The following is a 59,345-nucleotide window of genomic DNA, read 5'->3' on the forward strand; positions in this document are numbered from 1 at the left end:
GTCTCCCCCACTCTTTAGTTTTCCTTGCAGCGATCAATATTTTGCTACAAAACCTATTTTAATATATTGTGAGTCTTTCTCTTTTCCACTGAGGGGGAAACAGAAATCCAGTTGTTTTCCAGGGCCGGCTCTACCATTAGACAATATGAAGGGATTGCCTCAGGCGGAGCATCAGCAATAACATCCTGGCTGTTGCTTCTGAACCCCTGAACCTGTCCCCCCTACAATCTAGCCTGCTGCCTTTGGTGTGGCAATGAACTCTCTCCCACCACTAATGTCAAATTAAGTTTCAGCTGCCAGTGTACCTGGTTTCTCTAATTGGAATGGCGAGGAGCCGCCATCTTGTCAAATAAACCCCATAGCAAAACGCTAAGAGAAATGTTATTATTTGCTTATATCCCACCTTTTTCCTCCAAGGAACTCCAAGGTGGTATATGTGGTTCTCCCTCTCCTCATTTAATCCCCACAACGACCCTGTAAGGTAGCTTAGGCTGAGGGGCTGTGGCCGGCTAACACAGCGGTTTCACTTCACCCTCAGAGGCGTACTCCATTGCCTCTCGAGACAGATGGATCATAGAATCCTAGGATGCCAGCAAAATGGTTGTTTCTTCCAGACCCTCCAAATGTCCCTATTCTCCAGGGATGTCCCTGATTTAGAGAAGCCATCCTGGTTTCTGATTTGATCCCAGAATGTCCCACTTTTCCTTAGGATGTCCCTATTTTCATTGGAGAAATGTTGGAGGGTATGGCGTTATCTGACCCCTGAGCCGCCTGAAGGCAAACCTGTTTGGGAAGGTTTTTTTAAACCTTTAATGTTTTATTATGTTTTTTATATATGTTGGAAGCTGCCCAGAGTGGCTGGGGCAACCCAGTAAGATGTGTGGGGTATAGAGAGTAAAATTATCCTTATGGAATGGGACATCCCTATTTTCGTCAGAAAATGTTGGGAGAGTTTGTCCTTCTAAATCTGAGAGCAGGAAGAGGGACCATGGCAGAGGGGCTTTTTGACCCCTTCTCAGAACCCACTAGTCCCAATCCCTTTTCCCCGCCACAGCCAAAGTCTCTCGCTTTGACATGCCTTTATGCACAAGCGCATTTAATGTGCAAAACCGGCTGTGGCTTGGACAATTTAAGGTGCTGTTTCAGTGAAACACTGCTGCCCTCTGTTGATGGAAAATATAATTTTATATTTTCAAAGGATTTTGCACCCACTCAATTCACTTTTTGGTTTTAACTACGATCTACCTTTGGATAGCTCTGGGATTCAACTCTGAGAAAGAAATTGTTCTCTCTCACCACCCATTGTCAATATTTCTTTTCTTTTAATTACCCTTGAAGTTGTTTTAAGAAGGAAATGGGGGTGGGAAGGGAAGCCTGCAAACATTTTTGCTGCTGGATCATACCACAGCAGGCATAGGCAAACTCAGCCTGCCAGATGTTTTGGGACTACAACTCCCATCATGCCTAGCTAACAGGACCAGTGGTCAGGGATGATGGGAATTGTAGTCTCAAAAAAGTATCTGGCGGGCCGAGTTTGCCTATGCCTGTACCACAGCTTCCATAGAATCAGTGTTGAAGGGGACTCCAAGAGCCATCTAGTCTGACCCGCTGCAATGCAGGAATTTCAAAACATGGTTCCCCATCCAATTTGAAACCACACGGGACCCTGCTTAGCTTTGTAAACGTGGTAGCATTTTTATTGCTGCATCACTAGGACGCTCAATTAAATAAAAGATGCCTCCAGGCCTTCCTCATTCCACAGAACCGGCACCAACTTTCTGCCGTCATTGTGCCAATTCTCTTGAGGTCACACCCACAGAATACATTTTAAAGCACTCTTATGCCTCTTAAGCATCTGTGGCTTTGTTGGAAATTAAAATAGATTGAAGGAAGAAAACCAGTCATGACTTCTCCCAGAGAATCCTGGGAACTAAGTGAGGATTATCTTGACTTGATGGCCTCTGACAGGTTTGCATTAAATTTAGCACGGTTGCCACATGGGCCCAGCCCTGCGCCGACCAATTTTAGCTGCCTTAATAAGTATTAGGCGTCTGGCATCTCAAGCAGGGTTTAATTTTGACAGGTGGGTGGGCACATCCAAGGACAGGTTGGCTTTCCACTCCGAAAATACAGCCTCGAATCTTCATTGGAGCTGGAACAAAAGCAGTGTTCACTAATGGTTAAAGCTGGGTTTGTTTTTTTAAGTTTTTTTATTCAAAATTAAAAAAAACATATTATCCAAAAAACAAAAAAAAGCTGGGTTAATTGGAAGAGAAACTGCAGGGAAAACCTCAGAGTCCAAGGCTGAGATCCTAGCCTCACTTACCTTGGAGCAAGCCCCAGGAAATTCAGTAGGACTTGCTTCTCGGTAGACATGTTTAGGATTTTGCTGTTAAGGAGAGTCTGGCTAGATTGCTTGTTGGGTAGGCAGAAACAGGGTCATAAGGGGGAAAACATAGGGAGAGAAGGCTTGAAGAACAAAGATCTCTGGCTTACTGCATTACAAGGCCTAGGGCAAGGAGGGATCACCTTTGGCAAAGGGCCGCATTCGCTCAGGGGTAATCTGTTGAGGGCCACATGCCAGGTGGAGGACTGAGCAAGCGGAGGTAGTCAGAGACAAATTAGCTCATTTGGAATAAAGACTGCTCTGCTGCAAGCCTTGCCCTGGCGGCAACCTAAAATTAGAATTCCCAAACCTCTTCCGGAGTACTGGGAAATAAACCCTTCTGAGTTTTACAGGGTTACTCTCAAGTAAGATGATTTTGTGTGTCTGTGTGCAGCAGACCCGATAACAGCTGCTGGAAAGCGAGTGAAAGCAATTCCTTTCTTTAGTGTGCTCTACAGAAGCAGATGCGGGTAGTGCAGTGGGTTAAACCACTGAGCCTAGGACTTGCCAATCAGAAGGTCGGTGGTTCAAATCCCCGCGACGGGGTGAGCTCCCGTTGCTCGGTCCCTGCTCCTGCCAACCTAGCAGTTCGAAAGCACCTCAAAGTGCAAGTAGATAAATAGGTACCACTCCGGCGGGAAGGTAAATGACGTTTCTGTGCGCTGCTCTGATTTCGCCAGAAGCGGCTCATTCATGCTGGCCACATGAGCCGGAAGCTGTACAACAGCTCCCTCGGCCGATAAAGCGAGATGAGCACCGCAACCCCAAAGTCGGCCACGGCTGGACCTAATGGTCAGGGGTCCCTTTACCTTTACCTTACAGAAGCCTACCGATTTGTTCACAGATAGCCGACAGGGAAGACTTTGGTCTCCAAACTGTACAACCAGGAAGAACTAGGATACTGCTCTGAAACTGCATGGGCTGATGACAGCGGGCACATATTTTAAAGCCAAGAAAAACAAAGAGGAAATTAGCAGGAGAGAGGGAACTCTGATGAAGTGGGGGCTGCTTGAGGTGTCAGGGGCCACATAAAGTGAGGCTGGGGGCCAGCAGCTGCTCACCCACCTGTAGCAAATGGAGTGGAGGAACTGCACATTAATAGCACCCAGACAAAGGACAATTAGAAGCTTGTGGATATAGGGTGACTCGTTTAAAAAATGCCAAGCAGGGAGAATTTCTCAGGAATTTAGTGGAAAGCTCACCAGTTTCTCAGGGTGATCCCTGGGTTCTTCTCAGCCCTGGATGTTGTTGGACTACAACTCCCATCATTCCTAGCCAGCAGGGCTGATGGGAGTTGTAGTCCCAACACCATAGAGCGACCTAAGCTTGAGGAAGGCTGCACTAGAATGTATATTACTTTCCAGGCACAATTCAACGTACTGGTTTGAAGATAAAAATCTAGGATGGTTTGGGCTGTGTGTACGGTACTTTCCAGACAACTTCTTTCCCCCCATCCACACCTGCCTCTTGAACTCACAGCAATCTGCCACAAGCAGAGAGAACAGCCACAGGATGGCACCCTCCAGCCACCAAATCTAGGCAGGAGATCATCAAGCATGAGTGTTGAAAGTGAGGGTCTTTCCTTTGTAGAGTAAAAAGGTAAAGGGACCCCTGACCATTAGGTCCAGTTGTGGCCAACTCTGGGGTTGCAGCGCTCATCTTGCTTTATTGGCTGAGGGAGCCAGCGTACAGCTTCCGGGTCATGTGGCAGCACGACTAAGCCGCTTCTGGCGAACCAGAGCAGCGCACAGAAATGCCGTTTACCTTCCCACTGGAGCGGTACCTATTTATCTACTTGCACTTTGACATGGTTTTGAACTGCTAGGCTGGCAGGAGCAGGGACCAAACAGGAGCTCACCCCGTCACGGGGATTCAAACCACTGACCTGCTGATCGGCAAGCCCTAGGCTCTGTGGTTTAACCCACAGGGCCACCCGCGTCCCTTTAAGGCCACCTTTAAACCCCACGCTTAAGTGAAAGGTATGTGGACACACACCTCTCTCCTTGAAAGCAGGCAAGAGGTGTTAACACAGTTGAAGGACACAATCCATCCAGCCATAAACACTCAAGTGGGTGGAGAAAGCTCAGTGCAACATTGACAGAAGTCTGAAAGGCTGTATTTGGCTTCTGGACCCAAGGCTCTCCAACCCATCTTGCAGCTCGTTTTTGCGAAGGAAGGCATTTTCCCTTATATTTATTTATTCACTTTAAAGGTAAAGGTACCCCTGACCGTTAGGTCCAGTCGCGGACGACACTGGGGTTGCACGCTCATCTCGCTCTATAGGCCGAGGAAGCCGATGTTTGTCCGCAGACAGCTTCCAGGTCATGTGCCCAGCATGACGAAGTCATTTCTGGTGAACCAGAGCAGCACGGGAAACGGCGTTTACCTTCCCGCCAGAGCGGTACCTATTTATCTACTTGCACTTTGACATGCTTTCGAACTGCTAGGTTGGCAGGAGCTGGGACTGAACAACGGGAGCTCACCCCATCGCGGGGATTCGTACCGCCGACCTTCTGATTGGCAAGCCCTAGGCTCTGTGGTTTAGACCACAGCGCCCCCCGCTTTCCCTTATTCGCTTTACACGTTGTCTTATTGCCAAGGCACCCAAGGTGGTTTACAGCTTTGCCATTCTCCCACCCATGCACCGGCAGAGGGCAACACCAACACATGCAGAAATAAATGCCTGCCGTCCTTCTTGCCCAGCAGAATGGTGTCCTCAGGCCCTGGTTTTGGGGACGTTCCGACCAAAGCAAGTCCTGGCGGTGTCTTTGCCTCCCTCCCTCCCAGGAAGGAAGAGACCTGCTTGTTCTTTAAGATTGCTGGAAGGTCTCCTAATGGTGGTGCCATTAGCCGAGTCAGGATACATGGGGTAGTGTCTCTGCCCTTCAGAAATAAGGCAGGTGCAAACTGTGATACATCTTAGTCACCTGCTTAAGGCCTGTGTCCATATACTTTATTAGCAAGCTTGGAATATACACTTCTTCTCATGGGCAGGATTTTATCTGCCTGCGTTTTGTGACCTGCTCCAGTGTCATTCAGATGGAGAGTGGCATATAATTATTTTAAAATGAATACTTCAACTAAACGAATGGACGGTTTCTACAAAAACCTGCTGCTCGATTAACCAGGGACACTCACCTTGTTAAAAGCATCTTCCAGCATGCAGGTGAAACCACCCAGGTTCGCTTTTCATTGCAGAGTTTATACTGAATTAGACATACTACATAGTTCTTCAAATACATTGTCAACTTCACAGTCGTAAACAATGTCCCAGAATTTCTGCCACTATTTACACCAGAGCTTTTATTTGTTAAAAAAGCACCCGAGACAAAAAATATTCCAAAAAAACCTATTCATCTTTGCCATTAGGGAGTTCTTTTTAATCACACCCAATGGAGGGGGGGGGGGGGAAAGTCTCATTCAATTTTTTCAAACAAACCTTCCTTGGAGGATTTTAAGCAAAGGTTGGATGGCCATCCGTCATGGATGATTTAGCTGAGTTTCCTGCCTCACAGGGGGTTGGACTAGATGACCACGGGGGTCCCTTCCTGCTCTACAATTCTATGATTCTATAGATCAAGGGAAGCAGTTTAAAATGCCCCTCTCTTCCGATTCAACACACACAGCTTGGTTTAGGCCATCCTTCTACCCTGAGATACACAGGTGTATCAGGGTAGCAAAGTGCCCCCCCCCCAAATCCTGTGCCAATTGATTAGTTTCTGTTAAGTAAGGTTAACTCAATCAAAAGGATTTTAATGAATTGACTTTAGACTGCAATTTAACCCCAAACACGAGGGAGGTTTGTATTCAAGATAGCGTTATCAACTTTTTCTAATGGCATTAGAACTGGGCCTATAACAGCAGCTGAACAGATTTTCTTTTCCTTCCTAACCATGATCTTCGTGCCAGGAAAAGGTTCGCTTCCTAAATTACTCTTTTTGATAGGTGTCAAGGGTTCCCAAACTTCCACGTGCCAAGTTAATTCAACGCTGTTATCTCCAAACATCCAGCTGTATAAAACAAGATGTCACATTTGCAGAGAACACTAGAGTAAGGGACTGAGGCTGCAATCCTAACCCCGTTTGCCTGGGAGTAAGCTTTACAGCAGGCAGTAGGACTTGCTTCTCACTAGGCATGGTTAGGATGGTGCTGTAAGCTATGAGCCAAGCGTTCATGGTTCAAATGTCACCACTGCTACGAATGCACTGGATAGACTTAGGCAAGTCACTCTTCCCTTAGCTGCAGACCTGCAATACGAGTACAGTGGTACCTCGGTTTACGAACTTAATTCGTTCCGGAAGTCCGTTCTTAAACCAAAACTGTTCTTAAACTGAGGCGCGCTTTCCCTAACGAGGCCTCCTGCCGCTGGCACCCTTCCACCTTTCAGCTACCGTTCTTAGACCGAGGTAAAGTTCGCTAACCGGAACACTACTTCTGGTTTTGCGGCGTTCGTAAACTGAATAGTTCGTAAACAGGCCTGTTCTTAAACCGACGTACCACTGTATACGGTAAAGGTAAAGGGACCCCTGACCATTAGGTCCAGTCGTGGCCGACTCTGGGGTTGTGGCGCTCATCTCGCTTTATTGGCCGAGGGAGCCGGCATACGGCCAATAAAGCAAGATGAGGCGCACGGAAACACCGTTTACCTTCCCGCCAGAGCGGACCTATTGATCTACTTGCACTTTGACGTGCTTTCAAACTGCTAGGTTTGCAGGAGCAGGGACCAAGTGACGGGAGCTCACCCCGTTGCGGGATTCCAGTGTGGTGTAGTGGTTAAGAGCGGTGGACTCGTAATCTTGTGAACCGGGTTCGCGTCTCCGCTCCTCCACATGCAGCTGCTGGGTGACCTTGGGCTAGTCACACTTCTTTGAAGTCTCTCAGCCCCACTCACCTCACAGAGTGTTTGTTGTGGGGGAGGAAGGGAAAGGAGAATGTTAGGTGCTTTGAGATTCCTTCGGGTAGTGATAAAGCGGGATATCAAATCCAAACTCTTCTTCTTCAAGCTCTTCTTCTGATCGGCAAGTCCTAGGCTCTGTGGTTTAACCCACAGTGCCACCCGCGTCCCTTACCTGTATACGGTAATAATGACTTATCCTACAAAGAGATTACCAAGACAAGGTACGCGAAGTGCTCTGTACACTCAAAGAGGTGCTGTATGAATATTACTGGCAACCCATACTTTTTGGCTTTTTAAAATTTTCAACAGCACTGCAAACCACAGGGTGGTCTCAATTTGTGTGAAAGTAGCATCTGGCAAGGCCTTCCACAAACCACCATTAAGCAAAAATTAAGGAAGCAAATATGTTGTCATTCAACATTTATTATTTTTTCTTTACTGCCTCAAGATGAGTAGTCCCTATTGGTACAAAGGTCAGAGTCACAGACACAAGACACATGGAAAATAAGGGGGTTGGGATTTAGAAAGCACTCCTTGCCTAGACAAAAATAAAAAAGACTAACCAAAGAAAAAGAGTGTAGTGTTCTTTGCAGATATTTTACAGACCAAAGACCAAAAGCTCTTTATCATTGAAATGCCTATTATCTACTTAAAGTTGTGTGTACAAAACCAGGTATTTCAAAAGTGTCCCCTGTTGGGTTTTTATTACTTTTTTGCAATTCTGAAAAAAAATACAAAAAAACAACATCCAGAAGTCTTACAGGTTTCAAAGGATTTTTTTTTTTTTGCTTGTACATGATGAATAGGAATCAAGTCTCCCGATCTTGGAGAGGTACTACAATAGATTATCTAACATTTTCTCACATGTCCTAGCCACTACAAACAGGAGTAGGAAGGGGGGGAAAATAAAACCTGGAGTGTATTCTAAGTACACTGCACAAGCAGGGGTGGGGCTGCCTGGGGAGGGGCATAAATGTTAGAAGGGGGAGGGGAGGAGAACTTAAGCCCTTTCGCCACGGATGCGGCGAGCCAGCTGTATGTCTTTTGGCATGATGGTGACCCGCTTGGCATGGATGGCACACAGGTTGGTGTCCTCAAACAGACCCACAAGATACGCCTCGCTGGCTTCCTATTGAGACAAGGAAATTCAAGTAAAAATAATGGAACTGCTTTGTAGGGGAGCAGTTTTGAAATGCTCAAGCGTGGAAGGGGGCGGATACAAAACACAAGCAGCAAGGTTTTGCAACAGATCATCTGTGTGTTGACATACTCATGGATTTCAAAATGCTAGCTCTTCATCTTGCACGCAACAGAAGGCCGATCACATACATTACCTGCCTGCTGAAGGGATACGCGCAATTTAATTCCCTTGGAATTTTTGGAATCCTGGAGAAGGGAGCATCGCCAGATGGAGCAGGAGAGAAATATCGACAACATCTTATTCACACCCCAAGCTCCCAGGAGGAGAAGATACTCCCACACTCTTATCTCAGTTTCATCTTTGACAGCGACACTTACCTTCTTTTTAAAGAAGTGGAAGGACCTCGCTTGCTATGGCAGCAGCTGTTCCTCCCTTACTTTCCAGCACAGATGGTCGCTGCCAGAACAAGCATGACCTCCAAAGGAGGAGGAGGAGGTGGAAGACTGGAAGGGAGGGTGTCACAGCTCCTCATTTCTCTTCTCCAAGCCTGCCTCAGCCCATCTAATAGTTTCAACAGTGGCAGGGAAGCTGTGGCTCCCCAGATGTTGCTGAACTACAACTCCCATCATCCTTGGCCACGTTGGCTGCAACTGATGGGAGCTGGGCACCCAAGAGCATCTTAATCAGCACAGGTTCCCCATCCCCTCTTTATCAACTGAGCTGCAATAAAGGCAGAAAGCACCTCTCCAAACTCCAGCACAGCAGAAAGCAGCTGGGGTCTAGGATCTAGGAGTCTAGGATCTAGGAGTCTTGGTTGACCACAAACTTGACATGAGCCAACAGTGTGACGCGGCAGCTAAAAAAGCCAATGCAATTCTGGGCTGCATCAATAGGAGTATAGCATCTAGATCAAGGGAAGTAATAGTGCCACTGTATTCTGCTCTGGTCAGACCTCACCTGGAGTACTGTGTCCAGTTCTGGGCACCACAGTTCAAGAAGGACACTGACAAACTGGAACGTGTCCAGAGGAGGGCAACCAAAATGGTCAAAGGCCTGGAAACGATGCCTTATGAGGAACGGCTAAGGGAGCTGGGCATGTTTAGCCTGGAGAAGAGGAGGTTAAGGGGTGATATGATAGCCATGTTCAAATATATAAAAGGATGTCACATAGAGGAGGGAGAAAGGTTGTTTTCTGCTGCTCCAGAGAAGCGGACACGGAGCAATGGATCCAAACTACAAGAAAGAAGATTCCACCTAAACATTAGGAAGAACTTCCTGACAGTAAGAGCTGTTTGACAGTGGAATTTGCTGCCAAGGAGTGTGGTGGAGTCTCCTTCTTTGGAGGTCTTTAAGCAGAGGCTTGACAACCATATGTCAGGAGTGCTCTGATGGTGTTTCCTGCTTGGTAGGGGGTTGGACTCGATGGCCCTTGTGGTCTCTTCCAACTCTATGATTCTATGATTCTAACACATCCCCCACAACGACTCTGCTCAGGCACAAGTCTCCAGCTCACATCTAGCATGTCCAACGGATGCCAGATGCAGCTTATGAATTTAGAAGGTGACAACGGCAGAAGTGTCAGAGGGAGAGTTTCTAGAAATATCAAGCAGCTCAAGAGAACAGTCTGAGGGCACGTGACACAGCCTGTGCTGCAAAAAGCAAGCAGGGTTTCTTTTTGGCCTTTAAACTCCCACAAAGGAGCAGCTCTCTGGAACCAGGCATAGTCTTCAGGACGAAGAAGGGAGAGGCAACAAGGAGATGAGGCACAAACCTGCAGAGCTCCGATGGCAGCACTCTGGAACCGCAGGTCTGTCTTGAAGTCCTGAGCGATTTCACGAACCAGACGCTGGAATGGCAACTTGCGGATCAGCAATTCTGTGGATTTCTGGTACCGCCGGATCTCTCGCAGTGCCACAGTGCCAGGCCTGGGAGAAATTGCAGTCATACCTCATGTTACGTTTGCTTCATGCTACGTTTTTTCAGATTGCGTCCCGCGGCAACCCGTAAGTACCGGAAAGGGTTACTTCCGGGTTTCGTTGCTCGCGCAGACGCGCAAAATGACATCCCGCGCATGCACAGAAGCGGTGAATTGCAACCTGTGTGTGTGCAAACGGGCCGCTGCAGGTTGCATTCTTTTCATGTTGCGAACGGGCCTCCGGAACAGATCCTGTTCGCAACCAGAGGCACCACTGTATAGGGAAATAGTAATCATCTCCCTCCAACCTTGCTGACACAGCTAGAAGTCATGAGGATGGAGGGAAACAGGGTAGAGAAACTGAACAGCAACCCCTCCTTCCCAAATCCCCAGCCCCATGACAACTTCGGAGAGCACTTTTACTTGATGCTAGGGGCTGACCAGATTGTAGGCTTGAGAGCAGTTGTCTGGCTTCTCTGTGCTCCCCACCCCACCCTGTACTGGCCAAAAAACTGAGCTGCTATCGAGTGCCTGTTCCAAATACCTGTAACGGTGAGGTTTCTTCACTCCACCAGTGGACGGTGCACTTTTCCGGGCGGCTTTGGTGGCCAGCTGCTTTCGAGGAGCTTTCCCACCAGTGGATTTACGGGCAGTCTGCTTAGTACGGGCCATCCTGGGTGGTCCTTAAGCTGCAAGAAACCTGCTAAGGGAATGGAGTACAGATGAGTTTATGGGGAAACAGGGACACTTTTGATAGCTCTGCGTCCAATTTGCACTGTAAGGTACTACACACTAGCAACTCTGGGGCCTTGGGCTCAGTTTACAAACCCCATTTCATGGTAAAAACATCTATGAACAGAATATATTTATAAAAAAAGGGAGGAAAACCTCTAGATTTTCATTGAACATTCCCCAAAACCAGAAATCACAACCCTGTCAATAACAGAAGCTAGGTTTTGGAAGGAACCTAATGGGTTATCCATAGCAGCACCCCAGAACAACCACCTGCTGTATATATGACTCCTCCATTTTGTCCAAAAGCCTGATGCATCGTCTTCATGCATAGCTTCTTTAAGCAATTCAGTTGCCTTATTCAGCTGTCTGAACCAATTCACTTTGGCTATCTAGCCGGCACAGCAGACAGCATCAAGAGAACTGCTGAAGCTTTAGCAGATGTACACGTGACATGCCGAGCCCCACTTTCTCTGGAAACTTATTTCAACACCTGATAAAGTCCTAAATTTAAAATATTTGCATGATGCATTACCTATATCTACTTTTTTGTCATTTCATCTGAGGCACATCTGCATTTAACAGTTGAAAGAGCAGGAGCCTTAAAGTTCACTTGCATAGAAAGTGCGGGACAAATATAAAGTTTTACACTAGCAGTAAAGTAGTTCTTGCTAGCTACACTGACATCACAGCAGGAAGTGCACTACTCCTGTTTACTTGTATCTGCACCTACAGAGATTAATTACTTCAGTCAGGGAAAGAAAAAGCCCTTCCGGGAGCGCAAGTTTTTTTTATTCTGATCAGAAATCACTTACATCAGCAGTCTATGGCATTATACACGGGGACATGCAAAAAGAGGGTCTAATAAAAGAACGTATCTCATTCGTGTGTCTCAGCTCCACAATATATTCCCTCCGTTTCACCCTTTGTCATACACGCTGCTCCACAGACCTTTCCCTCTGCTCCTCCCCCTTTAAAAAATCAAGCAGGCATCAGCTAACATAAGACTGCAATCCTATACTTGGAAGTAAGTTTCATGGAACTCAATCTTACTTCTGAAAATGCACAGATAGGCTTACACGGTAAAAACCAGAAGGCCCAAGAAACGCATGTGCCATATTTTAATACAGAGAATTACTTTATTTTTTTTTTTTTTTTATAATATATTTATTAAAGTTTTCAAATAAAGCATATATTAGATAAGCACTTATCATTGTCCATTTAACATCTCTCAGTTGTTACATGGGACTCCCCCACACCTCCCGTATACACTTACATCATTATTAAATTAATTTCAAACAAATTATCATTTAACTCATCTTAATTAATAATCTTAATTTGGTTTGACATATAATTCAGCCTTAAATCTAATTTAATGGTAGACAATTGTCTGCACTGGCATCCAATTCAGCACTCAGCCAAATTACAATATTTTTGTAAATAAATCTTAAATTTCCTCCAGTCTTCTTCCATCCTTTCTTCTCCCTGGTCTCGAATTCTGCCGGTCATCTCGGCTAATTGCATATAGTCCATCAGTTGCATCTGCCATTCTTCCACAGTGGGTAGCTCCTGAGTTTTCCAATTCTTGGCAATTAATATTCTTGCTGCTGTTGTTGCGTACAAAAAGAATGTTCTGTCCTCTTTTAACACACTCTGGCCGACAATACCCAGGAGAAAGGCCTCTGATTTCTTAGTAAAGGTGTATTTAAACACCTTTTTTAATTCATTATATATCTTCTCCCAAAAGGCCTTCACTCTAGGGCAGGTCCACCAGAGGTGAAAAAATGTTCCTTCATTTTCCTTACATTTCCAACATTTGCTATCGGACGAATGGTATATTTTAGCCAGTTTAACAGGGGTCATGTACCATCTATACATCATTTTCATCACATTTTCCTTCAACGCATTACATGCAGTGAAGTTCAGCCCAGAGGTCCACAACCTTTCCCAATCTTCAAACATAATATTATACCCAATATCCTGCGCCCATTTTATCATTGTTGATTTTACCATTTCGTCATGTGTGTTCCATTTCAGCAGCAAGTTATACATTCTTGAAAGTACCTTAGTCTTAGGTTCTAACAGTTCAGTTTCTAACTTTGACTTTTCCACTTGGAATCCTAGCTTTTTGTCATTTTTAAACACTTCTTTAATCTGAGCATAGTGTAACCAGTCTCGCACTTTGTCTCTCATCTTTTCTAAACTCTGCAATTTCCAGTTGTCACCATCCTTTTCTATTATCTCCCAATATTTTGGCCAGTTGGCCTCCATATTGGCTCTTTTCCGAGCCTTAGCCTCCAGGGGTGACAGCCACCTCGGAGTTTTATTCTCCAGTAAGTCTTTATATTTTGTCCAGACATTAAAAACTGATTTTCTGACAATATGGTTCTTGAAGGCCTTATTTATCTTAGCTTTATCATACCATAAATATGCATGCCATCCAAACGCATTATTAAAACCTTCCAAATCCAAGACATCCGTATCTTCAAGAAGTAACCAATCTTTTAACCAGCAGAAAGCTGCAGCTTCATAATACAACTTTAAATCTGGCAGGGCAAAGCCCCCTCTTTCTTTCGCATCTGTTAATATTTTAAATTTGATTCTGGGCTTTTTGCCCTGCCAGACAAATTTAGAAATATCTTTCTGCCACTTCCGGAAGCACTCTGTCTTGTCTACAATCTGCAGTGTCTGAAACAAAAATAACATTTTTGGCAATACATTCATCTTGATGGCAGCTATTCGGCCTAACAAAGAAAGTTTTAGTCTTGACCAACTATCCAAGTCTCTCTTAATCTCTGACCAACATTTTTCATAATTATCTTTAAATAAACTCAGATTTTTTGCTGTTATGTTTACCCCTAGGTATTTAACTTTTTTAACCACATTTAGTTCTGTCTCTTTCTGAAGCTGTTCCAACTCAATATCTGTCATGTTTTTCCCCAAAACTTTAGTTTTTTGCTTATTTAACTTAAATCCTGCCACTCGACCAAAGTTTTGAATCAATTGTAGTACTCTTTTCAAACTAGACTCCGGCTCCTGTAATGTCAGAACTAGGTCATCTGCAAAAGCTTTAAGTTTATATTGTTTCGCTCCGACCTGAATCCCTTCCACCAACCGGTCCCCCCTAATCATATTCAGGAGCACTTCCAGAACCGAAATAAACAGTAATGGGGAAATCGGGCAGCCTTGTCGTGTACCTTTTTCAATTTTAAACTCTTCTGTAACCACATTGTTAACTATCAGTTTAGCCTTTTGTTCTGAATATATTGCCTCAATCCCGTTCTCAAACCCCCGTCCCACTCCCATTTCTTTTAAATTCCCCTTCATAAATTTCCAAGAAATGTTGTCAAAGGCTTTCTCCGCGTCTATAAAAATTAAAACTGCTTTAGTGTTTATGTTTGTTTGTAAAAGTTCCAATATGTCTATGATGTTCCTTGTGTTAGTAAACATATGTCTGCCCGGGAGAAAGCCTGCCTGGTCTTTATGGATTATCTCACTTAAAACTTTCTTAAATCTTCGTGCCAAAACATCTGCAAATATTTTGTAATCCACATTTAAAAGGGAGATGGGACGGTAATTCTTAAGTTGTGTCTTTTCAGTTTCTGACTTTGGAATCAATGTGATAAATGCTTCTTTCCACGATTCAGGCGCCTTCTTCCCCTCCATTATTTCATTACTGACCTCCAACAAAGGTTGTATCAAATAATCCTTCAATGTCTTATAGTAGTTAGAGGTCAGTCCATCTGGCCCTGGTGATTTGCCCTGTTTCAGACTCAGGATGGCCTGTTCAATCTCTTGTCGTGTTATTTTGCCATTTAAAATTGTTCTATTTTCTTCTGACAGCTTTGCTAATCCATTTCTCTCCAAAAATTGTGTAATCTCTATTTCATCTTGTGGCCCTTGAGTATATAACTTTTTAAAATACCTCTGGAAGCACTTTCTAATCTCTCCCGGGTTCTGAATGTTCCTTCCTTCAACCTCTAAGTTTGTTACTGTATTTAATCTTTGTCTCCTTTTCAACTGCCAAGCTAGCAGTTTCCCACATTTATTTGCCGATTCAAAAGTTTTTTGTTTCATTGTTTTAATCTTCCATTCTATTTCCTGATTTATCAGCTTGGAATATTGCGCCTGATAAAGTTTGATTTCTCTCAGAATCGGTTGGGACTTCGGGTTAGATCTTAACTTCTTCTCCAACTCTTTGATACTTTCCAGAATTTTATCTTTCTTTTCATTTTGCAGTCTTTTCTTTAAGGAATTCTGTTGAATCAAGAACCCTCTCATCACAGCTTTACTTGCATCCCAGATAGTTCTTTTTTCCACCGTAGTGTTCAAATTAATCTCAAAATAGTCCTTTAAGGTTTTTTGGGCCTTCTTTACAATTCTTTGATCTCTAAACAGGCCATCATTCATCTTCCATCTAAAGGAGCCGATTGGGATCAATGTCATATCCATTCTCAAGGCGTTATGGTCGGAGCATGTTTTGGGGCAGATTTCCACCTTCCTCACCTTAGGTGCCAGACTTCTAGTTATCCATATTTGGTCGATTCGTGTCCAAGTCAGTTGAGCTTCAGAAAAGAATGTTCCTTCTCTTCCCAGGGGGTTTCTAACTCTCCAGATGTCAACCCAGTCCATATTGTCAGTCATTTCAAAAAAGGTCTTAGGTAGTCTTCCCTCTTTAGTAATGTTCTGGTTCTGTGACTTATCCATATTTGTTGATACGACCCCGTTCATGTCCCCCATCATGATGACGTTGTTGTAATCCAGATAATCCAGCATGATCTCGTGCAACTTCTTATAAAAATCCGATTTTCCTTCATTTGGAGCATAAATTCCTAATATCAAAATTTTTTCTCCTTGATACTGTACTTCTATTGCGAGGATTCTTCCACTTTCATCTTTAAAGAGAAATTTTGGTGAAAGGCTCTCTTTTGCATAGATCACTACACCTCTCTTTTTAACTGTATCCGATGATATAAATTCTTGACCAAGCCTTTTATTTATTAACACCTTTCTATGGAGCCTAATCACATGTGTTTCTTGTAAGCATATAATGTCCAATTGTTCCTTTTTTAAAATATGAAAAATTTTAGACCTTTTTTCGGGACTGTTACAGCCATTTATGTTCCAACTCAAAAGCTGCAGAGACATCCTGGATAGGTCTGGTTATTCTTTCTGGGGTGGTACCTTGTTCTCCGGTCCTTGAGGATCCGAGGGGGCGGGCTCCCCTGGAAGTTCTGGCGCTGGCAATCCAAGTCCTTTGTGGAGGTCTTCTCCGTGTGCTCCCAAAAACTTGTCTCTATCTTCCACTGTTTTGATTTTGATCTTTCTCCCTCTGTAGGTAAAGGATAATCCTTGTGGAAACTCCCACCTGAAGATAATTGCGTTGCTTCTCAACAGTCTTGCCAATTCCGTGTAGTTAGATCTAAGGTCGAGCAACTGCTTAGGAATGTCCTTGTAGATTTCAATTCTCTTGCCCAAAATGTCTAGTGACTTTTCGTAGTGCAGGCCCAAAATCTTGTCCCTTTCCTCCTTTGATCTCAGTGTTATCAAACAATCTCTGGGCTTCTCTGTCCTTCTGACTCTGCCAAGCCTGAAAGCAGATACAATTTTAAAGTCTTTTTCCTCTAACTTCCAAAACTTGGCAAATTCCTTAGTTAGAAATTCAATAAAATTATCTTCTTCCACCTCTGGTATTGACCGTATCCTCAAGTTGGTCTCCCTGTTTCGCAGTTCTGTCATCAAAAAGTAAATCTGATGTTCTCCAACTTGTTTGCTGAGTGGTCTTACTTCTTTCTCAAGTTCTTCCAATCTTTGACTAGTATCTTCAGCCAGTTTACGATTTTCACCTACAGCCTCCTTTAATTCTCCAATAGACTGGGCATTCTGTGCAACTTGTCCAGTCAGCTTATTCAAGCTTTCTGTGTTCTGTTCAATTTTAGCTGTATGCAAATCAGCCTTCTTGTCCAGAGCCTCCAGTTTCTCCAAAATTTTCTCCAAGACAGAGCTACTTGTCCCTGAAGCCATATCTCCCAGGTGCAGCTCCTCTGTCTCACCCTCCCCTGCCTGTATTAGGGAGGCCGCCTCTATGTCTGGAGGCAAAGTGGAAGGCAAGGCCGGCACAGAAGATCTACGCTGTGAGGCTGCAGATAAAGTTAGAGTTGTTTGTTTAGTCCTTCCTCTTCTCCTTGCGCCACTCATTCCAAAGTTATCTGTAATCCAAGGTCAATCCAAGTTGTTCCCATGAGAAAGCAGAGTCCCAGATGCAATAGTCAAACAGAAGCCGGGAAAGGGAAAGTAAAACAAAGTCACTACTGTAAGTCCAAAATCCTCTAGAGGGAGCTTAATACGTCTTCAGGGAAAAGATCAAATCCAAGTTAAACTTATAAATTTAAATCCATGTCTATCGCCTCCACAATGTATTATTTTTAGCAGAGTAAAACTTAAAGCAAAACAGTGTTTCTTACAGTGCCTTGACTGCAACAGTTTCAAAGTATCCAGTTCCAACTCAGAATGTTTCAAAACCTGAATTCAATGTATCCAAAGTTGCAAACTGGTGCTCATCCAGGCAGCTCCAGCACCAGAGATTCTTATTTATTTTATAATCCACTGGTGCCACAGAAGAAGGATATCAGTGCACCCCGAATATGACCAGCAAAAGTCAATAGCTCAAAGTCTTTCACTCAGAAAACTGCTTTAACAGGGTGCCAGCATTTAGTTAACGCATAACTTTTTGTCTCCACTCCTCCTGCTCTTTGCTTAAAGTTCAGTATAGCGGGAGATGGGCTTCCTGCTTATCCTCACTCCGTTTTCAGCCAGATTTCAACTTTTTAAAAAAGTTTTAAAAGTTTCATAAAGTTCTCAAAAAGTTTCAGAAAGTTGACAAAAGTTTCAGAAAGTTTTCAATGTCCAAATTTACTCACGGGTTGTAGTTTCCAAAGTTCAGAAAAGTTGCAGGAAGAAAGGACAGCGCTGACCGGCAACAGCAATGCGGCTTCACTTCGCTGTTTGCGCAACGACCCACAGCGCCGCTACCCCCTCCGCGATCCGGAGCCCCTTACGGGGTCCCTTCAACGTTTTGGGGGCTGCTTCTGGCGCCCGCCGGGTCCCGAGACCACAGGCTTCTGCCACCTGTGGTTTTCCTGAGTGGGTCTCCGCTTCGCCGTAGCGGACGACCCGTTTACAGCGGAGCTCCCTTCTCCTTACTCGGAGAAGGCAGCCATTACCGGTCGCGCCGCCTCCGGAAGTCCCAATACAGAGAATTACTTTAATACAGAGCATTAATTTCCAGAGGTCTGTTGCAGCAAAACAATAATCTTGTGGCACCCTAAAGGCTTATGGTTGCAGCCATTGCTAGTCATACTCAAGAGTAGACTCAATGAAATTAATGGATATGACTAACACGGGTTTATTATTAATTAGGTACCTTATTTATGTGATTGCAAGCTGTTTCAAATTGTTTTTAATATTGTGTTTTAATTGGTGTAACCTGCCCTAGTACCTGAGAGTGAAGGGCGGGTAATAAACTATAATAATAATAATAATAATAATGAACAACATAAAAACCTTAACAACAACCAATGTTACAATATAATTTTTATACTTCTACATTCTCTGGGGTGAAAAAATCTGCTATCAAAATGCACAAGCAAATTTATAGTTTTTAAATTTCTAAAATACCTGAGGGGAGGAGAACCTAGCCAATCCAACCGTTTCGCCTTCAAGTGTGTGTGTGTGTGTGTGTGTGTGTGTGTGAGAGAGAGAGAGAGAGAGAGAGAGGGACCAGTATTGTGTGAACAGCAGTGAGAGAGCACCACACCTGGCTCACAGTGAAGATAGCCTGCACCTGGCTCAAAGTGGAATTCATCAAGGCTTGCTTCTAATTAAACTTGCTCAGGATTGCACTATATCCGCACCACCACCACCCCCCAGAAAAAAACCCCTTCCATTACAACTTTCAAACGGCTTTAAAATCCTAGACACATAATGTGTCTAGAGACCGAGCCTTATGAGGAATCCTGGAAAAGAGGAGACTGAGAAGAGATTCTGTAAGCCATCTTCAAATATATTAAGGGCTGCCACATGGAAGAGGAAGCAAGCTTGCTATCTCCTGCTCTGGATGGCAGGACGCCAACCAATGGCTTCAAGTTAAATAAGAAAGGAGATTTCAGCTAAACATCAGGAAGAACTTTCTGATAATAAGAGCAGATCGACGGTGGAACAGTCACCCCCTGGCCTGGATGAGGTTGGTGGGGCAGTTCCCCATTCGCTCTAAATGGACAAAGTCTCCACAGCTGATTCTGTAAAACCTAACTTTAGAAAAACCAGAGTTAGCAGCAAGGTCTAAGAAAAGGAACCGCCTGTCATCATTAGGTGGTCCTGGCAAACAGAAGAGGCAGTTGCCATGGTAACCACAGCCCCCCCCACATCCCGTACTGGGGGGTGGGGAGCACGTGCAGTAACAACATTAGGAAAGCGGGGGGAGGGTTGTTTGTTCACGGGGAGGGGCTGCGGTGACCTCTGGGAACAGGAAGCATTGGGGCGACTACATGGCCAGGACACCTGGGGAACACCTATGAGCCGCACCGCAAATGGACTACACGCCCCAGGAGCCTTTGCGGAGACCGCTTCCTCCTATTGGCTGCCCGGAGTCAGGTGGCACAAAAGCACTCCCCCCCCCCAACACCCGCAGGCCGCAGAAGCCTTTCTTCCCGACTGGCCAGCGCGCGGCCGGCCAATTGGTTTGTAACCCGGGAGAGCAAAAGGGGGAGGGGGAGGGCGCAGAACCTCCGAAAAAAATGTTCCTCGGCGATTGACATCGGCTGCCGACCAATCCCATCCCAAGCTCCCTCAGGGGTTTCGGGCCTATCAGCGAAGCGGCCGTCACCCTCGCTCTTTCAGCCAATAGGCGGCAAGATGCAGACGGAAGGCGGGACTTGGCGTCTAAGCGTTGGCGTGTGGGGGGGGGGGGAGAGAAATGAAGGAGCGAAGGCATCGCCTCAGACGACCTCGGTTTCCAGCTGCCCCCCTTTACTTCCCTCCCCTCACCCAACAGGACAAGAGCGCGCGGGGAGCGGGGTTCGGCCGGCGGCCCTTCGCGGCCTTTTCGTTACCTGAGCTGTTACGCCTCGCGCTTCAGCGGCCGTTGGTGCCGTTTGGTCGTCCCGCGGCGGCGCTCGCGCTGCTCTCCGCTCCCTTCCCGCTTTTCCCGCCAGCCCCAACAGAAAATGGCGGGTTCCAGGGCCAGGCTATTTAACCATCATGCAACGGGGCTGGAGCGGGGTGGGGGAGGGGGAGGGAACGGCTGGAAGAAGCGGCGGGTCGGCTGAGGTGAACGAGGCTCCTCGGGAGCCATCTTGCGCGCCTTGCCGACGCCTCAGCGAGGCCCTCTCCGCCTCTGCTCCCGCAGGGAGAGCCCCAGAAAGAGAAAGCCATGAAACGCCAGGGTTTCATTTCACATCTCACATATGGCAACGGTTGCCCTCTCCACAAATATCTAGCCGTCGTTTGAAAGAAGCTGCTCTGGTGCAGACTATAGACACTATAAATTGTGCCAAAAGCAATGTGTTTTAATGGAGCAGCGCCCAGCCAAGCCATGCTCCATTCTTACAGGAGAATGGTCGGTTTACATGCGAGTCGAACTGAGTTTCTCTCGCGTGTGGTTCTGAAATAATCGCCTCAACGCGTTTTGTAACAAAAAATCAGCACACCTGTAATAATATCAGGAATGCGAACTTCAGTTGCGCAGAATTGGGCCTACGTGAATCACGTCAACAGCAACTTAAAATATTTTTTGTTGCAGCATGGGTAAGTGATCACTCTTTGTTCGCAGTCATCGCCGTGATCTCAAATCATAATTTGATTTCCATAGGATCCTCACCACAGATTCCATGGAATCCTAAATGGATTCTGTGCCATGTGGAAAGAGACACTAAAATTGTACACTAGTGAACTTGCCATATGTAATTGGACATGTTCCCTCAGAAACAAACTTGGTGCTTTTAGGTCAATTCAAATCTTTTGTTGCTTTCCATTCTAGTCTTTGTTAACTACTGGATTTGCTTTTAGGTGAACATGGATAAAAATAGGCAGGGTGGCTGCAATTCTAAGAGCGTATACTAGGGAGTAAGTCCCATCGGGACTTAGACCTGCTTAAAAACACATAGGACTGAATTACATAGCAAACACTTATTTATGGGTTGGCAGGCAACTATAAAAAGAAGAAATTCCTACAGAAATAAGAGGCTCTTAATTAACAGAAAATGCAGCTTGATTCTTTACATTAAATACACACACACCATTGAAAAAAACCCAAAAAACTATGGGACTGCTTGACAGCAGTTTCCCTAACAGCAGAGGGGGAAGAGCGGTGGGTCTTAGGCACTTTTGGTCTCGACTTCGTTTATTGCGGGGGGAAATTCACATTTTTTATTAAACCTGTATTCTTCCCTTCCTCCCAAAGAAGCCCAGGACATTAACATCCACAGAGAGGTCCATGCAGTTGAAGTGGCTCAGGAATTCATAGCTTCTGTGACAACCATGGGGCTGTCTCAGTTTACATCCAGACCTTCTCATGTTGCAGAACACTCTTGGCTTGGTCTTTTGTCAGTTGGAGGCAGGGAATGGAAGCAGGGAGCTGAAGCCCCTAGCAGCTTATATAGTACTATATAGTATAGTAGGTGGGTTTTTGGCATCAAGGAGATATGCACCAGGAGGTTAGAAAACGCCTCACCCTATCCTATGTGGAGCTTTTCTGAGGGAGAGGAAAAATGCTGTATTCTCCCCCTTTCCTATTCTAAAGACATTCCCCAGCCCCCTATCTTGCAATCTAATGCTTAGGTTTTGAACTGGCTACTAGCCCTTTGGAGCTTAGAAAGGGCGAAAGCTAATTCCTTAGCCCTGAACCACAGCATTCTGTAAAGCTTTTCTTACAGGCTAGTGGGATCACTGTTGCTGGAGTGTGGGAACAAGCCACATAATTTACATTATGCTCCCCCACCCTACACCCTTGCAGCTAATACTAAATATAATGCATCTGTTTTTCCTTCTGCTTCCCCCACTGACCCCTCCATTCTTGTTATTCTGTTTGCAAGCAATCCACAGGCATTTAGCAGACTGCATCTTTTCACATAAAATCAAAGAATTGCAAAGTTGGAAGGGACCCTGACGGTCATTAGTACAACTGCCTGCAATGCAGGAAACTCAGCTAAAGCAACCATGACAAATGGCTATCTAACCTCTGCTTAAAGACCTAAGGGAGACTGTTCCACTGTCAAATAGCTCTTAATGTCAGAAAGTTTCCCCCCTGATGTTTAGTTGGAATCTCCTTATCACTTGGATCCATCAATTCGGGCCCTACCCTCTGGAGCAGCAGAAAAGATGCTTGTTCCCTCTTCCATGTGACAGCCTTTGAGATAGATGGCTATCGTGTCTCCTCTTTCCCAGACTAAACATACCCAGCTCATTCAACCATTCTTCATAAGGCTTGGTTTCCAGACCCTTGATCATCTTGGTCCCCTCCTCTGCACATGTTCCGCCTTGCCAACATCCTTCTTAAATTTATTGCTACTTGTTGCACGCTTCACACAGAGCAAGGAAATTAACTTATAAAAAAGGACTAGCTACTGTGTAGAGGATTCTTTTTTAGACGAGAGAGGAAAGACTTGGCAACTTCCCAAGGCAGTTCTCCGCCTCAACATTTGCAATGTCTGGTTCAAATATTTTTCATCTAATTTGCGGGTTGAGAGGAGCAATGTTGAACCCCTGCCAAATGTCTCAATGTGTAACAGATACTTGGATGATCTCTGGTGGATGTTAGCTGTAAACAGTGAGCAAAACCAAAAACTATCAAAAGCCACTGTGGGGCAACAGCAGCAGTAGTAAGGGATGGAATTATATTGTGCCACTATTTTCATAAGATATCCACTTAAGCCCCTATTGATCAGTGCAAACTATTCTAAATGAGCCCAGCAACTCTGTTTTCAGCACAGAACTTTACATAAGCAACAAAGCTGACTAGTTTCTTGCTTTTGCTTGTTTGGAGTTCCTGACGTTGGACTGAGAATGTTTGGTACAGATTGTTTGCGTCAATATTTTAAATTATGAATTGCCCTGAGAGTGACAGATGAAGGGTGCTATACAAATTTAATAACTAGTAACAGCTTGCTCCTTCACCCCCGTGACCACTATCAAGTTTAGGACAGACAGCTCTCTACAGATCACTGTGAAAAGACCGTGCACATCTATTGAAACGCCCCTGAACTATATAGTCCGTTGCGCTCTCATAACAGCTACTTCTTTTAAATCTAAATGCCATGCTTTGTTTCCCATTTCCATGCTGTGTCTTGTTGGGTCCTAGAATTTTTTCCACATGCCTTATCAAGTCTGCCCCCTCACGCCATTCTCTCATCCCATGACTTCCTGTTGAAGTTCAGTGCCTTCTGCACAGCAGCCATGCCTGTACAGAGAACACTAAACCAGAGGTGACAAACCTACAGCAGTCCAGATTTTGTTGGACAACAGTTTCCATCTTTTCCAATCATTGGCCATGCTGGCTGGGACAGATGGGAACTGGAATTCAACAGCACCTGGAGGGCCAGATTCCACATTTCTTTTTCCCCAGTGTATTTTTTATTAAATGTTTCAAACATTTTCACAATAATCTTCATAACAATTAAATTGTTTCATAAATTGACTTCCCACCCCACCTCGTTTTTACTCAAACCTTTTCTACTGCGTTATATCTTTATTGCAAAATGTTTATTATCATTTTTCTTCTGCAGCTTTTATTGCAAATCCTGCTTGCAATTTCATTAGACTATAATTTAAAAAAAAAATAGTCCACAAAAGGTCTCCACAATTTCCCTACACTTTTTGGCAATCGTTTATCCTTGCCCCAGCACACTACAAAGGGCTGCACTTGAAACTGTTTCTTTGTGAGGAAGTCAAAGTGCTCAAACCAAGTACCCTGCTTCCCTGGAATTTTAGTTTGGTTAAGCAATTTAGGAATGGGATTTTTCCTGCTTTTAAGAAGCAAGGTGCACACAATCATATGCATACATTACCGTACCATAATGGTAGTACATAACTGAGGAGAGCCACCTCAACTCCATTCCCAGCTCTCGTTATGAAAACAAAAACCAAGAGCAATGTCATTTTGCGAAGCTCTGAAGGAACCACTTAATTCCTGCTTTGTAAGCAGCTTAGTACCCAAGTGATGGCATCCTGTTGGCATAGCAACGGCAGACCAGAGCTTCACATAAGCATCACAGTTGGGGACCTAAGAGCTCTTATTCAGTATTTAAACTTGAGATTTAGCCCTTAAGCATTCTGTAATAGGTACAAATTGTACCTATTACAGCTGATTAGTGCCCTTTAAAATGAAAATATTTTGGATGAAACATGCACTGGCAAAATCAGTGGGAAGCTTCAATATACCAAACAAGATTAGATAATTTAAGGTGGAGCCCCTCTTGCTCCAGCAGCACTCCATACTCCTGATTTTACTTACAATGCTTCTCAATGTTTCTTCCAACTATGGAAAAAGAGGTCATGCTACTATTTATAAATACAATTCAATGTTTTTCTGAGGATTACAGCAGACGTCACACATTTATGAAGGTTGGAAATCAAATTTCACGCATGCCTTAAAAGGGGGGGGGGGGGAGAAAAGTATTCATTTGCAGAGTTTTATTCATCCCAACAACGCTATGGTGGTCTTGGGCAGTCACTAAAATCAACTTCTGGAGGAGTCTTTTGCACTTGGATCTCTTTTCAGAAGAGGATATACAGGCTACAAGAAGTTACGCTTTCACTTTGAGGGGATGGGAGAAGGCAAACTACAAAACTTCAATCACAGGATGAAATGGGCATGGAATACAAGGCAGCCATTCACCCATGGCACTCATATAAGCTCAGCTTTGATGTACGGTAGCTTAAGACCTTAATCTGGAAATAATGATATTATTATTTGTACCCTGCCCATCTGACTGGGTTGCCCTAGCCACTCTGGGCAGCTTCCAACATATATAATAACATAATAAAACCTTAAACCTTAAAAAGCTTCCCTATACAGGGCTGCCTTCAGATGTCTTCCAGAAGTTGTATAGTTTCTTATCTCCTTGACATCTGATGGGAGGGTGTTTCACAGGGGGGGGGGTGCCACTACCAAGAAGGCCCTGGGTGCTGGATCTCCGTGCCTGGGCTCAGCGACTGGGGTGGAGGTAAAATATTATAAGGTAAAATATTGGTGTAAAAACGTAGATAGCCTATGCCTCAACTTTGTGTAGTTACACACAAATATGCAAGAGAATAAAGTGTTTCCACACAGGTTACAACTTGAAATGTCTTTTATTGGATACCAAATGGATTCCATTTTTCCCCCCATCTTGCAACTTGAAAATCGGGAGTGGGGTGGAAAAGGAACAAGAAAGAATACTCAAGTTGCATGTTTTGGGCCTATATTAAATGATTTTTTTTTTTTTTTTGTGGAAAAGGAATTGGATTCCACCGTGTTGTGTAAGCACTGGGTAAGCGTATTTTAAGTTGCCAACTCACAGAAGGCAAAAGCACCCGAGAGCATCCCGTGATCTAAGAAGCCAGAACAAGTTTGTTTTGTTTGATTGTTTGTTTAGTGAGAGGGCTCTACGATGCCTACCCTCCACTGCGATCTAGAATCAGTTTCCACCATTAGTATATCAGATTAAAACAAGAACTACAGAGAAAGCCAAGATCGCGTGCAGCACACACTGAATACACAACACCAAGGTGTTAGGCACTGTAGTTGCTGGGCGTTGCCCAGGTCAGCACACAGGTGTCAAAGTGCATCTTATTCAGAGCTCAAATTCTCCCATCAGGCTTTGCTCAAGCTGGCATCCTACGCAAGGGTTTTCAGGAAACTGCCAGGTGTCGGCTGACGTTTCAGCAGCTCCCGTCATCAAGCGCTCGGCCAAGGTGAACAAAACAGATTTTTCTTTGAGCTGCTGAGCAAGGAAGAGAAAGACAATGCGGTTATGTGATTTTGTACATGAGCAATTGCTTCTCCAAGCCGCCACCCACCACCCCACCAGCTATGCTAAATGCTTCAAGCGTGGCACGTATAGGGCAGAAGATGCTATTGTATACAGCCAGACAAAAGACCGCATTCCCCATATCTAGGTGTGGATTAGAACTCTGCACATGCTCAGAGGCATTTCACACGTGCCAGAGCTCATCGCCAAACTCTGCCCCAAAGATCCTGATCAGCAAAAACAAAAGATCACCCTTGATCTTCAGCTGTCACTGACTCACGTAGCTGTTTTTGGTTCACGCAATTTGCAAGACAGGACAGAACCATTTAGGAGGATACATCCTAGCCAAATGTAGGCTTCAAATCTGTATCAGACAAAGTAATTTGGCATCATCATGTAGATACACTCTTCTAGGTAGGGTATTAAGCAGGCCCAGCAGCAGAGGGACCTGATCACAATGGGAGTGTGCCTACTGCTACCGTTTTTGAGAAAGCCTAGCCTAACTGAACAATATTGCAAGCACTAGGGTGAGAAAGCAGTTTGATCCCAGTACAGACCCCACCGTGGAGCCAAGACTCTTGACTGCACATGTATTACAGGCAGAAATATTTACGGGTTGTTGTTTTTTTACCTCTGCTAAGCATTAAGCTGTTGGTGCATTCTTCCAGCCGTCCTTACGCCAAGGCGGCTTTGATGGCCATGATTATCTTCTTCAGCTTGGCACTATCATCTACAAAGCCATCTCCATTCTGGCAGAAAGAAAAAGCAAGGTCAGAAAAGGAAGTCCTCATCCCACCTCTCTAAAAAGTTTCAGAAGCTACCAGATTGATCATTGTCCGCCTAGGGCTCCTTTACAGTGTAGGGACAGATCGATGCCACGAGGACACAGAGTTGGTACACACTGGTCTTTGGGTGCTACATTACGATGTGACTGTAGAGTTTATTTATGCCACTTGCAGAATTCGGCTTCTCAGCACGGAAGTTCCTTTTCCTTTTTGAACTCTTAGATCTGCACTTGCCCAAAGCCCCGTATAGGGAAGTTTTTAATGTTTAGTGCTTTATTAAGTTTTTATATATGCTGAAAAGATGAGCAGGGTACAAATAATAAAATTATTTATTATTTTACTTTATTTTTATTATTATAAGACAAGCTGCATTCTTGCCTACTTGATAATTTGTTCTTTATTTTACTCTTCATTCACTTAATCTAGAAATCCCTTCTCAGGAAGCATCCCAAAGCAATTTAACAATACAAAACTAATATAAATGCAATTTTTAGGCCCATATGGATTAGATAAACATGTCCATTTTATTGGAAAATTTATATAGAAAGGTTTATTGTTTTGTGTACATTCAATTGTAATATAAAACATATGCAATGGGACTTGACAGGAAGTCAAAATTGAAGAAAAGATTTTGTAAGATAAAAGGGGGAAAATATGTTCATTATTATCATTATTAAATTTCCCCCCCGTTTGTGTGCATGTGTGTGGTTTGTATGGAATGTTTGGGAGGAAATAAGATGGTAAATAACAAATAACAAAATATTGATGTATGTAATTTTTATGTCTCAATTATATTTTGTGGTAGTATGGTTGCAATGTTTTTTGTAGCATAAAATAATTCAATAACAATTATTTTAAAAATAGATGAACATCTCCACTTGGCCTGCTTCTGTTATTTGGAGGGGGGGGGATAGCAAAGGACTATGTGGGCATTTAAGTACCACTCTGGCTGGACTGTATCACGCCACGCCCAGACACATGCAATAGGTGTGTGGAATGTACCTTTCAGCTCTTTTTCCATAAGAGTCCTCCCACATTTTAACTCCTACTGTGTCAGGGAGAAAAGGGATAGTCCATTTCTTCCCCAACCACATCCATGTGCAAGTGCAGAGACGGGGGATCCGTGCCCCTCCAGAAATGCTTGGACTCCAGACTCCCATGGCTCCAGCCAATGCCCTAAGCTGCAGGCCAATAATACCTGAAGGGTTGCAGGCTAATGAATTGGCTTAAGATGGTATTTAAAGGTAAAAGGGACCCCTGACCATTAGGTCCAGTCGCAGACGACTCTGGGGTTACGGCGCTCATCTCGCTTTATTGGCCGAAGGAGCCAGCGTACAGCTTCCGGGTCATGTGGCCAGCATGACTAAGCCGCTTCTGGCAAACCAGAGCAGCGCACAGAAACGCCGTTTACCTTCCTGCCGGAGCGGTACCTATTTATCTACTTGCACTTTGACGTGCTTTCGAACTGCTAGGTTGGCAGGAGCAGGGACCGAGCAACGGGAGCTCACCCCGTCGCGGGGATTCGAACCGCCGACCTTCTGATCGGCAAGTCCTGGGCTCTGTGGTTTAACCCACAGCGCCACCCGCGTCCCTAAGATGGTATTTAAGAGAGCAAATTTAAAACATGCACACATCTCTCTGAAAATTCCCCCGTCTTGAAGAGAGAAAAACACCACCCTAGCAAATAATCTAAAACTTCTACAGTTCAGAGAGACACACAAAATCTTGTAAGGTTGCCAAATTGTGTTTTCCAGCGTTGGGAGAATAATCTGCAACCACCCACTACCTTGCATAGCTGTGTGCTCAAGAACTGGTCTTCCATCTGTATGCCACTACAGCAGCAAGAATGTTGATTGCACAAAATTGGAAGACTGGAGAAATACCAACTAAAGAACAATGGCAAGTGAAGTTGATGAATTATGCAGAATTGGCAAAAACGACAGACTAAGAGAAAAAGACAACAGCGACTTTGAAATAGAATGGGAACCATTTATATCATGCTTGCAGAAACAAAGACAGTCGATAGACTTGATGGCAGGATTTAAACAAACATTCACATTATTTGTATTAGAAAATGTGTAGAAGATAAGAGAAATATTACGGTGTATTTTCTTTTACTTTTATGTTTGATGTTATGTCATTAGTAACTTTTACTGTTAGGAGGTAGCAAAGTATTTGAAAAGTATTTGTGAAGAACAGACGACGTTTGTAGGGTTGCAAGAAGTTTTGTGAGGAGTATTATTGGAAGTATTGTAAAAATGGAGAAGGGGGAGGATGATTTGTTAATAGATGTAAAGGCAATATAAAGTTAAGAAATGCATAAGAAGTGGTTAAAACGGTGGATCATCAGAGGCGCTGATGGAAGTCTAAAAAGATTGTATAAGTGATAAGTTTTGTGGTACATTTTACAATTTATATGTTAAAATTAATAAAAAATATTATAAAAAAGGAGGTAGCAAAGTGGGTGAAAGGAGAAACAAATGAGAAGCGGAAGATGGGGGAAGCCTAGGAGGGGAGAGAGGAAGGAATACATAAGTAATGTTAAGAATTTGAGATGGATGTAACGAATGAAAAAGAAAAATGAATATTTTTTTATAAAAAAGGAAAAAAAGAATTGGCCTTCCATTGTCTTCCCAAGCAGGGCTCCCCAGAACGACTCACCTTTTTGGAATGCACAAGCTTCCCAGCCACCGTGACTTCAAACCATCCTGTGGACTCACGAGTCCCTTCGCCAGTCTAGGTAGAAAGTGGGGGGGGGGAGGGGATGAAACCACATTAAGGAGCCATTGCGCATCTTGGATTATCTTTAGATGCAAGCATGCTGCAATTTCTTCAAGCGTTTCTGGAGAGCGACAGTAAGAGACAGCATACACCTAGCGGCACCGCCCTCCCACTCACCCAGCCCTCCCATGTGCAGGATGTCGCCAGACCATCTACTGCAACATCTCCTGTGCACTGCAGAAGACGCCTGGGGCATGCTGGAGCCAAGATGATGGATCCTTTTTCTTTAGGGAGAGTACAAACCCAACAATTAGTTGGCCATTATTTAGTTCTCAGATCACAACATTTCCCAAGCTGTTAAGAACGGCAGCCAAGCTGAACGTCTGATATAAGGTTGCTAAGCATTGCTATGCGTGGGCTCTTTCCCGGCTGAACTCTACCAAGGAAGAAAGCTCTAGGTGCATTTTAGGGAGGGATAGGAGTTTGGGGGCGGAGAGAACCAGAGTTGCATGTAAAATGTACTCAGCAAACAGTACTGGGTGTAGATGGAGGAATAGGGTGTTGCCTTAGTTCTGTTAACAGAACTAATGACCTAGGCAGCTGAATCATCAGCCTAGAACACAAGTCAACACCATCCTGGGTCTGCACGTTGAAGGGAATCTGCAGTGTGGAGATCTCTGTCACTGGTTTACAGTGGTTTCTGCAAAACAAGTCAGGATATGCATTGCAGGTTTTCAGTCCATACCAGGTGCCTTTGTTGAGAGGGTGTGTGTGTGTGTGTGTGTGTGTGTGTGTGTGTGTAAGGGCCCCGGAGGGCCTTGAGTTAAAGTGTATCTTGCATTCCGCCCTAAGAGGCAACCGAAATGCCAAATTCCTTCCCTCCTGCTGCTTAAATCGCCACGGATCGCCATAAATTGCACGGGTCGCAGGTCAGCAAGACGACTTGTGCCAGCAGCACCTGGGTCCACTCACCATTTCCAGCTTGCCCGGAAACTCCTTTTCGAGTTCCTTCTTGAGCTGCTGATACTACAAGTTAAGAGGAGGAGGGAGAAGTTGTTTAAGAGTTCCGAAACATCGACTCACAGCTGTTATCACAGAAAGTTAAAGCCCTCCCTAAGCACACATGGCCTGGTTGGACGCAGAGATGCTGGGAGGCACCCGTTGGGGAACCCCAAGGGAAGAAAGCTCAGAGCCCGGGGTGTGGTGGTGGGATGATGATGAGTGGTCAAAGGGAGAAGCCCGGGAAAAGGAGGTGTCAGAAGCTGAAGAGGTAACAGGGCTTAGTGAGCAGGGAGAATCTGTGGCAGAAAGCAGTCCAGAATCAGAATCAGGAGAGGAGGGAGGCCTATGCTTTGCATTGCCAACAGCTCAGACTCAACCCCTGTGCTCAATTAGCACATGCAAGCCATGAGAAAGGCTGTGGTTCTGCAGCAGAGCACATCTTGGAGTGCTAAAGGTCCAAGGATCAATCCTGGAAATCTCCAAGTATGGCTGGAAGAGAGACGTTATCCAAAACCCTGGAGAATCACTGCCCGTCAATGTCAACAATACTGGGTTTAAGGCAGCTTCCCATGTTCTGTAGGATGCAGAGAGATCCAGATCAATTCGAGGGGACCTTCCCTGCCACCCTCCTTTCCTCCAGATGCTGGCGTTTCCTGTTCTCTACCAGCGGAACCGTCATAGCCCAGCCAAACATTAGAAACCCTGGAAACGAAATATGTTGTGCACTAATACAGGCGTGACTCTACTGCGCTAGCAAATATTGCTTAGGTCCTGCACTAACTGCCACTACCGCTGCACCATATCCAACCAGCAGTTACTTTTGGTTCTTTCAGCCAGGCTGCAGACCAGGATGTTCAAGTGGTTTTGCTACATATCAGGCAGAAGGATCTACTCACCTTGGGACTGTATCCTCAGGCCCCACTACAAGAAAAGGAAAAGCAAGCGTTACTGCAACATCACATTTAGCACAAAGCAAAGATGGAAACTGTGGCTGCACTACAACTCCCATAATCTCCACCCACCGGCCATGAACTGGCTTCTGTAGTCACCAGGCCACCTGCAACTAGCCAGATCCCTTAAGCTGCTCTCCTTCTGTCTAGCAATCAAATGGAGCCAGGAAAATAACTTTGATGGGTCCTACAACTTTTGATCCCATTAAAATTTCAATCCACTGGTTCCAATTCTGCTGTTCCATCACATAGTTCCTAGATTTGTGTGTATCCCCCCCGCTCCATACTTATTCCGATTTAGGATGCTAAATGTTGGGAGGCAGCGGTCCACAAGCTTTCACAAGTTCTCTAAAGATGCTCTGATTTCCAGCCGCCCTCCATGGCTAGCGTGAAAGAGCAGGCGAACTAAAAAGTGGTAGGTTAGTAATTTTTGTGGACTCATTTACAAGGTCGACTAACAGATTGTAACAAGTATAGCTTTTCTTGATACTGAATCCAAGGGCAAAGTTAAGAGCCCTGTGTGATGCTTACTCACTTCCAAGAGGTAAAACATCACAGACAGCCTTGGTTAAACCAGACAATGCCTACAGCCCCTTCAAACAGGCATATTCAGGAAGACTCTCAGAAGCAGGAGGTAGAAGACAGTTTATATGTCAGCGAGATCAGGTGTCGGATCCAAAAAGCTCTCTTTCACGCCACTGAATAGAACCATTAAACAGGTGTTTAGCTGGCTAGAGCCCCACATTTTCAAACGTTATGACCAAGTACATCTGCAGACCTCAGAGCAACATTTGAAGCTGAGTAAAGAAGGTAAAGCTAAAGGGACCCCTGACCATTAGGTCCAGTCGTGGCCGACTCTGGGGTTGCGGCGCTCATCTTGCTTTACTGGCCAAGGGAGCCGGCGTACAGCTTCCGGGTCATGTGGCCAGCATGACTAAGCCGCTTCTGGCGAACCAGAGCAGCGCACGGAAACGCCGTTTACCTTCCCGCCGGAGCGGTACCTATTTATCTACTTGCACTTTGACGTGCTTTCGAACTGCTAGGTTGGCAGGAGCAGGGACCGAGCAACGGGAGCTCACCCCACTGCGGGGATTCGAACCGCCGACTTTCTGATTGGCAAGTCCTAGGCTCTGTGGTTTAACACACAGTGCCACCAGCATCCCATTTAGTAAAGAAGAGGAAGCCACTAAAAACAAGGAAGGTTTGGGGATCCATTTTCAGTTTTATAATTCTCCAAGTTTCTAATAAACATTCCCCTTGCTTGGGTTTTCTTTTTTATGGTGAGCAAAGAATTTCTTGAACTACCATATGATCACTGACAGCTACATTTATGAAGACAACCAGCCAGTGACACATCATGCGCAGCTTAACATGGGGACCTTCATTTGTCTATCTGTGGGAATGCAGACATCAACGGTGGATTCATGTCAAGCACTGTACATAATTGCTCGCATCAGTCTGAAGAAGGGGACTCTGCTGGTCCAACATTTCCCCAACTTGTGGGTCACAACTCACAAGTGGGGCCTAAAGCCTGTGCAAGCAGGTCATCGGGCTTTAAAATTCAACCCAAAATAATTCTTGATTTTAATCTTTAACTCTCCTTAACCTCTTCCAACTTTGCTTTCCTGGCTGTGTTGACACTTGCAGCCGGACATCTGAGAGGCTTGAGGCTTACATTTAAACACTTGGGGCTTGCTCTCTAGCAAAAAAGATCCAGTGATCTGGTGCTCATACAAGGGAGTTGTTTTGAGCTGCCTGCGCATCAGAGGCAACCTGTAACAGTCACTCAAAACTAATGAACTGTTGCCAGATCGGCTGCCAGGATTAGCCAACTGTGCTCCGAAGTTTGCTTGGTCAAAATTTGTCCGCTACTTTTCTGCTGAAGGAACAGAAGTTTGAGCAACGCCACTCAATGCTCTCTCTGGGCGAAAAGGACACCACACTGAACTGCCATGTGATAGGGATCCTCGAGGCTAAATTTCTGGAAGTGGGGCTACCCATACCTTGGCTTCATGTTACCTACTTTACTCAGTTACCACTGAATATCCCGAGTTTACTGCTACTACCCGTTGGTAGCACAAATCTTTGTGAGACATGCTTTCCAGCAATTACTGCTCTTCTGCAATCAGATACCATGTGTTCCCTTTTTTAAAAATAAAAATCCTGAATAACTTCGTAAGCACTATAAATATTTCTGCAAAGCTGCACATTAATAGAGGCATTTAGTACACTTCGGTCTGGATTATATAACAAGTTATAAGGCCAATTTGCAATCAAAATGCATGAAACATTTTGCTGCCAAAGTCCAGAATTCATGCTGCAATAAACCGATGGGTCACCCATACCAAGTGACGAAACCACCAACCTTCAAAAAGTCCCATAGGAACCTCCCTCCCCAGGTTACCCAAACGCCCCCGGGCAGAGAAACCGGCATCCTGTGCCATTTTCACTGTCGTCGACGGAGAGACCTTGCTCTAGAAATAACAGCAAGAGCACCACCGCGGCAACGAAGGAAACGACTTCGAGAGGCGTGGCGCCATCAGCTTGCTTGGCAGCAAACCCCAACGCGGAACCTTGCGGGGTTATATTGAGCATCGGCGGCCTCGAGTCTCCTTCGCCACATGCACGATGCAAATGGATGATGCAGCAGCATAAAGCTTATGCAATAATAAAAAAATCTGTTCGCCTTTTAAGGAATGGCCCGTTCAGACGAACAGCGTTCCCAGCAATCGAATAAAAAGGCTGCAGAAAGGAGCACAATAACCGCAGCAGCAGCAATAGTATATATTTTTTTCTTGCAATGGTTTCTTACCAATACACCACCTTGATTTTGACATGCATGGCGACGGCTGGACCCTGCAGCTCTAACCAGCAGCAGGGGAGGAGCAGCTTTCACGCGCAGTTCAGGCCTCCAACGTTCTACTTCGGAACCTTGCAGCAAGGAGGCTTTTATCTCGACGTTCGGACGACACCACTGTGACCGCGAAAGTAGGGGGGGCGGGAAATGGGAAAACCACCCTCTTTCCCATCTTTCCTCTTCCGCATCTCGCTCCCCCGCCCCCACCTCCTCCATATAAGAGACACGATTGTGACACGATTGTGCCGGCCGCTCGAGACCATTAATTAGAAAAAGCAGCAAAAGAAAACTACTTCCTTTTCCTCCCCCCCTTCTCCTGCTATGGTATCGTCCCAACCCCGCCGCGACCGGACACGGGGAGGCCACGGCGGCTCGCAGGTGCAAAGCGAGGGTTTCACGTGTCTCCGGGCCCGCAGGGGAAAAAAAGAGCTTGGAAAATCGACAGGGTTACGGGCTGTTATTTTATTAAAAGCACCTGATTAGCAATTAGCGGGAACATTCTGGAAGGAAGGAAGGACTTTGGTTCTGCAACATTAAGCAGTTGAGCGGTGAGAGCCGGAGGCTCCTAAATGACCCGAACGCGTGTTAAAAGCCAACCATGCCTGAACGTGGCCCGAGGGATACGCAGAGAGCGAGGATGGCACAGTCTGCGGTTCTCTGGATGTTGATCTGACATTGCATGGGCAAAACTCAGGAATGGTAGGCAGGGCAGCCTGCAACATCTGATTTTTCACAGCCCTTGGCAGACATAATCAAATTTTATGGGCGTGGCATATTAGTTCCAGTGGAACATACTTCCAAGCAAGGCTGTGATCCTGTAGCATACTTAGAATTGAAGTACTTTATTGTCACTTGTCAACAAAGGTCCGTATAGTTCAAGCTATGGTTTTCCCAGTAGTGATGTATGGAAGCGAGAGCTGGACCATAAAGAAGGCTGATCGCCAAAGAATTGATGCTTTTGAATTCTGGTGCTGGAGGAGACTCTTGAGAGTCCCATGGATGGCAAGAAGATCAAACCTATCCATTCTGAAGGAAATCAGCCCTGAGTGCTCACTGGAAGGACAGATCCTGAAGCTGAGGCTCCAATCCTTTGGCCACCTCATGAGAAGAGAAGACTCCCTGGAAAAGACCCTGATGTTGGGAAAGATGGAGGGCACAAGGAGAAGGGGACGGCAGAGGACGAGATGGTGGGACAGTGTTCTCGAAGCTACCAGCATGAGTTTGACCAAACTGCGGGAGGCAGTGGAAGACTGGAGTGCCTGGCGTGCTCTGGTCCAGGGGGTCACGAAGAGTCGGACACGACTAAACGACTAAACAACAACAAAATTGTCACTTGTACAACTTGTATACAGTGAGATTACACGAGCACCCCCCACTCAGCTCTCTTAGTCTTAATTCCCCTCGTTTACTGACGCACACCCACCAAACCCAAAAGTCAATTGCCCTGTTGTTATATTTTCATCCAGCAGCCTAACAGCCCACGGATAGAAGCTGTTCTTTACCCTGTTGGTGCGACTAATCATACTTTTATATCTTCTGCCTGAGGGCAGGAGATCAAGAAAGTGCCGGCCAGGGTGTGAATTTTCCTCACTCTCCTGAGGCAACGTTCTTCTGCAATGTCATTCAGTGGGTTCACAGGACAGCCCATAATATCTTGTGCTGTATTCACCACCCTGTGTAGGCACTTCCTATCAGCTGATGTCAAACAGAGTACCACACCGTGATGTAGTATGAAAGGACACTTTCTATTGTGGACAGGTAGAAGGAGATCATGAAATGTTGATTGACATCATTCTTTCGCAATACTCTGAGGAGATGGAGTCTCTCTTGGGCTTTCTTAACCACCTGGGTTGTATTGATTTTCCAAGTAAGGTCTTCACTGAGATAAACTCCTAGGAATTTAAAGGAAGAGACTCTCTCCACACAGCCCTTAGAATAAATTTCTTAGAAGTAAATTCCATTGATGCTTTTACTGCTGTTATTATTGCTGTGTTAAAAAAGCAGAGACATCACCTTGCCAACAAAGGTCCGTATAGTTAAAGCTATGGTTTTCCCAGTAGTGATGTATGGAAGTGAGAGCTGGACCATAAAGAAGGCTGATCGCCAAAGAATTGATGCTTTTGAATTCTGGTGCTGGAGGAGACTCTTGAGAGTCCCATGGACTGCAAGAAGATCAAACCTCTCCATTCTGAAGGAAATCAGCCCTGAGTGCTCACTGGAAGGACAGATCCTGAAGCTGAGGCTCCAATACTTTGGCCACCTCATGAGAAGAGAAGACTCCCTGGAAAAGACCCTGATGTTGGGAAAGATGGAGGACACAAGGAGAAGGGGACGACAGAAGAGGAGATGGTTGGACAGTGTTCTCAAAGTTACGAACATGAGTCTGACCAAACTGCGGGAGGCAGTGGAAGACAGGAGTGCCTGGCGTGCTCTGGCCCATGGGGTCACAAAGAGTCGGACACGACTAAACGACTAAACAACAACAACAACATATTTTCATGTACACCACCCAGGTTTCGGCAAATAGGTTTGCGGTTTATGGGGCTGTGTTAAGGGAGGGGTAGCACCTCATGTAGAGGACACGTGCTCCTTCTGGGGTGGTTTGTCCACCTTTGGTCCCCACCCTGCACTCAGCTCTCACCTGTGGCTTCTAGAAGCTGTCAGCCGCACTCCAGGAATGGCTTCAACTGGCTACCCAAACCAGGTAGCCAGAAAGGCTCTGACAGATTGAGCAGATGAGACCAAGAGTGGGTCCAGCAGTCGAGAGGGTGTTTTCTGCACATGCTGAAGGCAGATCTTCTCAAGAAACGCTCCCTGGATCCAGAAAACCTGAGTAACTGGCAATTACTAGGGAAATTTGTTGAACAAATGACATCCCATCTATCCCACTTCTTGCCAAATCATGGATGCAAAGTCTTAACAGCATGAGAAATGGCAGAAAACAACATCAAGCACACACCACTTGTTGCTCAGGCCCGAGGGAACAAACTTGTGCTGTTCTGTGCTGTCTTGGCTGTTAGCACTGAACCTCGCAGTTCCCATCTTCGGCCAGATGCAGCTGACATCTTTAATTCACACATGGTTTTCTTGATTTCTTCATGCCTGTGTTGTCCTTTAGTGAAAGCGGAGACTTAGCACCCTGAATCACTGGGACAGATAGCGCCATGCTTTTGCCCAGCCTGTTAGTGGAAACAAGCACTTTGTTCACACCACACAGAATACGCACCTGGTTTGCAGGAGATAATAATAATAATAATAATAATAGTAATAATAATAATAATAATAATAATAATTATTATTATTATTATTATTATTATTATTATTTATACCCCGCCCTCCCCAGCCAAGGCCGGACTCAGGGCGGCTAACAAGCAATAATAAAAACAAGTTGAATAAATACAACTTAAAAACAAAACTAAAATACAACATTAAAATATTGAAACATTAAAATATTAAAATGTAGCCTCATCGCAGGAGGAGAAAGGAAAAGAAAAAAGAAAGAGGGGGAGGGAATCAAATTGGCTCCAAGCCAAAGGCCAGGCGGAACAACTCTGTCTTACAGGCCCTGCAGAAAGAAATCAGATCCTACAGGGCCCTGGTCTCATGAGGCAGAGCATTCCACCAGGCTGGAGCCAGTGTTGAAAAGGCCCTGGCTCTGGTTGAAGCTAATCTAACTTCCTTAGGGCCCGGGACCACTAGGGTGTTGCTATTTATGGACCTTGAGGCTCTCCGTGGGGCATACCGGGAGAGGTGGTCCCGTAGGTACGAGGGTCCTAGGCCGTGAGTGGGTTGGAAGAATTGAAAAATATTTAATAATAATAATAATAATAATAATAATAATAATAATAATAATAATTTATTATTTATACCCCGCCCATCTGGCTGGGCCTCCCCAGCCACTCTCATTTCACATCTAGCAAGCAATGTGCCATTTTGGTATCAGAAAGTACATGGGTAGACAAGTCTAAAAACCCCAAGACTCAAATTTACACAGCCCTCTGGCAGCTATGGCAGCTCATTGGCCAGAAGTAATGTATTTATCGTTAACTCTGGAAATGTATACTGGATTCTCACCAAACTAAGCTTCCTAGATCAAATTCTACACGGGGAAGCTTAGTATGGTCAGTATACCAAATTTCACCCATGTACCATCTGAAACCAAAGGGGCCCGCTGGTTGCCAGATGTGAAATATATTGGCATTGGCATCCTTTTCAGTTCTCCTACCCCACTATATTCAACCTTGCTTAAAGACCTCCAAGGAAAGACCCAAATGAGCAGAGAACATTACCATAGCTGTGTCAGATGTTTCTCCCATTCTGGTTCTGTGGGAAGAGGGTGGAGAATGGAGCGTTGCATTCATGTTCGTGCAAAAGGGCTTAATGTGCCTTTATCCATAACTGGGGTCAGGGCAGGGCTGTGATTTACTGTAGAGCTGTGATTGAAAGCCGAGTTTGTCGCATAAAATCAGCTTGGCATTTCCCTTATGCACAGATGTTACCCGATTGGTTGTGCTGGGGTGTGGCTGACTTACTGTGGCACATCAAAGTGGAACAGCAAAAGCGGGCGACTGTTGCCCTGCAAGGCGTGCGTGTCTTGCGTGACAGCTCTGTGAATCAAAAGCAGAGGCAGACCACATACACAGGGGCTATGCCATCTTTCATTTGCAAGGCAGCATCATGAGATCAAAACACAATCCTGGATGCCAGGCCAGTTCTGATCAGAAGGGCTAGGCCTGACTGCCCTGGTAAAACTCTTCAAGTGTATACAATATAAGCAAGCCATTATGTCGAGAGAGTCTGTAAACTCAATGCCAGCAGGGATCAGAAACCAGAAAATTGGTTTCTACCCCCTCCTAGTGGACCCACAGAAAATAACATGGCTCCCTTTTGACACCTTTTTCCCCAAGCTGATGCCCTCCAGAGACGATGTGGTGTTAGGGGAGGGGTGATGCATCTGGTGGGTGACACATCATGCTCCTTCTGGGGTAGTTTGTCCACCTTTGGGCCCCACCCTGCAGTCAGATGGAGCGGACTAGACTAAGAGTGGGTCCAAAGGTCAAGAAGGCGGTTTCTGCACAGGTTGTAGAGGGAAGTGAGGGGCAGGTGGGGCTCGTCGGCCCCATCTAGGTAACTATCTAGGAAAACTCTCATCCTAAACCAGGGATCAGCAAACTTTTTCCACAGGGGGCCGGTCCCTCAGACCTTGTGGAGGGCCAGACTCTCTCTCTCTCCAGTGGTACCTCTGGTTGCGAATGGGATCTGTTCCGGAGCCCCGTTTGCAACCTGAAAGGAACGCAACCCGCGTCTGCGCACGCACAGGACGCAATTCGCCGCTTCTGTGCAGGCGCGTGACAACATTTTGCGCATCTGCGCATGCGCGAGTGGCAAAACCCGGAAGTAACCCGTGGGACGCAACCTGAAAAAACATACAGTGGTGCCTCGCAAGACGAAATTAATTCGTTCCGCAAGTCTTTTCGTCTTGCGATGTTTTTCATCTTGCGGAGCATGGTCAGTCGCAACTGCACCTCTTCAAGCGGTTTTTTTAAAAAAGGAAACAAACTCACAAGATGTTTTCGTCTTGCGAAGCAAGCCCATAGGGAAAATCGTCTTGCGAAGCAACTCAAAAAACAAAAAACTCTTTCGTCTTGCGAGTTTTTCGTCTTCCGAGGCATTCGTCTTGCGAGGTACCACTGTATCATGAAGCAAACGTAACAAGAGGTATGACTGTGTGTGTGTGTGTGTGTGTGTATATGTGTGTATATATATATATATATATATATATATATATATATATATACACACACACACACCGAATTCCTATGCACACTGTGGGGGGTGCAAGTAGTCCTCTTCCCCCCAGCCCCAGCCACCTTCTTGGTTTGCCGCCTGCCTCATTCACCGAAGGGCTGGCGGTGGTGCCGTGAAATGGGCTTCCTCCCCGCTTAGAGAAAGAAGGTGCTGCGCTTCCCGGGGGCTGCCGCTGCCCACCCCCCAACGCCACCGATGCCGCTACTGCATCTCATACAGCAGGTAGGCAGAGAGAGCTCATCCACTCCGCTCTCTGGCCCACAGGAGCACCAGGGCGGTGGCGGCAGGAGGAAGAGGCCGAGCGGCGGCGGCGGCGGCGGCTCTGCCAATCAAACTTGCTGCATTTGGAAGAGACGTCCCTGCACCGTGCTGAGGTAAACCAGGCACAACGTTTGATTGGCAGAGCTGCCACCGCTCGGCTTCTTCATCCCGTCACCATCGCCGGGAGTCTCGGCTTCGCGGCGGGTTCCAGCTTCGCGGTGCGGGCTGGATTTATGAGCCTGGGGAGCTGCATCCAGCCCTCGGACCTTAGTTTGCCGACCCCTGTCCTAAACCTCCCCTGCCTTGTGGGATATACAGTGGTACCTTGGGTTAAGAAGTTAATTCGTTCTGGAGGTCCGTTCTTAACCTGAAACTGTTCTTAACCTGAAGCACCACTTTAGCTAATGGGGCCTCCTGCTGCCGCCGCACGATTTCTGTTCTCATCCTGAAGCAAAGTTCTTAACCCGAGGTAAAATTTCTGGGTTAACAGAGTCTGTAACCTGAAGCTATGTAACCCGAGGTACCACTGTACTTCGCTTCCACATGCCTGATTGCTCTTGAAAGCCCGGAAGAAGGTCAATTGAAAAACAAACAAAACTGCGGGGCCGCCCCACATGCCGCGGCTGGGACAGAATGGTGATCTGATCTTCTCCCCATACCCTTGGGATTTATGGAGCACGCACATGGTGGGACAGTGTTCTCGAAGCTACCAGCATGAGTTTGACCAAACTGCGGGAGGCAGTGGAAGACAGGAGTGCATGGCGTGCTCTGGTCCAGGGGGTCACGAAGAGTCGGACACGACTAAACGACTAAACAACAACAACTCTTGCTCCTTTTATTAAATGGTGGTTCTGACAATCCTTTGAGGGAAGCCATGTTTAAAATGGGGTGATCCTGATGTACACACACAGTGCAGAGACGGCCTTCTGAGATTTGTCTAGCTCCAAGAAGGCTCTAGCTAGGAAGCCAACTTTTTGCGTACCAAAAGCCAGCCAGCCCAGGGCCACCCAGACGAGGGTCAGCCAGGATCCATTTGATTGCAGGATTCAGATCCACATTGGGACAGAGGTCAGCAAGGGTTTGCTATCAAGGACCTCTCAGCTCACGATGGGGAAAAATAGACCCCAACTCATCCACAGCCTTTCCATTGACCGGCCCCACAGTTATTCCTCCATAACGGATATGTTCTTGCCATGGAAAGAACAATGGTCGCACAAGCACAATGAACCCGTGTGTGTGTGTGTGAGAGAGAGAGAGAGAGAGTGAGAGAGAGAGACTTCTCTGCCCTCAAACATCCCCCCTATTGAATGGAATGAGTTTGGGTTGGGTGGGGTGGGGTTTACAAAATATTATATAGTTGAAGTGAAAAGGGACAAGAATTGCTTAATGGTTCCTTTTTTTTTTTTTTTTTTTGCATTTGTTTAAAAACCAATTTAAAAAATTATTAAAAAAATAAGGATGGAAGAATGGCGTGTATTTAACTCCCCAGACCAACAAAAGGAAGAAAAAAACCAGAAGAGAAATGTCTAAACCAATAGAGGGTTTTCAGAACTGTTTCAGAAAATTAGTCCAAAAACAGGCAAATGTGGCCGTTCATTTTACCTACAAACCTAGAACACCAGGCTGCCAGCTGACATTTTGGGCCAGCTGGGCCCTTTCCCCTCGCCTCCTCCTGTGAGAGGATATTTATTTGCCAGGCTCCATGTGGACTTTCAAGAAGTCCCTGGAAAAACTGATCAATATCTTAGTGCATTTCCCCCCTAATACACACCCACCCACCCTCTGTATGTCATTTTGCCAAATATACACCTTTTTGCAATGCCGTTTCCCTAAAACAATGCCTTTGCGCAGGTTGTTTTCCCAAATACGTGCATTTCCACCTCCTTGCTGTCTTCGTAGTTACAGCATCTGCATTCTTAAATAGATCTTTCTGTACTGTTTTAATTCTATGAGTGTTCGATTACTTTTTAATGATCACCTATTTTAAAAAGAATTAAGAGGCGGATTCTACTAATTCTGTCGCAGCTACGGCTTAAAGAACTGTGAACGTCATTTGAAATTGTCCGAACTATCGCTGCTCCTCGGAGGACTCCAAAGCCCTGCAATTTATACAATTGTTAGCTTTGCTCAAGTCATTTGGTTGATGGGGGACCACCGCCTTGTTTTCTGACCACTGACAATCCTCCACTTCCTCTGGGGCTTCCGAGATCTCGGCAGCCATGGCCCACTCGCAATTATGCCAGTTTTGCAGCCATGAGGACTAGAAACCTGATTAAAATACAAAAACGAAATCCCGCACCCAATGTACGGCCATCCGGGTGGCAGCCTGGAGAGAGCATGCCTCGTCAGGGACAGGTAGGCCCTACCTTTATCTGCCGTGATGCCAGCGAGATGTCCCAGGTTAAAGGTTCGGGAACTGAGCCTCCCCTCTCAAACCAATTCCCTGCTTCCATTAACTTGGACTGTCTGCTTCTTCGCTCCTGCTGTTTGGTTAGACTCCTGGAGAGGAGGGGCTGGCTCCTTCGCCCCCACCCAACCACCCACTCCACCTCCATTGCCGTAGGTGGAGCACTTAAATCCCTGATAAGGTGCAGACTTTAAGATAAAAGGAGAAGAAGGCCCCTTGAATCACCACCATTGCGCAGAGTCCGTCTGGAAGAGGGGTGGGAAAGAATAGCAGGTCAAGAGTGTGTGTGGGGGGGTACCTCAGCATCCAGCTCTAAATCCTCCATCGTTTTTTGGGGAGGAATAATCCGTCCACATGGAGGACCTCAAAACGTTTGCTGCAGAGGCACTGGAAGATTTTGCCCAATTTATGCCCGGCACCCACCAGTCTCCTTTGGGGGGCTCCAGGTTCTCTATCGGCAACTGCCTGCCTCCGAACTCGATGCTAGGATGCTACCCAGGGGCATTCCCAGGCCCAGGAGAGCTGCCCGCCTACCCCCAGGAGAACTTCAGGAACGGGGTGGCCCACGCAGAGTGGTACGCCTCTGGCACCGCGGACGGACCCTACCCTTCATGTAAGTGATGTACACCAAAGTGTTGGTGTTGAACTTTAAAGCCCTAAACGGCCTCAGTCCAGTATACCTGAAGGAGCGTCTCCACCCCCATCGTTCAGCCCGGACGTTGAGGTCCAGCGCTGAGGGCCTTCTGGCGGTTCCCACACTGCGAGAAGCCAAGTTACAGGGAACCAGGCAGAGGGCCTTCTCGGTAGTGGCACCCGCCCTGTGGAACGCCCTCCCTTCAGATGCCAAAGAGATAAACAACTACCTGACATTCAGAAGACATCTGAAGGCAGCCCTGTTCAGGGAAGTTTTTAATGTGTGACATTTTAATGTATTTTTAATCTTTGTTAGAAGCCGCCCAGAGTGGCTGGGGAAACCCAGCCAGATCGGCGGGGTACAAATAGTTAATTATTATTATTATTAGCTGTCAGATAGGTTGCTGTTGTTACTTTTGAAAGCAAAATGTCTATAGGGCAACTTGTGTGGGGCTGTCGGCGGGCTTCTGAACTGCCAAGTGGTGGAATAATGCTCTCGGAGGAGGCTGCCCGTCGCACCCCTGCAGGAGTTACAAACATGAGAAGAGCCTGTAGCTGAATCAGCCCAAATGGCCGACCTAGTCCAGCGTCCTGTTCTCGCAGTGGCCAGCCTGCGGGAAACCCGAGAGCGGGACCTGAACTCTCTCTTCCCTCCTGGTATTCACATCTGAGTGTGGAGCAGAGCAGAGCCATCAGGTCTAGTAGCCACCGATAGATTTCTTCATGAATCTGTCCAATCCTCTTTTGAAAGCCATCCAAGTTTGTGGCTGTCCCTGCCTCTTGTGTCGGGGAGTTCCACAGGTGAACTACGCTCTGCGTGAAGAAGGGCTTTCTTTTATCTGTCTTAAATCTTTCAGGTTTGCCCCGGTCTTGCCACCTTCCAACCAGGAATGGGGCCTACGTTCGATGTGGCAGAGAATGCCTCTTGCACACTCAAAAAGTCAACCCCCTATTTTTGAAGCTACAGTTTGAATCCCCCTGCTATCAGAAGTTAGGGGAACCCTGCACTGGAACGGGTCAGAATGTCGGAAAGTTGTTATTATGTACGGAGGGAGTGTGGTGTAGTGGTTAGACTTTTAGACCAAACAGTCCTGGTTGCTCACTGGGTGGCCTTGAAACATAGCTGTCAACTTTTCCCTTTTCTTGCGAGGAATCCTATTTGGAATAAGGGAATTCCCCTTAAAAAAAGGGAAACGTTGACAGCTATGCCTTGAAACAACATAGGAAGCTGCCTTGTACTGAGACAGACCAATGGCCTGGCTCAGTAATGTCTACACAGGTTGGCAGCAGCAGCAACTCTCCACAGTTTCTGCTTACAAAGCCTGCACTCTAGCACTGATCTATGGCCCGTCCTCTGCCTGCACCTAGCCTTCCTCGTAGGGTCATTGTGAGGACAGAAAGCACTCTGCGCTCCTTGGAAGAAAAGTTAGGACAACCCGATAGATTACAAATATACATTACAGTGGTACCTTGAGTTACAGACACTTCAGATTACAGACGCTTCAGGTTACAGACTCCGCTAACCCAGAAATAGTACCTCGGGTTAAGAACTTTGCTTCAGGATGAGAACAGAAATCGTGCAGCAGCAGCGGGAGGCCCCATTAGCTAAAGTGGTACCTCAGGTTAAGAACTGTTTCAGGTTAAGAACAAATTAAGTTCTTAACCCGAGGTACCACTGTATTGTACTTAACCAAATCTTATATAATAAAATCAAACTCATTGTCCTCATGTCTATTTGTATGTAGTCAGAACAGCACCTTTCACCACCCAAGGAGGGACGTATCAGTGGCCTTGGGGGAACCCTAGATTTGTGGGGAAACACATTAAGGGGGACTCCCCCCCAGCCCCCCAAAACCCAACCCTATGACAACTGAGCATGCTCAGTGGCTTGGGATGCTGATTATGGGTTTTGCACATGGGAAGAAACTGAATGGAGTGGAGAATTTCACTTTGGATAGCTCAATCGGTAGAGCACGAGACTCTTAACCTCAGGGTCGTAGGTTTGAGCCCCTCGTTCGGCAAAAGATCCCTGCGTGGCAGGGGGTTGGACCAGATGACCACTGGGGTCCCTTCCAACTCTACAATCTATGAAATAAAACATATTCTTTCCCACAAAGAACGGGGCCGGTAGAGCTACAATTCCTAGGGATATTTGGGGGAAATAATATCAGCTTTTGTCCTGGTTCCCTGGAGTCATCTGGCTGGCCGCTGTGAGAACAGCATGCTCTACTTGGTGGGCTATTGGCCGGATCCTGCAGCCAGGCTCTTCTTGTGTTCTTATCTTTTTAGTGAAAGTCCAGTATCTCTCGCATTGGAAATGGTGTCGGAGTTTTGCCGGCAGAAAGCCCACTTGGCCCACCATCCTATCCTTACAGATCCACAGTATATTCAATGCACGCTTAAAGCACCCCCAAAGAATTCTGACAAACATAGCTTCCCTCTCATGGAGCTAAGATTTATTTGACCTACTGATTACAGGATTATTTGGCGGAAGTCGTGCGTTTTTAAGGTGCGTTGAATATGAATATATGGCATTATCAGCACCGCTTGCTAACCAGCTGAGCTAAAATGAGGACCGGGCTTTTGATCGCTGGATCAAGGGCATCACTTTTGTTGAATTAACCAAACTAAAAATCTTTCGCTCTATAAGATGCACCAGACTATAAGACGCACCTAGTTGTTGGAGGAGGAAAACAAGAAAAAAAATATATTCTGAATCTCAGAGGCCAGAACAGCAAGAGGGATCACTGTGCAGCGAAAGCAGCAATCCCTCTTGCTGTTCTGGCTTCTGGGATAGCTGCACAGCCTGCATTCACTCCATAAGACGCACACACATTTCCCCTTACTTTTTAGGAGGGAAAAAGTGAGTCTTATAGAGCAAAAAATACGTAGATTTTGAAAAGTTGCACAATTAGTTGTTGTTTTGAATTTTATTGTGCTTCCTTGGTGGGTCATGCAAACCGCTATTCCGAATGATGCTTTTACTGGACAGGGGTCACTGCGGATGAATTTATGGGGCTGAGAGAGTGACCGTTTGAAAACAACGAGGAACCGCTGCTTTAAATGTATAGTGTGGATTTGCAAGGATCCACATGCTATAGAGAGCTCCCCCACCACCCAAAAATGGGACTCTGCATTTGAGTATTATTATTTGATTATTTATTTGATTCCTATACCACCTTCAGCTGAAGATCTCAAGGTGGTTCACAAGATAAAAAGACACATCTTTGGTGGACTTGCCCGAAGATTAAGGCATTCTGGGAAATGATCTATAATGAACTTAAAAAGGTATTTAAATATACTTTCCCCAAGAAACCAGAGGCCTTTCTCTTGGGTATTGTCGGCCAAGGGGTGTTAAAGACGGATATAAATTTCTTTATGTATGCTACAACAGCAGCTAGAATACTCATTGCGAAGTACTGGAAGACGCAAGAGCTACCCACACTGGAAGAATGGCAGATGAAGGTGATAGACTACATGGGCTTGGCAGAAATGACGAGAAGAATCCGAAACCAGGGAAGAGAAGCAGCGCAAGAAGAATGGAAAAAATTCAAGGACTATTTAAAGAAATATTACAAAGTTAATGAAAGTTAGAATGATGTTGGACTGGAAAGTAAATGGTTACTATTAGCAATGGTTATGACAAGGAGAATAAGGAAGAATAGTCTAAATTTAAATTAAAATAAGGGAAGATTCGCTGAACAATCGATAAGAATTTGGAATACAGAAAGGGGAGGCATGAGGAAGTCGGGGAAGAAAGGTATAAGAAATTAGGATATGAAATGATACATGTTTTTTGTTCTGTTTTTGTCTTTGTATGTTTATGTTTGTTGTGTTGTGTTTATATGGAAAAAATAAAAATATTATAAAAAAAAAAAAAACACAAGATAAAAAGACAGTCATACCTTGGATCCCAAACGCCTTGGTACTCGGACGTTTTGGCTCCCAAACGCCGCAAACCCGGAAGTGATTGTTCCGGTTTGCGAACATTCTTTTGGAACCCAAACATGCGGCGGGGCTTCCGTGGCTTCTGATTGGCTGCAGGAGTTTCCTGCAGCCAATTAGAATAATAATAATAATTTATTATTTGTACCCCGCCCATCTGGCTGGGTTTCCCCAGCCACTCTGGGCGGCTTCCACAAAGACCAAAAATACGCTAAGATGTCACACATTAAAAACTTCCCTCAACAGGGAAGCTGTGATTTGGTTTTCGAACGTTTTAGAAGTCTAACGGACTTCCGGAACGGATTCCGTTTGACTTCCAAGGTACGACTGATAATTTTTGATTTTGAATGACAGCCTGACTTGCTCTCATTCTTTCTCTCCCCCCCGCCCAGTCCCCAGGTATGTGGGGACATCAGGGTTCAGCGTAGCCGGAGCCGACTGCCTGGGCTACATTGGCGAGGTGATCAAGCCGCCCTCGTTCTTCACCGGGAACCCGTCCAAAAGGAAGCGCCGGGTGCTGTTCACCCGGGCCCAGGTTCACGAGCTGGAGAAGAGGTTCGAGCTGCAGAGGTACCTGACAGCCCCAGAGCGCGAGCACTTGGCCACCATCACCCGTCTCACCCCCAACCAGGTGAAGATCTGGTTCCAGAACCATCGGTACAAGATGAAGAAGCAAGGCAAGCAACAGGACCCCAAGGCCGACCCGGGGCAGGAAGCACACCGAACCTGCGACAACGGTGTGGTTCCGCCACACCCAGGGGGTTACGGTTTTGCCGGGTCTCTGATGGAGGAGAAGCCCTTGTTAGGGTCTCCTTATCCCTTCCCCGGACTCGCACCCAGCACCCAGAGCTTATCCGCCAGCCCCAGTTCCAGCGCCGACTCTCAGCCCAGCACAAAGGCTGCTGAAAGCAGTCTTGCGTTCGGCAAGCCCTGGTAGCTGATGGAAGGGGAGCGAGATTGGACCAGGCCGTGATGTGCACCTGACAGCCTACGCAAACAGCTGCCTTGTCTTGTCGCACCGGTAGCACCCAGTGGACGGAGGCATCAGATGTGACTTGTGTGCCGTCAGGCTGGCCTCTCTGAAACCAGCTCAGATTTGCTTTTGTGCTGTGGGTTAAACCACAGAGCCTAGGACTTGCTGATCAGAAGGTCGGCGGTTCGAATCCCCGCGATGGGGTGAGCTCCCGTTGCTCGGTCGCTGCTCCTGCCAACCTAGCAGTTCGAAAGCACGTCAAAGTGCAAGTAGATAAATAGGTACCACTCTGGCAGGAAGGTAAACGATGTTTCCATGCGCTGCTCTGGTTTGCCAGAAGCGGCTTAGTCATGCTGGCCACATGACCCGGAAGCTGTACGCCGGCTCCCTCGGCCAATAAAGCAAGATGAGTACCGCAACCCCAGAGTTGGCCACAACTGGACCTAACGTTCAGGGGTCCCTTTACCTTTACTTTATCAGGTCAGGGCTAGACATGGCAAGACTGGAGCCAGGGCAAAACCTGCTTTCTGTCATTAGCGAGCCAGCAGTAAATCACACCATGCAAGTTGGAATGGACTCTTTCTTGACAAAAACGGGATCTGCTCAGGCCTAGTGGGCAAAGCAACTTATCTCTGGCAGGTCTTGCAGTTGCTGAGACTGAAAATCCCCGCTTCCCACAGCTGCCTAATTCTCCTCCTCTCTAGGGTTTCCCCCAAGCAATCAGAGACTGCGCCTGTGTGAAGCGAACATCTCCTCCGCCCTCTTCAGGCCTCTCCTGGTTCTGCAACGAGGTTCAGGGGAAAGGGGAGCTTGTCACAGCAGAAGGGGCAGAACTCCCTGGTTTCTTCACCAGCCTGACTCATCTCTGCCTCTTGCCCCCTCCTCCTCTCCAGCCTTTGCTTCTGCCTCTGATTCTGGACTGCTTTCTGCCACAGATTCTTCCTGCTCACTAAGCCCTGTAAGTAAAAAGGCAGGCAGGATGGATGAAGGCAGGCTGAGTTTGGTAGGGCAGTACCCCATTCACCTGAACGCAGGTGTGAGGAGCCTTTTCCATCTGGCAGGACAGATCTTTGATAGGGCCAACTCTGATAGGTGGGCAGGACCACTCCTCTGTCAATCATCCGATACCCTAAGGGTGGCAGTCGATGGACAGGTGAGCAGCCAGCGCAGCGAAGTCTCCACCTGCCCCACACCAGACATCGCCTATAATAATATGGGGCAAGTGGGAGTTCTCTGGGGAAGACAACATGGTGGGCCAGATTTGGCCCGCAGGCTGAGGGTTGCCCACCCCTGCTCTAACCTTCACTCTGGCGCTTTTTGGCTTTTGAGACAGAAGAGACCAGACTAAAACATCATGAGAAATAATGGTGGGAAGATGAGGAGGAGCCAAGCTACCCACAGACTTAAACCAGCAAGTCCCAAACCATTTTAAACCCCGCAAAAACAAAACAGGTTCGCTGCTTGGACCAGACACGTGCTTCAGCTGCAGCTTTTTAGATCAGCCAGCGCTTCCGATCGATTGGTGCTCCAGGATCGATCGCTGTAGCTTTCTTGGGAAAAGGGAAAGATCCGTCAAATGGCTTTTGCTGATTTCTCTGCAGGCTCCCTTCTTATTGCTTTGTCGAAAGCAAATCAGCACAGATTACGGCAAGAGTGAGCGGGGGGGAAATGGAACGTCAATTCTCTTTAGACCAGACTTTGCTGGCCTGGTGTCCGGGACTGCCGTTCCCACCATCTCTAACCATTGGTCATGCTGGCTGGGGCTGATGGGAGATAAATTTGCCTCTGACTGAACTACCAGGGTTTTTTGGGGGGCGGGCGGGAGATAATTTGTTGTTAGATGATGCAAATAGCAGGTGACAGCTCAGGGCTTGCTTGTTGCGCTGTGGTGACAGAGTGCCTGAATCCGCTTTAATTGTGCAAAAATCTGCTTGATTTTGAAAACCTCCTGGAAACAGGGACCGACCAGGCGCACACTTTGGGATGCTGCCTGTCTAGCAGTTGCCCAGACGTGAAACTACTTGCCGTTGCATCCTCTGGTACATAAAAGTATTGACGATTGCTATGCAGGAAGAAAGAAATTGTACACAACATTTAAGAGAACTCAGGAGAGACCGGGTACATTGGTGCCTTACGGCAGAGCTCAAACACAATCAGAACACACCTCAGGTTGCCTCTGGATACGGAACTCACCTGAGGAAACTGTAGACCACACGCAGACTAGACACATTGAAAGCACATTCGAAGCACATTCTTTTCCTCAAGGAATTCTGGGTATTGTAGTTTGCTAAGAGATGCTGGGAATACTAGCTCAGGGGGTGGGGTGGGGGTTAAACTACAGTGCTCAGAATTCTTTGAGGGAGATAATGAGCTTTAAATGTGCTTTAAAGGTATAGCGTCCCCTTCTTTAGATTGTCCAATTCTGTTACATTCGTTTACTATGGATGTGTTCTACATCCTGCAAGTTTTACGAATTGTACACTCTGCCAAACCATGATTAGCCTGGGGTCTGGAAATTCTCGACCCCTGCTGTAAGGTACATTACCTGTACGCATGACATTTGGTGTATGTGGCGTGTGCTCTGTATCATAAAAGCAATTTTTAAAAAACCCCAGTTATGCCTTTTTAAAAAACAAGGCTAAAGATGAAACAGCGCCAGCATAAACCTGAGTGTTGCGCTGAGATAAAAGACAAGTATTACTCCAAATGTTGTTTTTATATGATATTGTAAGACTGGGCAACGTATAACGCAGCACAAACGTCATCCTGGAATACGCTATGCCAGGAACACTGTGAGCACTGTCCATTTCTCAACAAATTTGTTTGCAGTGGAGAACAATTTCTCAAGAAGCACATTCAGACACTAGTGCAGTTGTTCAAATTTTCTGGAAGAAATACTCATTAAATATCGGTGGTGAGTCATTTTTCCACCCTGAAACAGTATCCACGTTTGCTGCTATTATTTAGGGAAAGTTTTTTTTAAATCTTCTGCATATCCACATTAACTTGATTTGCTCATTTATTCATCTGCTTTAAATATATATTCTTATCAAACTGCAGGTTATTACAATAATCATGCCAATGTTCTTACCCATTTACAATTCATCTGTAAATATTCAATAAACCGTTCCCATTCTTTTATAAAAAGTTTGTTATCTTGATTTCTTAGTCTTTCAGTAAGTTTCGCCATTTCTGCGTATTCTGTAAGTTAGAACCATAAATTCTAGCTTGCGGTTAGGGGGGCACCTAAATTATATAATTTGGTATCTGAATGATTAGTATTAGTAACTGTATTATAATTTGGCATTTTTATAATGAGGCTATTATTGGATTCTAATTGAAAACTAATAAAAATTATTATCAAAAGAGAGAGAGAGAGAGGGAGAGAGAAAGGAAGGAAGGAAGGAAGAAAGGAAGAAAGAAAGAAAGAAAGAAAGAAAGAAAGCAGGATTGCGTATAATAGCCCCACTACCATCAATTGCAGAAATCATCATGGACAAATGATCAGACGGCGGCCTGCAGGGTCCCTGCAATCAAAATCTGAGCCCCAAGAGATCAGAAACCAGCCGCCTCAGCAGAGACGAATGCCTCTACCAGAATTTTGCTGCCTAGTAAATATTTAGCCGACTTCTGTTCCTCAAGACTCGGCATTCTTTGATGACATCTAGAATGATTTGGCACGGACAGCTTTTAGCAAACACCCGTTCCGAACTCCACTGCGGCAGCAATCTTGTTGAACCTGGGTTGCTCTGAACCTCCGGGCAAATATGTACCCAAGCAGGAAATGGGGACAGTATTTCACATCCAGAAGCTCTGACTGACGCCTCAGGGCAGCAGCCGAAGGCTACCCTCTGCCCTTAAATGTTGTGCCACAATTTCAGAAGTTTTTCTTCGCATTTGTAAAGGCAAAAGCCAGCAGGGCTTACCTGAAGTCAAGAGCTCATCTCAGAAGCCTGTTTTGCAGTGAGGAGACTCAACTTCGTAGCACCCATAAAGCAATGCAAGTGTTTCTGAACATGTGCAGAGTGCATTTTCCTGGGTCATCGCAACCAGGCCTATTCCATCTGGGTTGAGGAGGAAGTGCTTCCAGATTAGAAGGACCAATGTTTAGACCCAGAACCTCTCTCCCTCTTTCGTTTATAGTCACAATTTGTTCAGCATCATTAGCCCTAATTGGGAATAATCCACATTTTGGTATCTCTTTCATCCCTGTTGATAATAAGTACATCAGAATCATTAAGGAATCACTAGCACAAGTATGTAAACTAGGAGCCAAACCAGAACCAACAAATAAAGCTTTTTGTGTGTGGATTATAACAAATCAAAGCTGAGTGCTTCTCGGATATTTAAAAGGTTTAATCCGTTTTAGTATTTTAACTTTTGTATGTTTTAAAGAAGAGTTGTGATTTCCCCCCCCCTTGCTGTTACTGTTTAATCTTTTGTAAACCACTTAAAGGTTTTTGTTTACAATCAAGTGGTGTATAATTTTTTATCAAATAAATGTTTTTTTCCAGGAAGGACATTTTTTCAGTGGGTAATATAGCACCACAACTCGGTTTCTGATTGCTGTATCAAGTGTTCCATATTTAGACTAATTTACTCTATGTTTTGGCAAGTTGTTTGCCTGCTCACCATACATACGGACACCTCTTTAAGATCCCATACCCAAATTTTGCATCACGGTTCCCGAGATAAAGGAGCAGATTTTCGTCGACATTTGGGTAGAACTGGGTGCCATTTTGAATCAAGATGGCGGACTGAACCTCTCAAAGCTTGTTTTGATTTCAAAACTTGGTTGTTTCCTAAGCTTTCCAAGCAATGCTGAGTACAAGTCTGCTTTCATATTTCTGTTAGTTTTCTTTGCTGCTTTTAAATGGTAAAACTGAATAGCATATATTCCTCTTTTCTTCCCTTGGGAAGAAACAAATATAACAAAATATATTGAGGGTTGTGTTTTGTTTTGTTTTTATTTAAGCAAATACAACATTTTCTCCCCACCTGGCTATTTTTTTACACTTCACCTCTTACAACTGCAGGTGCAAGCGTCAAGCGTCTGTAGACCTCTCTCAAAGCCAGTGAAATCGAGGTAAGGAATCGATTTGAGTCAATTTGAGGCCATTGTTTCAGCAAGCTGAAAAGCCCTGTTCTTAGAGATATCCAAGAATAAATCACAGAAGGTGGAGAGAAGAAGGGGGGAAAGTGCATTTTAAGGGCATAGGTTCGTGGCCGATGTATTTCAGTCACCCGCTATCCTGAAGTATAGGGATTTGTGCTTTTGACTGCCGCATTTAAGCAGATGTGCTCATTTCACTGTCACCAACTATATTCTTTTCTGTACACAAAACAGAAGAACATAGGGAGATACCTTGTACCAAATCAGACCATTGTTTGGCCGGCAGCAGCTCCTCAGAGTTTTGGGCAGGGGCTAGTTCCAGCCTTACCTGCAGACACAGCCCTTACTTCCAAAGCAACTACTCTATTCCGAACTTAAAAATGGAAAGCGTAATGCTGGCGGTCAACAAAAGAGGTTTAGAGACTGTCTCAAGGCAAATCATAAAAAATGTAGTATAAAGACAGATAACTGGGAAACACTGGCCTGCGAGCGCTCCACTTGGAGAACAGCCTTTACCAAAGGTGTTGTGGGCTTTGAAGACACTTGAACTCAGGATAAAAGGGAGAAACGTGCTGAGAGGAAGGCACACTTGGCAAATCCACACCATGACCAACTCCCGCCCGGTAACCAATGTCCCCACTGTGGAAGGACGTTTGGATCCAGAATTGGCCTCCACAGTCACTTATGGACTCATTGTTAAAACCGTGTTTATGGAACACAATCTTACTCTGCTACAAGTGATCACCAAAGAAGAAGAAGAAGAAGAAGACTCACAGCGAGCTAAGTAGGTGATTTTTCTCTTCCCACGGCAGTGTGATGTAGTGGTTAGAGTGTCAGACTAGGACCCAAGAGACCAGGGTTCGAATCCCCGCTTGGTCACAACGCTCACTGTCAGGGGGAGGGGAAACAGGCGCTGCCTCTCTACCTCACCTACCTCACAGGGTTGTTGTGTAGGGACTAAATGAAGAGGGCAGAGAACCACGGTTGCCACCTCGAGCTCCTTGGAGGAAAAGGTGTGGGGATAAGCTCAGTCAGTAGAGCACAAGACTCAATATCAGGGTCGTGGGTTTGAGCCCCACATTGAGCAAGAGATTCCTGCATTGCAGGGGGTTGGACTAGATCAGGCATAGGCAAACTCGGCCCTCCAGATGTTTTTGGCCTACAACTCCCATGATCCCTAGCTAGCAGGACCAGTGGTCAGGGATGATGGGAATTGTAGTCCCAAAAACACTTGGAGGGCTGAGTTTGCCTATGCCTGGACTAGATGGCTCTTGTGGTCCCTTCCAACTCAACAGCTCTATGATATGCAATAAACAAATGAGAAGAAGAAATGAGAATTGCGTGCGGCCTGAAATAAAAATGTGTGTGTCGGACGACCCCACAGCCCTGAAATAGCCTGCCTTTGCTTCTGCTGTCTCCCCTATTACGTGTCCAGGAAGCCACAAAAAACGTGCCGGCTTTTCATCCTGGCCTAACCTCAGGGCACCTCTGCACTCCCTCAAGAATGTAATGAGCTCACTGAGCTTAGATCTTCAAGTGCCTCCGTCAATATTGACTGTCCTTTGCACACAACACCCACCCACCCCACCTCTGCTTCTTGCTTTCTTCTTGGATAAGTACTTGAGGAGAAGCCGGTTCCCTGCGTGGCGCCAGGGGTGAAAACAAGCCTTGTTGACTTTTCACCTTCTCAGGCTGAGATTAAGGGCAGGCAGTTGTTTGAAGGCAGGTCCATTTTGGACAGGAAACAAACTGGCTCCCCGTCCTCCAAAGATCATTAGCAGGAAGACAGCAAATTTCCATGTCCAAATGCAGCTAAACCCCCATTTCTCTCTTTTTTCCCAAATTTTTTTTATTGATTTTCCAAAATTATAACAAATATAACATACTAAAAAGGAAAAAGAAAAAAGAAAAATAGAAAAAATATAAAGAAAAGAAGAAAAAAATATACAAATAAACACATCATCCTTCTAAAATCTGATTTAGTTTTCATCCTCAAATCCCCCCTAACTGAATTCCATTGTATCTCTTTGTAACAGTTTTCCAATACCCTCTTTCTATCAAAATTAACTCCTTCAAATTGCTATCTTTAGTTCTTGTCATGATTTCTAGACCCATAACGTTTTACAATTTAATCATTTCTCAAGATGATCAGTGCAGGAGGGGAGTCAGGCTTGGAGCTGCGTTCAGCTCCTAACTTAAAAAAAAAAAAAAAAAGCTTTATTGATGTTTAAAGCAGAAAGTTTTGGGAACAGCACAGCAGAAAGCACAACGCAAAACTGCTTACGGTCAGCTTGCATCGCCAGATAGATTATTGTTGGCATCCGTCTGTCTCGAGAGACAGCGGAATGCGCCTCTGTGGGTGAAGAAAAACCTCTGGGAGAATCGCTACACCTGCCTTGTCTGCAGAGACTGGTAACCCGTAACATCTGCCGCCTGCATGGCTTTTGCTGGGTTTTGAAGCGACTTCGCTGGGGTGCAAGCCTGGGCTGTGTGCATGGAGGTCCTGGGCTGCTCAGACAACAGAACCCCCCTCTTGACCTCACTGATGTGGCCAAAGGAAAGCAGAACAAGACGTTTCGCCCCAGCCTGGCTGCAGGAGTTGCCTGAAGGAGGAATGCAAGGCACCATCCAACTGCCTTAGGGACTCCCCTCCGGATTTGTGCAGGGTTTCCTCCTAAGCCTTTTCTTCTCCCAAAGATTTTCCCTAAGGCAGCAAAGGTATGGGATCACAGTTTCCCCTCTGTCCTACGGGACCGCCTCTCCCGGTATGCCCTACAGAGGACCTTAATTCCGGGCTGCAGGAATTTCTGGAAGGAAGCGTACAAGGTGCCATCCAACCATCTTAGGGACTCTTCTCCGGATCTGTGTAGGGTTTACTCCAGCAAACTTTTTCAGCAGGGGCCGGTCCACTGTCCCTCAGACCTTGTGGGGGGCCAGACTATATTTTTTTGGGGGGGGGAATGAATGAATTCCTATACCCCAAAAATAACCCAGAGATGCATTTTAAATAAAAGGACACATTCTACTCATGTAAAAACATGCTGATTCCCGGACCGTCCGCACGCCGGATTTAGAAGGCAATTGGGCCAGATCCGGCCCCCGGGCCTTAGTTTGCCTACCCATGGTTTACTCCATAGCCCTTTTCTATATTTTTGCAATTATTCAGCTCATCACATAGACCACAGAAGGTGATGATGTGACAAATTGCGCTCAATGCTGGTCCATGAAAGAGGCATAGGATTACCGGTGCTCTTCCCTTCACCCCACCTTCCCACATTAAGAGGGAAGTTCTGATAAGGGATTGTAAGCAGTTTCCGCTAAACGCGATTACAACCCAGTGCTGGATTTCCGTATAAGCCAAACAAGCTATAGCTTAGGGCCTCACTCTCTTGGGGCCCCCCAAAAAATTTAAAGGAAAAAAACTGGATGTACATTTCCAAGATATAAGATAAAAAACAAATAAAATAAAACCTACATACAGCAACAGTGTTTTGTGTTGTGTAGGCTCCTACGATGTAAGTCATGGGCCCCGCCTGCTAGCCTGCTCCTAAAATATCACTGGTTTGCTCATTTCTATATATAGGGTGCCGACATTCTGCATGTGCAAATGGCTTTAGATACCTGTTAGGTCCATAAATTACCATATAGCATATATTCAACACAAAAAACAGCGACCATTTGTTGTTGACAAAGGACAGCTGGACACATAAAGGGCCCCATTATCTTCAGTAGCTTAGGGCTTCATAAACCTAAATCTGGCCCTGTTAACAACTCTGGTTGTGCAGACTCTGCGACGGCTCAATTTGCTAGGTCATAGTTGTGGCACCCTGCGGCATCCCCTAGGCTCAGCGCCCAGTGTGGCAGAACTGGTCGCATTGTCCTAAATCCCACCCCTGCTCAGACAGCGCCTCTCAACCTCGCCTACCTTGCAGGGTTGTTCTGAGGATGAAACAGAGGGGGCGGGACCACTTATGCAACCGTGAGCTCCTTGGAGAAAAGGTAGAGTAAAATGTAATTAACAAATGAATACATAAGTAATCTTCAAAACATGCAAGTCGGTCCCTGCTTTGGAAACACGTGTTGAATTCTTGTTGGTGTTCTTTAGTCGACTCTTCGTGACCCCCTGGACCAGAGCACGCCAGGCCCTCCTGTCTTCCACTGCCTCCAGCAGTTTGGTCAAACTCATGCTGGTAGCTTTGAGAACACTGTCCCACCATCTCGTCCTTTGTCGTCCCCTTCTCCTTGTGCCCTCTATCTTTCCCAACCTCAGGGTCTTTTCCAGGGAGTCTTCTCTTCTCATGAGGTGGCCAAAGGATTGGAGCCTCAGCTTCAGGATCTGTCCTTCCAGTGAACACTCAGGGCTGATTTCCTTCAGAATGGAGAGGTTTGATCTTCTTGCAGTCCATGGGACTCTCAAGAGTCTCCTCCAGCACCACAATTCAAAAGCACCAATTCTTCAGCAATCAGACTTCTTTATGGTCCAGCTCTCACTTCCATACATCACTACTGGGAAAACCATAGCTTTAACTATACAGACCTTTGTTGGCAAGGTGATGTCTCTGCTTTTTAAGATGCTGTCTAGGTTTGTCATTGCTTTTCTCCCAAGAAACAGGCGTCTTTTAATTTCGTCACTGCTGTCACCATCTGCAGGGATCATGGAGCCCAATAAAGTAAAATCTCTCACTGCCTCCATTTCTTCCCCTTCTATTTGCCAGGAGGTGATGAGACCAGTGGCCATGATCTTATTTTGTTTGATGCTGAGCTTCAGACCATATTTTGCACTCTCCTCTTTCACCCTCATTAAAAAGTTCTTTAATTCCTCCTCACTTTCTGCCATCAAGGTTGTGTCATCTGCATATCTGAGGTTGTTGATATTTCTTCCGGCAATCTTAATTCCGGCTTGGGATTCATCCAGCCCAGCCTTTTGCATGATGAATTCTGTATATAAGTTAAATAAGCAGGGAGACAATATACAGCCTTGCCGTACTCCTTTCCCAATTTTGAACCAATCAGTTGTTCTATATCCAGTTTTAACTGTAGCTTCTTGTTCCACATAGAGATTTCTCAGGAGACAGATGAGGTGATCAGGCACTCACATTTCTTTAAGAACTTGCCATAGTTTGCTGTGGTCGACACAGTCAAAGGCTTTTGCATAGAATGGCAAGAATTGTTGAATTCATTCAAAGGGCAATAATTTGCCTGTGGCCACCGCCTCATGGGAAGTGGAAAGTACCTTCCAGAACCTGCCTTCTCCATTAGCTTCTCCTCCTATTTCTCGCAGCGTATTTTCTACATCTTAGAACCATCCTTCGAACCACACCGAGTTTGTGTCTACATTGCAGCTTTAAAGCACTCTTCCCCACACCAATTCCCACAAGCAGTCCTGGGAACTATAGTGTGTAGGAATTGTAGATGTGTACACGGCAGTTCCCAGGATTCTTGGGGTAGCCAAGTTGGGTTTTAATGGTAGCTGGGTTGGTGGAGTGCGAGGTTCTTGATCTCAAGGTCTTGAGTTCGAGTCCCACTTCGGGCAAACGATGCCTGCATGGCAGGGGGTTGGACTAGTGGGTGCAGGATGCTGCAGCGAGGCTCCTCACGGGGTCCCTGCCATGGGAGCATATTCACCCAGTGCTTTACCAGTTGCACTGGCTCCCGGTGGAGTATAGGGTCAGGTTCAAGGTGCTGGTCTTGACCTTTAAAGCCCTTTGTGGCTTAGGGCCCTCGTATTTATGGGACCGCCTCTCCTGGTCTGCCCCGCAGAGGACCTTAAGGTCCATGAATAACCATAGTTTAGAGGTCCTGGGCCCTAAGGAA

The 59,345-nt window shown here is 45.8% G+C and overlaps 2 protein-coding genes and 1 long non-coding RNA gene across 6 annotated transcripts; 1 reads left to right on the top strand and 2 right to left on the bottom strand.

Moving 5' to 3' along the window:
- Positions 1-7,688: 7,688 nt before the first annotated feature.
- Positions 7,689-34,553, bottom strand: LOC310769099 (histone H3.3A). Of its 4 annotated transcripts, none has more exons than XM_083628202.1 (6): positions 34,347-34,553; positions 31,481-31,505; positions 30,555-30,608; positions 29,523-29,597; positions 26,708-26,825; positions 25,399-26,046 (listed from the first exon to the last, which is right to left on the bottom strand). In XM_083628202.1, exons 1-5 carry the CDS (start codon positions 34,373-34,375, stop codon positions 26,751-26,753), a joined length of 258 nt encoding a protein of 85 aa, XP_083484328.1. In that variant the 5' UTR covers positions 34,376-34,553; the 3' UTR covers positions 25,399-26,046; positions 26,708-26,750. The 4 variants fall into 4 exon arrangements, with proteins under 4 accessions (XP_083484327.1, XP_083484326.1, XP_083484328.1 ...); XM_083628203.1 differs by having other exon boundaries at positions 25,399-26,049; positions 34,347-34,507; XM_083628201.1 differs by lacking the exons at positions 29,523-29,597; positions 30,555-30,608; positions 31,481-31,505; positions 34,347-34,553 and adding exons at positions 7,689-8,412; positions 10,196-10,349; positions 10,884-11,039 and having other exon boundaries at positions 20,182-26,046; positions 26,708-26,726.
- Positions 11,212-20,175, bottom strand: LOC310769192. The gene is made up of 2 exons (XR_014551507.1): positions 19,587-20,175; positions 11,212-11,800 (listed from the first exon to the last, which is right to left on the bottom strand). It is a non-coding gene; the product is annotated as an uncharacterized lncRNA (long non-coding RNA).
- Positions 34,554-43,073: 8,520 nt separating the features above from the next.
- LOC310768950 (homeobox protein Nkx-2.4-like) lies at positions 43,074-51,565 on the top strand. Its single transcript, XM_083627927.1, has 2 exons — positions 43,074-43,480; positions 47,838-51,565. The coding sequence occupies exons 1-2, from the start codon at positions 43,222-43,224 to the stop codon at positions 48,380-48,382; spliced, it is 804 nt and encodes a 267-aa protein (XP_083484053.1). The 5' UTR covers positions 43,074-43,221; the 3' UTR covers positions 48,383-51,565.
- Positions 51,566-59,345: the final 7,780 nt, after the last annotated feature.

Source organism: Podarcis filfolensis, assembly GCF_964270895.1.
Source record: "Podarcis filfolensis genome assembly, chromosome: 8".
In the NCBI taxonomy this organism is placed as follows: Eukaryota; Metazoa; Chordata; class Lepidosauria; order Squamata; family Lacertidae; genus Podarcis; species Podarcis filfolensis.

Bases quoted from the DNA above. Each gene is read 5' to 3' on its own strand.
- LOC310769099 (XM_083628201.1), bottom strand. From the start codon at position 11,011: ATGGCCCGTACTAAGCAGACTGCCCGTAAATCCACTGGTGGGAAAGCT. The intron at 10,350-10,883 runs GTATTTGGAACA...AATTTCTCCCAG, and splicing joins AAGAAACCTCACCGTTACAG to GCCTGGCACTGTGGCACTGC. The intron at 8,413-10,195 runs GTTTGTGCCTCA...TTGTCTCAATAG, and splicing joins CTGCCATCGGAGCTCTGCAG to GAAGCCAGCGAGGCGTATCT.
- LOC310768950 (XM_083627927.1), top strand. From the start codon at position 43,222: ATGGAGGACCTCAAAACGTTTGCTGCAGAGGCACTGGAAGATTTTGCC. The intron at 43,481-47,837 runs GTAAGTGATGTA...CCCCCCGCCCAG, and splicing joins GGACGGACCCTACCCTTCAT to TCCCCAGGTATGTGGGGACA.